Source organism: Crotalus tigris, unplaced genomic scaffold (assembly GCF_016545835.1).
Source record: "Crotalus tigris isolate CLP2741 ecotype Arizona unplaced genomic scaffold, ASM1654583v1 scf7180000018260.332519, whole genome shotgun sequence".
In the NCBI taxonomy this organism is placed as follows: Eukaryota; Metazoa; Chordata; class Lepidosauria; order Squamata; family Viperidae; genus Crotalus; species Crotalus tigris.
The window spans coordinates 9,433-81,521 of NW_024096910.1; the positions used below are offsets into that span (position 1 = coordinate 9,433).

Consider the following 72,089-nt stretch of genomic DNA (forward strand, 5'->3'; position numbering starts at 1 on the left):
TCCAACCACTGTTCTATATCAAACTATATCTGGTCTTAATGGATGGTAAACAAAGATGATTAGGGGGCTGGAGGCTAAAACATATGACAAATGTTTGTGGGAATTGGGTATGTCTAGCCTAGTGAAAAGGACTAGGGGTGGTGACATAATAGCAGTGTTCCAATATCTGACAATCTGCCACAAACCTATTTTCCAAAGCATCAGAAGGCAATAACAGATGGAAACTAATCAAGAAGCAAACCAGCCTAGAACTAAGGACTTGTGAAAACAAGTAACAGTGAAAAGGCTTGCCTTCAAAAGTTGTGGGTGCTCCATCACTGAAGGCTTTTAAGAAGAGATTGGATATTCCATTGTCTGGAATGGTATAGGTCTCCTGCTAGAGCAGGGGGTTGGACTAGAAGACCTCAAAGTTCTCTTCCAACTCTATAATTCTTTGAGAGAAGCACTTCCAACCTCTCCCCCTCCCCTCGTCCCTTCCTGGGCACAGAGAGAGGGAAGGAGGGAAGGGAGGGAAACAGGAAGGAAGGAAGGAAGGAAGGAAGGAAGGAAGGAAGGAAGGAAGGAAGGAAGGAGATGAGAATGAAAATGAGGGAGGCAGGGAAGGAAGGGAGGGATGGATGGAGGAAGGAAGAAAAGGAGGGAGATTGGAATGAGAGGGAGGAAGGGTCTGAGGGAAATCCTGCCTTAGCATCTGGCCACCAGAAGCCCTGCTGCCCTTTCGCCATTCCCTGTGGTCTCCCATCCTATTGCAGAGGATGCTTTGGTTACAAAGCTGGGTCTCCTCACATGGAGAGGGAGTGGGTCTCCCTCTGAACCACACACTTTGCCCTCTTGAACCCACCATGAGCAACCTGGCCAAGGAGAGCAAGCACAGCAGCAGCAGCCTCAAGGTGAGGCAAGCGCAGCTGAGCGCCCCCTTGGGAAGTGGGGCTAGGCTGGGCTGCGGGGTCCCTGAACTTGAGGGCTGGACACTTGACCTCTGCTACCCAAGGCTCTGGGCAGCCTGCGCCATTGTCCAGGGGCCTGCCCGCACATCCTGAGAGGGATGGTGAGGCTCCTCCAGTGGACCATGCCCCAGCACTCGCCCCAGTCCCACCCTCCTCCGCTGGAGGCCCTCGGATCCGCCCCGGTCCTGCCCAGGCCAGCACAGGCTCCCGTGATGTGAGCAACGTTGAGCTAGCCACACCTATCAAGTAAGCCACACCCACCCATGCCCACCCAGTAGGCCACGCCCAGCTTAGCCATACCGACCTGCCCCCTCTGAGGGCAACCACAATGCTGATGCGGCACTCAATGAAATTGAGTTTGACACCCCTGCACTAGATGGACCTCCTTAGTAAAATCTTTACTGCCCTATGAGCTCTGTTATCAACTTAGATAAACCAAGACTGTTCAACTTAGGTAATTTATTCTATATTTCTTTCATTCTGTTCTGAGCAAATCTGAGAAAAACATTCCCATCTATACTAAGCCCTCATAAACAAGGAACATAGAATTGTACAAATGTCACACAGACAATGCTATTTTAAATTGTGCTTTAAATCAAATATTATGTTCTTTGTTTCATTACCGTATTCCAGTGATGGAGAACCTTTTAGAGACCAAGTGTCCAAAAACTGGCCCTGCCCCTGCTCCACGCTCTGCCCCGTCCCGCCACGCCCCACCTGCCCGCAGGGCCACTCACTGCCTCCAGGGCCCACTACAGATTGTCCAGGCAGCCCAGCAGCGCTATGGTGGTCACGCCCTCTGCTTGCGCTCTGCAACATCAACTGTGCATGATGGGATGTGAGGGCAGAGTCTTGTCTATGCTGCCTGGCTGCCATATCCTTGGCTGCGCTGCTCCGTGTGGGCCACACTCAGGGGCGACGCTCCTACAGTGGGGCTGCTGGAGATGAGGGGGTCGTGGGGGAAGGCGAGGCTGGGGCAACGGCATGTGTGCCCACAGAGAGGGTTCTGAGTGCCACCTCTGGCGCCCATGCCATAGGTTCACCACCACTGCTGTATTCCACGGCCATCATTCTCAACTTGTTACACTTGTGTTTCTAAAACAATGCCAAAATGGTGGGCTAAAATACCTTAAAGGAATACATGGATTTGGAGACCAAATGTCAACCTTTTAATAGACAGAAATCAGCAACAAGATAGTCTAAAAGAAAACATATCAAGTCTATCACACACTATAATCCTGCATCATCTCTTATTTTCTAACAACTGAACAAAAGGCAGCATGAGCATTAATTCAAAATTGTGGTTTATCGTGATCTTGAACTGTAATACACATGAAAATATACTGAATATAAATATTTTTACATTTAAGTCAAAAGATGAAATAGATGAAACCTATCTAAAAATGATAGCCTAAATATGAAAAACAGTATGCATGCCTGGAAATTTTCCTTCACTCTCTTTGTAAGTATGGCATTCAATACTAGACATCATTTAAACAGCAGTCATATTTTCCCATCCCACACTTTTTTACTTGCTGATCACAACTTGTCTAACAAACAGTTCTTGGCAACTAATGCATTTGGAACAATTTTGTAAAGCTCTCATTGCTTAATAACAATATTGCTGTAATGTGGATTTTAAATATAATTTATTTTTCTAAAAGAAGCAGAAGTATGTGTGCTGGCCATAATACTAACTGCTAAAATCTTTATTAAATGAAATCACAGATCACAAAGATAATAATAATAATAATAATAATAATAATAATAATAATAATAATAATAATAATAATAATAAAGTTGGAAGGGACCTTGGAGGTCATCTAGTCCAACCCCCTGCTCAGGCAGGAAACCCTATACCATTTCAGACAAATGGCTGTCCATTCTCTTCTTAAAAACTTCCAGTGTTGGAGCATTCACCGCTTCTGGAGGCAAGCTGTTCCACTGATTAATTGTTCTCACTGTCAGGAAGTTTCTCCTTAGTTCTAGGTTGCTACTCTCCTTGATTAGTTTCCACCCGTTGCTTCTTGTCCTGCCTTCAGGTGCTTTGGAAAATAGCTTAATTCCCTCTTCTTTATGGCAGCCCCTGAGATATTGGAATACTGCTATCATGTCCCCCCTTGTCCTTCTCTTCATTAAACTAGACATACCCAATTCCAGCAGCCTTTCCTTATATGCTTTAGCCTGGACATCTTCTACTGTACCTCCCTAAATCTCTTAATCAGATAAATGTCACAACAAGACATGTGGGAAGATACATGTGTGACATGTATCGTGGAGAACTTAGTAAAGTGGACATTTTAATGATTTTTAAACTGGCTTTGTAATATACATATTATTCATTTTTTGGACACTGATCACTTCATATAATCTGTATTTTATACCCATATGTTATATTAATATTCTGTGCCATAATCACAAAAGACTTCAAGTGCATAATATAAATTGTTAAGCAATTTATAAACAAATGTAACTTCTCCTTTCTAATTTTTTTTTCTTCAACTTAAAAGTTTTGAAACTTGAAAAGACAATGGCTGAAAGCCAACAGTATGTTTCAGTTAATTTTCTGTCCCTTTATAGCTTCAAATTCTGATCTAAAAGCATCCAAATACCAATCTAGGTGGGACAATAGAAATAAAAAAAAAAACACTAAGGTAATCTGTCTTTAAGCTGGAAACTTAATAAGAACATAAGAATATTTCTAACAGATTAAATTAAATATCTATTTCGTGAAGCCTAGCATTTTACTTTGTGTCCAGTTGTGCTGATGTGAAGCCAACAAACTTGCTTCTCTTTCTCATCTTGAAAAGGAAGCCAAATCATGAGACGTATGTACTGGTCATCCAATACAATCCAGTAAGTATTGATATTATTATCCAAGTCTTTCCGAAAATCAACATCATTATTTTATTATCATAATGCAATATAATTCCATACTTTAAACTGAGTGGTGGATAAAACGTGTACTTCATTGTCTTATCCTAAACCAGGTCAAATGAGATTAGGTTCTAGCCTTATGAAAAAAAGAGATGAGCTTCTCATATCCTCTACTTTTCATGCAAAATATAACTTCATACCCTATTCCTTATCTTTCGCCCTAAGCCAAAAAAGTATTAAAAACTGTAGTCTTTCCCTGTTGAGGAAGTTGCATCAGCTCCCTGACACATTTGTCTTCTTTTTCTGCACCTATTTTAGCTATACAGATAGTCCTTAATTGTTCATTTAATGACCATTCAAAGTTACAGTGGCACTGAAAAAAGTGACATGACCATTTTTCACACTTATAACTGATGCAGCATCTCCATGGTCACATGATCAAAATTCAGATGATTGGCAACTGACTCATATTTATGATGGTTGCCGTGTCCCAGGGTCATGTGATCATCTTTTGTGACTTTCTGACAAGCAAAGTAAATGGGGAAGCCGGATTCACTTAACAACCATGTTACTAGCTTAACAACTTTAGTGATTCACTTAACAATTGTGGCACGAAAGGTCATAAAAATGGAGCAAAATTCACTTAATGAATGTTTTGCCTAGTAACAGAAATGCTAGGCTCAATTGTGCTCATAAGTCAAGGACTACTTGTATAATATCCTGAAAATATGGCCAGCAGAAGTACATATGGTACTGCAGAACAGACCAACATGGCCTTTGTTTACATGAAACCATCCCTACAGAGGGAAGGTTTCATTTTTTTTATCTTTTCCTTAACTTGGGATCTGTCTTTTTTATTCAGGCATATATTGGACAATTTTCATTAGACAATAAAGGTACAAAGTTAGTTTTGGGATTCCCTCTTTCAGTTCCTTTACATTTTTTTTTCTTTTGTTACCTAGCTTGCTTCTGATTGGTCAGCTGGATATCCATCACTTCCTGTTTCTACTTCACCAGGGAACAGAATAGATATGATGGCTACCCTGGCAATATAATAGATACTGTGACTTAGCAGATCACAAAGTCTTTCATCCTTTTACTTGGAAGACAGCTAATTATTTAAACTTTCTATCTAAATATAATTTCCTAATAAAGATTTCCTTCTTTTTTTTTAAAGATAAACACTAATCTCCAGAATTCCTTCTGCAAATTTCAAGATTATTGTTATTTCTCTCTGTATGCATATTCTGCTGCATAAAGCTATTCCAGCAGTTCTTGTTTATCCATTCACTCAATCTGAAGCAGTCCCTTCACAGCTGTTAACAATCCTTTTTCACTTTTACAGCCTTGAATAATTTGGTGTCATGTGCAAATCTGGAATTAATCTAATTGTTCATTCATGTTGAGTCTGAAGGTTTCCTCCCCTGAAAACAGCTTCTTTTGAGTGAAGGAATCCTGGGAGACTAGCTTTATCAGAAGAATGCAAAGTCTGAATCCAATAAAACTTCCCCAGCATAATACAGTAAAATCTCATAGAAAGCTCTAATACGGAAAGCCTTATAAACCAAGATAATTTAATATCTCATGAAGAAACAGCAACAGGGTAGATTTATTTTAGTAAACTAGATAGTAAATACAATCATATGTAAGAAATGTGACTGAACTAACAGGAAAGGTTTTGATACACAAATAGTAGAAATTATATATATTCAGTTGCACTCCCACATCTCTTTTTCTTTATATGAGTCCTTTTTTCTGAAACAATTCCTTTTACAACATCAGATACAAAAGCTGATATAACTGAAGCAATGCAAATATTCATGAGACTATCTTTAAAATGTCACTATTAAAAAGTGAAGCATCATTTCTACATATTCCATATTACACTAGAGTGTATAGAACAAAAAAGGTATGTACAGAAATTATACAGCTTGAATAAAATACTTTGTTTTAACAGAATATTGTTAGCTGTACCCAGCTAAAGTATGCAAATGGCAGTAATCCATGAAAGAAGTGTTGCCAAAAATTTGGAGCGTCAAGTGATTTATTTGAATTTGGAATAGCAGACTCCTGTCAACAAGTTATAGTCTGTTATTACAACCCAGAAAAAGATATGTTTTCACAGGCTTTTATGATATATTGAGAACAATTTACACATCAATTCTACCAGTTTACAACAGGACCTGTTTGGTACAGAGATAGGAGGCAAGCAAAAATCTTAGTCATAAGCAGAGAACATGGGTTATCCTATCTTTGCAATTCACATTTTCAAGATTGCAAGGAAATGTGATACAAGCCACATCTTGTGCTTAAGATGGAACAAACAAATTGAAATTCAGCCATGTCTGTGAGCACAGTAGCCAATCTTCCAATATGCTAGAATGATGGCTTAAATTTGCCAGTTTCAGCACACAAAAAAGAACCAGTTGTGCTTATTCATCACAAGAGGCAACTATTCTTTAACAAACCTATTAGTTTGGCAAAGAAGAATGCTAGAAAACACAGCCTAGGATTAAACAGTTGACCTAATAACAACAACAAAAGCCCTCTGTAAGAACAAAATGTATTTGGGAGAAGAAATCTTTTGATTGGGGAGCAACTAGACAAAGGATTGGAAAAATTGGAGGGAGGCTGTAAAGCTTTAAATCCTGCTTGATATGCCACTTTTTTGGTGCTGCCTTCAGAGTTATTGCTATCATTGTTGAACAACAAAGAAAAGTAGCATGCTGGTGGGAGGAGAGGCAAGCATGCAGAACTCCCTAAGGTGATGATGAGAAGGTGGTGAAGTGGTGACACAAATCACTAGACACACTAAATCAACAGAGAAAAGGATATGGATAAGAGGAAATTAGATGTGGAGGCTTAAGAAAGAATTGAAGAATGTAGTAACAGAGTGAGAAATAAAGATGATGTAAGAAAAACTCAATATGAAATAAGTTATGTTCAAATTCAGGAACATGGGTGTAGTTTTATAGAGACAAAATAACAATCACAGGCATCAGCAGGGGCATATAGTGAAATGTGAATACAAGACAGAAAGGTTGGGATTTGCAATATGATGTCATGACACATATTTTATCTATTTGTTCTCTCCACTTGATTTGTAGAAGGCACCTTTGAGTGTTATTGCAATATGATACCACCACTTAAAGAAATCCAACATTTTTGACTACATATCCACGGGCAAAAGTAAAAAAAAAACAAAACAGAAATGTTTCTGTTTTTTTAAAAAAAAGAAATAAATTTCATTTCTGTGAAATCAGATGTATCACTTCTGAAATACTAAAAGATCATGATGGATTTTTAAATTCTTTTCTGTTTACCTATTCATAGCTTTATCTTTTATCTATTAATGCAGAGAGGAATAAGGCATCCTGAAAACAAAAGATGAGAGAGGGAGGCCTCTGAGATGCTGATTATTTAAGCACTTGGAAGCTCCTTTCAATATTGGGAGGATGAGCTTTGACTAAATGTGGACGTATGAGGAAGGGATGAGTGGCAACATCATAAGAAGATACTACTTCCGGATAATTTAGTCCTCTACCATTTAACCTAACAGCACACATTTTGAATGGGAAAAATATAGATTAGAAAAATCAAATGGAAGACCAGAACACATTTGTTGATTTTTTTTATTCTTGTCTGTTGGGAAACATAGCTAGAAATGTTTACTGCTAATCAACTTTTTTTAACCTTTTCTTTGTAACAAGACCCATTTGAAATAGATAATGTTCTAGAATGTTCTAGAATGGAATAGACAATATTCTTGATATTTTGGTTTTCAATTCCCACTGGTTCCAACCAGCATAGCCACGTCAAGGAAGTGGTGTAGTCCAAGACAACTGGAGGGTATTAAATTGTACAGGTAGTCCTCGACTTACAACAGTTCATTTAGTGACTGTTCAAAGTTACAAGGGCACTGAAAAATGTGACTTATGACCATTTTTCACACTTATGACTGTTGCACTATCTTCACAATCATGTGATCAAAATTCAGACGCTTAGCAACTCATATTTATGACGGTTGCAGTATCTTAGGGTCATGTGATCACCTTTTGCGACCTTCTGACAAGCAAAGTCAATGGAGAAGCCAAATTCACTTAACAACCCTGTTACTAACTTAACAACTGCAGTGATTCATTTAACAAATGTCTTCTAATCTTCCAGAACAAAATGTTATAAAATGAGGCAAAATTCACTTAACAAATATTTCGCTTAGCAACAAAAATTTTGGGCTCAACTGTGGCCATAAGTCAAGGACCACTTGTACTTCTGTGCCTTCTTGTTGAAAAACTGATCAAAAGTACTAGGAGGCAGTCAAAACATTCTGCATAATTCAATATTCTACTTATCTGATGCATTAAGTTTCATTCAGATTTCTCTCTCTCTCTCTCTCTCTCTCTCTCTCTCTCTCTCTCTCTGTGTGTGTGTGTGTGTGTGTGTAAAATCCAAACTACTCACCAAACTTAACAGTCAAATGTGCTGTAGGAGAACAATTATACTTCTGCCTTTATCTCAAGATAATTGCAATCTTCATTGGATAGTCATGAGTTTGAAAATCCATTCAAAACTAGATTTAGACTATAATTTGCAGTACATCATTTATCTCAGAAAAGACCCTCTGAATTCAGAAGGTTTTATCTCTGAGAACACTTGCATAGGACTGAACATTTTAATAGTTTAAAACAAAAGGTTAGATCCCTCCCTAACAGGAAACCCTTTTGCTGTAAGGGAAGTGAACTGAGCAATTTTAATAAGACACCTGTAAATAAGGCTGCCTTGTTTTTTAATGTACAGATTTTTTATTGACAAAGCTGGTGACATTTGGGATGCTGTACACAGCAGATGGGGTCAAAGCAGTCAACATCTTACGAGACTGCAAAGCTAAGCAGCTCTCCACACAAATCTAAACAAACAGATGCACAAATTAGAGCAAAACAAATCTGAGTAGTTAGATAAACTCACAAGTCAGAATGAGTACTGAACCATAATGCTCAAGCTGCAATAATAATAATAATAAATAAGATCTCTGGCTCTGCAAAGTAAAATATTGAAAATAAACCTCTCTCTTTCCAGTTAAGAAAATAGAAATATAATATTGCCCTTCAAGTTTAGCCAAAAATCCAAATTATATGTAAACCTGATTTTCATACGCAGAAAACTGAAAACAAAAGTGCCTTAAAAATACAAATTAAGTTTCTAGCCAAAATGAAAAATATTCATTATGGAAATTTATATGATTTTTTTTCTGTTTTAAAAAACTTCATGAATCTCCTGCATACAAAGTAGCAATAATGACAATATGTTTCCCAAAATATTTTTCATGTAAAGTTTACGTAATTTCCATATCTCTAAACATATTAGACTGCAAGACCCAAAGGAAACTGGACTTTCTTGTTCTTTTTCTTTCAAAATGTTTCACTTCTCATCCAAGACAATAAAAGCGTTAGTTGTGGAACTGAAGAAGCTTCTTGAATGAGTAGTGAAACATTTTCAAAGGAAAAAAAACCCCAAGAAAATCCAATTGGCTTTTAGAAAAAAAGAACTTTGGGACAACCATGAGCTGGAGGATTGAGAATCTCCATAGATATTTAGATTGTAAGACCAACTTTTGAATCAGGTTTTGACTCCTGGTGACTGCCTACTTGGCAAGTACTTTCTGGAAGTGATTTGCCTTTGTCTGCTTCCTAAGACTGAGAGAGTAACCACCAAGATCACCCAGTTGGCTTTGTGCCTAAGGCAGAACTAGAGCTCAAGGTCTCCCAGTTTCTAGCCGGATGCCTTACGCACTACATCAAACTGGCTTTCATTTATTTCATTTCATTTTGCTTTACTTGGTTGGTATAAAATTAATAAAATAAAATAAAATTCATTTATTTAATTAATTTTTATGCCGCCCATCTCCCCCTACAAGATGACTCTGGGTGGCTTACAAGTTATGAAACAAGTAAAAATAATTAAAACATTAAAATTACGCAGATTAAAATATTTTTAAAAAACTGTACTAAAACTGAAACTAAGTGAGCTAAGAGACGGATGGACGGGGATGAGGTCTTCTTACCCTGTCAGCCACACCTCCAGAGGTGAAGGCCACCAGCCTCAGGGCCCCACGCCAAGTGGCAAAACCAATTTCTAATAACCTTCTAGAAGGCCAAAAAGGAGGGAGAAGTTCTCATAGTTAACTTAGTATTTATGTATTCCTCATCTTTCACTTAGAGGGGCTATGAGATCAGAAATTTTACCTCTCCCCTTTGATTTACTGAGTCTGACCATTCATTTACCCCAGAAGTTAATCTTAACAGTTTGCTGTTAAGCATACCAATTGCCTAACTAATGACTGATACTTTATGTCATCTATTGGGACACTTTAGAAACAAAGAAGGTAAGGATATGTATTATGTCATCTTAGAAAGAATTACATATATGCCATTCCATTTCAAGATAGGGATATAGTAAAAATTAAATAGGTAGAAAGAAAATACTAATTTTCTATTTCAGATACATAAGAAATAGTTCTGCAAAACCATAATTTCCAGCTCATTTCATGTTTTGGATGCAGTATATTTTAACCAAATACTTAAAATCTGTTCCTACCAAAGACAGTTAAAGCATGCAATAGTAAAATTCAACAGATGTATTAGCTGATGTTTCCATTTCTCCTGAAGCAAGCATATTGGTATGTTATACCAAATATATGTTAAAATATGAAACATAAGTTGCCACATCAAAATGACTGCCTCATCAAAATGAGGAGAGAGAAAGCAAACAAGGCAACCAGCTTATTTTTTAAAAAAAAGAAAAAGAAAGAGGGGGAGGGAGAATATTATAAATCTCTTCTAATGAAGAAATTGCACATTTCTGAGTTAGATGGATATTTTTATTCCCAATTCAATTTTTAGGCAGAAATTAAACAAATCAGTACATTCTGCTATGCCATCTGCCAGATAGTTCTCAGTTCTACATTTCATTTCCAGACTGTGTATCTTGAAGTCTGAAATCATTATGCTGCTGGCAAGCAAGGTAGCAATACATGTGATGATGGAAGAATTGAGAGCAAGAGAGAGCACAAATGAGGAAATATCTCTTGTTATAAATATGGAACCCAGCTCAACCCTTTAGGAGAGCATAGCAGACCACATTTCTAGATAGGAACACTGGTAATCTGACACATGTGGATGAAGGAAGTGCTTTTAGAGCCATATCACCTACCTATAAAATAATGATTATCTATACTGAAACCAAATGGGGGACGTATAGAAAATGTTTATTCCTTTTTCCTTTGCCTTTCCCTTCCCTTTCCTTTCCTTGACTGCATAAATAGCATGCTAATATTACTAAACAATTTTTGTAATTTAATTCATTATTATTTTGATCAATTTACAGATGCAATCCTGATAGACTTCCTGTAACCAGATAGATTCCAGTAACCAGAAACAATCCATTCCATATTCTAATAAGAATTAATAGGAGGGTTTGCTACCATAATCCAACACTTAATATATTTTGTTATTATAAGCCATGTTTTTATCTATCTGCTGTGACTATATCTAGTGAGAAACTTGTCTTTATATTTTTTAGGAGAAAGCAGCCATATATCTTTATAATCCGTGGTACAACAATGACCATTTAGCATCAAGCCTGTCCCAGCCTACTTAATTCAGCTCATCACATCCATCATTCTATCTTTAATTATTACAAACTGTAAGGGGGTGAGCCCTTATTAAACCCAGCCATACAGCTCTCTTTCTTATTCCATTTTTTTAACTTTGCACAGAGCCTGAAATCGATAATAGTGAAACAAATAGCTTGCTCACTCTTGTAATTTATGTTGGTCATAATAAAAATTGTGCTATTGCTCCTTTGGATTGATACGTTTTTATTCATTTCATGGTACTAAAATCCTTTACTTGATTGCCTTTTAATACAGAGATATACACACACATCTTTTCCTGCTTGGCTTTATGACTTTAGATGAAAATGACTAGACAATATTGTTATTCCATGTTATTCCTGAGCAGAGAAGAGCCATAAAGAAAAGCTTTTCTCAATCATGTTTTTACCTTCTTAGAAAGTAATGGTCACAAAGACATACAAGTAAAATGTACCTATTGCACAAGTACCCATTTTAGATTTCTGATTTCCTGAACCTGCTTCATAAAGCTTTGAATTTCATTGTATCTGTTCAACTTAATGGAAAAAATAAAATGTCATAAATATTAATTACACGCATATATTCATTTTTATAATATCTTATTTACTATTCTGAAAACATCTTGGTTTTCGTTTACTTTATCTTACATTAAAAGATCTATTATTTAAGTTGTCTCCCAAGCTTCTAATGTAAATTTTCTAAGAAAGAGGATTAATCTCAAACTTTTATCTCTGAACAAATTTAGATAAAATTATATTATACATTTTGAACAAGATTGCATTCTACAAATTATAAGTAATGTTCATAAACAAGCACATGACACACTTTAAGAATAATACACTTTCATTCCTAAATTGAAACTCTGAAGAAAATGAAATATTTTACAGCTTACTTTTAAAATATTTTGGGTTTCATTCCACTTATTGGTCCACTCTTTGGTAAGTTCTTGCACCTACAAAATAAGCCAAAACAATACACATAGATTAAATCCAAATTTGAATTGATCACTCCAATTATTTTCTGACTGTTTCCAAGGTATTGGGTTATCCACTCAACATTACTATATCGTGAGTCATCTCATGGATCTTATTCAGTCCTAATATTTTTAGTCCCTTTTTATTTCAACATGGACACTAAAAGCTTTGTTGCAAAATTATTCTTACTACATTAATTAGAAAAGTTTACAATGTAAATACAGACAGTAATTATGCTTGCTGGAGTTATTTTGAATCAACGATGAAAGCATTATTTCATAGCATTTATTTATATTTATAGTGAATTCATTTATACCATTCAGTATACATAAGTTACTAATTCATAAATCCCTGTGGTTTGAAGCACTCCATAGGCGCTGAAACACTTTTTATCCGAACAGAAACCTAACAGAGACTGCAAGCTCCATATGCCTGGAATTGGGCGCTTGAGAAACGGAGCCTCTGCTCCATTTCTAAATGCGCATTGGCAGCCATGCGGAGCTTACAGTGCCTGAACTTGCACAATATTACGGGCACCCAAGAGCTTCCATCGACTTTCCTCTCCCTCAAAAGCAGAAACCGTGGCAAAGAGGAGACAGATCTTTTCAAGGTAAGTGAGTCTGGCATGGCAGGAATGGAGGGGGAAGCAAGAGATATCTTAGTGGGTTGGGGAGACCTTGGGGGCCTGTTTCATCACCAGCCCCCCCCCCCATGGCCTTCTCCATCCTGAGATAACTCATGTTCACTTAATGAGCCGCGAGTGTCTTAACGAGCAGGGAGTAATCTCGTTCAAGGTACAAGATTCACTCCCATGAATTCTCGAGTTACAAATGGAATGGGCAGGCTCCTTTACATTCATAACTCAAAAACTACCTGTATCCCTCAAAAGTGGTGGGACTGTTTGCCTAAGCATGCTTGGAGGTGGGAGCAATGAGCATTCTAGGAAAGCAGTCAGTGTATTCCCCAGTGTGCGCCTCTGTCCTTTCTTGTAATCACTTCCTCTCCAATGTCTCCACTTGGCAAAGGAGAAAGAAGACATTACCTAAAGAGATAACTTGACAGGCAATCTCTCCTGTACCTGATCTGTTCTTTTAATGTATATTTCCCATTGTGTACCTATTTAGTCTCTTGTAATCTGTCCTTCTCCTATGAGTGTGTGTATACACACATACACACACACACACATATCAATTCTCTTCTTGCTAATTATCCCAGCATTGAGATTAGCATCCCAAAGGGAAAGGAAAAAAGGAAAGTTGAAGTAAAATTGTAAGCTCAGTTACAATTCCACTTAAGAGATTGCACTATCCGTCTCAGTTGTGGTTGCTAAATGAGGAGTATTTGTATATACAGGTAGTTCTTAATATACAATCACAATTGAGCCCAAAATTTATATTGTTAAGTGAGAAATTTGTCAAGTGAGTTTTGCCCCATTTTTTGACTTTTCTTACCATATTTAAGTGAATCATTGCAGTGGTTAAATTAGTAGCACGGTTAAGTGAATCTAGTTTCCCCATTGATTTTGCTTGTCAGAAAGCTGCAAAGGGGGATCACATGACTCTGGGACACTGCAACTGTCATAAATGTAAGTTGTCAAGAACCCAAATGTAAATTATGTGACCATGGGGATACTACAACAGTGGTAAGTGTGAAAAATGGTCATACGTCACTTTTTTCAGTGCCACTGTAATTTTGAACAGCCATTAAACAAACTGTTATAAGTCAAGGACTACCTGTATATATGTGACACTGTGTGGAAGCAAAAACTGGACTTTGTAGAAGCAGGATAGAAAGATTATTTATACTTTTGAACTATGGTGTTGGGTAAAACCTTGAGAATGCCATGGCTAGCCAAGAAAACAAACAGATCACAGAATAAATCAATCTAGAGTTCTCACTCGAGGGACAACCAGATTCAGATTATATTTCAGTTACATTACACAAAGATCCAACTCCTTTGAGGAATCTACAATACTGGGAGAGGTGGAAGAAAAAAAAAAGCATAACCATCATCAAGTTGTGGGCAATTAATTTTTCCAAGGAACCACATGAGAAACTAGGACTGCTGTGAAAGGCCTCAGCTACTATCCTCCTGCCTGCCACCACTGCCCTGCTCCCTGCCACCACTCTGGGCCAGATAGGGCCAAACATAGGCCTGGATCTGGGTCACGTGCCATAAAACGCCCAGGTCTAAACAAGACGAATGGACTTCATTACATCAGGAATAGGTGCACCTATGATGTTTGGGGTTCAAGTTGGTGACTGGTCATCCTGGAGAAGGTTTACTTACATTAAGAGTTCACAATGACTTGTTGGCACATAACCTATCTATTTATCTATCTAAATATATGAACTAGTCTAAAAATGTTGGTGTTTGAGGTACCGACAAAATAAAACTTACTCGTGCTTCATTCTGTTGCAGTTTTTCTTCCATACTCAAAGCTGTTGGAGAATCCAGAAGGGCAATCTAGTTAAACAGATAAAACAAACTATTAGAATAACAAGACACATTACACCGTATTCAATGTTACTGTTCTGAAAATAACTGTACAATTAATCTTTAAATGGAACAAAGAGAGAGATTTATGGTATATGCTGTGCACAATTTTGTTATAGGCTACTTTTTCTTGCACTCAAAGCATCTACAGCAGAATTCCCCAATCTTTCCAGCTTTGCGGACCAGCCGGGGGGAGGGAGGGGATGATTCCACAGCGGCGGTGGGCAAGTCCACACACATGTGCCCACCAGCTGCTCACACAAGTGGGGATGTGCGCACACATGCCCGCTCTCCCGCGGTCCAGTTCTGAACAGATCAAGGCCCGGTAATGGGCCACAGCCTGGAGATTGGGGATCCCTTATCTACACTATATTTCTGCATAGTTGTGGAATTGTTTATGTACTTACTCATTTTTCCTCCTAAAATGAAATACAATAGCAATGAAATTAAAGAATAAATTAACTGAACTGATTGGATTACCTAAGGTGGATGTGTTTTTCTGTATGGAACACAATCCTTATTTTGAAAGCACATTTTATTTAAAATCCCCTCAGTACCTCTGAGGAAAAGATTGTGAACTGTTTTTTTTAAAAAAAAAAAAAGCAAAGTCCTGAAGTTGTCCATCAACAGTTAGCAACTAGGCAGCAAATTGAACCAACATATGTTAGCAAGACAAAATAATTTGATTACTGTTATTTGTTTTAATGGTATTTCATGTTATACACCACCTTGAGGACTTAAAGAAAAAAGCAATAAATCAAAACTATATAAATGGCAGGCTAAAATTTAAATGATACAAGAAAATTTTCTAAATTTTTAGTGATGATATCTACTACAATATTTTATTATCTTGGAATAACAAGATAACACAAGTTCCTTCCTTTTTAGAATGGTGTCAAGTCAGCAAAACAGAGGGGTTTGATGCCCCTTTCCAATGCAATCTTCTATTTGCCATCACAATCAGCTTCTGAAAATTGTAGCTATAGTACTACAACTTGGATTGAAATGACTTGCTGAAGAGGAATAAAATTCCTCTAGACACAGTCCCTAAAGGATTCCAGTAACTAGAGTTAATATTTCCAAAAACAATTACATTTTGCTTTAGTAATATTCTGCTATGACTTTGAGATAAAATTAATAATACAAGTAGCGACAACTTGCTGTAGAGAAAATGGACATGTACTTTTGCCCCCATTCGATCTCTCTTTACTCCCCACTGAATATGCATAGAAACCCCAACATAAAGCTTAGTTATTTGAATTTCTCTACTAATCACAACACTAATCACTGCCTTATAAGAAAATACACTATGTTTTTCAAGCCCAGACCTATCAGCTGGCAACATTGTTAAGGTATCAGGGACTAAGATGTAAACAAATACTGAAATACACATGTAAAGTATTACAGAACAGAGAATAGTGATGCTTCAGTAAGGAGTTATGGAATCAAGATTTAGAACAACTACCACCATCATGTTAATTTTTTTTTTATCAAGAAGAAAGACTTGGTCAAGCGTCTTTAACAGACAATGACTTTTCCTTGAAATGAAAGATCAAGAGCTCATGGCTAAAATTGCTTACCTCAAATGTCAAAGGCAGAGGACCCAAAACTATTCCTTTCCTCTATGCAAAGGACAGACCACAAAACACAGGCCTCAATGTTTAGATTTAAAAAAAATGTGAACTATCTATTTCTAAACCGTTTGATGGCTGATTCTTAACATATACAGTAATAGATGTATTTGGGGGATTAACCTAACATTCAACACTGCCCTAAATTGTCTCTCATCCACAGGCAAATTTTGTCAAGAAATATTTAGTCTAGAACCGATGCATATACATTAGTATAATTTAAAAGAGAAGATACTATTTGAGATTGAAATCACTGCTGTCCCTAACCTGGTTCCCCTGAGCAAGCAGAGTTTTCAGTCTGGCAATTTCAGCTCGAAGTTCACGAATTAGCTTAACATTTGGATCTTCATTAATGGTAGGTTTGTTGATTATGTTTTTAGCTCGGTTTGCATAGCGAAGGGTGCTCAATGTTTCTCCATAATTGACATCAGCAGGTGATATAGCTGAGAAAAAAGATTTCAAAATTACGTGATATCAATATCAAGTTTCATTTAGAAGTTTTAAAAGCTCCTTATGAGTACAGAAAAAGCAAATGGTTTCTTTTGCAACTACCGCCAGATTGGCATTTATAAAAAATTATTAATGCTGTTGCCATTTCTACACATGGCTCTAATGGGAATTTTATTACATTTCACTAGCTTGGGAATGATTTCATATGTCTATGATTTCCTTACAATTTTATTATTATGAAGAGTATTATGACACAAACTCTTCATTATTTTTCTCTCCACTTCTACGTAGGCCCATATTAAAAACCTAGATATAAAGGTTATATTGTTAAAAAATAATATAACAATATTGTATTCTCGGTACAACTGTTTAATGATCATTCTGTATGTCTTGCTAGTCAATTTAAGCTAAGAAAGCTTTTCTAAAATAGATAGAGCATTCACATAAATGAAAACACACTTACTTGCAATCATTATTGTTTTAGAATTTCCTCCTAGGCTATCTTTCAAAAGCCATGTCAACACAGAATCCCTGTAAGGCACAAATACTTGTTTTTTCTTTATAGGAGGGTTTGAGGCATCCTGAGATATGTCAGCTATGAAAAAAGAAGCAAGTCATTTTTATAGAAGGATAGATAATGAGTTAATTCAGTTTTGTAATGAATTAAACATAAAGCAAGGGATATACCTAAGGCAGAAATTACATTTCCCAGAGTAACTAGGGATTTGTTTATATTTCCTCCTTCTTTTAATCTGACACCTGTGGCACCAGTGGCATCTGCTCTCTCACTTCCAGCTAAGTCTACCAAATGTATCTTGCTGACAGTCTCGCATGGCATTTCAGTGTCAAACTTAGCCTACGGAAAAATAACAAGAACAAAATACAATAATCTGAATATTAAAAACAAGAGTTGCAGAGGTGGTAGCAAAACATTATATATATATATGTGTCAGTATACTAGAGACATCACCTTTGAATAACAGCTTAATCCCTTTAAATTTTATTTTAATTTAAAACATACAACTAAGATAAAAAGAAGTCAAATATATTTTGTTTTTCTTTTCCAAAATATAAAAGGCATGTGTAAAATACATGGGAATTAACATTTTGAACATATCCAAATATTCATTGACACCTCTTAAATCCACAGTGAATTCCCATTCATAAAGAAAGATTCTGGTATTGCAAAGATGCCCAATGGGTTTTCAAGTTATATTTTTAAAACAGCAGTTTTTAAATAATGAATTTGCTCTTATAACAAGCTATTGATTGTCACTGACCAAGCTATGTAGTTAAGCAATGAAACCTGCTTTACATATATATATTTAAATGAGTGCAATCTTGTAAGATTTGTATATGCACATTTCCCTTAAATTATTTGAAAATTCTTAATCACTTCTTTTTCCGAACCATATCTCCAAAAGCTGGAATTGAACAAAAAATAGAATGCGCTGGAATTCCTTGAAAAATTTCTAGAATGCTATTTGTGTATTTATCTATCTGAGGTAACAAGTCTAAACATTGAGATATGCTATGTATTCAGTCTACTAAAAATGGTGGTTTATTTACTTCCTTTCGAAAAAATACAATTTCCTCTTATTGATATAATCAGAATAAATACTGAGACTCTAATTAGACATCCCAACAATTTTTATAGTAAAGCAGACAATTTTTATAGTAAAGGATCAGGCTGAGGGGTATCAATACAATCTTCATAGTATACCCTGAATACTTTCTCATGTGTTGTCTTTCTTAGCATTTATCCTGCATGGCTCTAGGGCTCACTTGCTTTACATTCAGCTCACCTAGTTCTTACAAAGAAAATATCAATGCAAGATGCAATGGAGAATGTTAATTTTTATCTTGTAAAGGCTGATGCTCATTAGGGCTGAGAAGGACAGTCAGCCTTGTGATCACCCAGCTAGCTTCCATGCTTATGGGAGGACTAGAACGTGGATCTCCCTACTCTTAATATGGCCCCTTAACCCACTGCACCACACTGGCTCTCATTCCCCATTTCAAATATTAGCCCAGTAATTAAAAATAAAACTGTGTAATTAACAGTAGGATTAAGCAGATAAGTAGGCTTATTTAGAGTTAGGGAAAAGCCATGAAAGAAATGCTATCATTCTTCCATATTCCTATCAAGTGTGGGGTTAAAAGTAAAACTAAAAGAAATTCTCATATCCAGTCACAAACTGTAAACATACTTCATACATACATAGTTTACACATATCAGGGAAGGATGACTGCCATTTAATTTATTAGAAAAGCATTTTTTTAAAAATTAAATGACAATAGAAGTTGAGTTGCAACTCAATGTAAGAAATTTCATCAAGATTTTTTTTCTTACCTGAGTGAAATTGATTGTGAAAATTGCATGTGATCTGCTGCTAACATCATTCATTCCAGTTGCAGCAGTGGTTCGATTTATATTTCCTCCTTCCATAAGTTCCTCTACATCACTGTAATTTTGTACTAAGTGTTTTGACAGATCTGAAAGAAATCCCAAATATAAGTAAGACTTTTGTGGTATTAGTTAATTAAACATAAGACACAAACAGATCTCAAATTAATAATACAGCATTTTAAAAGCTGTTAATAATATTTTTATAAATATTACAGATAAATATAAAGTGTCTTCTTTTTTCTTTCCTACAGTTACCAGAAGTGGGTTCCAAGCTTCTTTATGATTATTAAATATTGGCAACAAGTTAGATTTTCTATTTCTCTGGTACCCTATTGCTTTTTTCCCCAGTATAGCTCTTTCCCCTCTTACTTCATCTTCCTTTTCTTTTTTTTTTTAACTTGAAGAAAGCCAATTCCTTTGTGTGGATCATCTTAAGTTCGGTATTCTCTTTTTATTAGTACTTCTAATTCAGTACTACTGCACATAAGTAGAGAAAACAATATAGCAACTACATGAATGAACATATATTGCGCTCTCTCTTTCTCTCTCTCTCTTTATGTATATGTATATGTATATATACATACATACATACATACATACATATACATATACATATACATATACATATACATATATATATATATATATATATATATATATATATATATATATATATGAAATATAGGGATTGTTAACCTGAAAAAAAATCTGCAGTCTTTCTAAGCACTTTTTATTCTTAAGGCACCATGAAATAAATTGGAAAAGAATATATTATGCCAATTATATTCTAATAAATGCTCTTCTATCACAACTGCCTAATTTATATGGTAGACTCATCAGTAGTTTCCAATTACTTAGCACAGTGGTTCTCAACCTTTTTAATGCCGCGACCCCCAACCGGCCGTAAGTCGAGGACTACTTAACCAGTCGTAAGTCGAGGACTACTCAACTGGTGCAGCACCGTTTGCAGAATGGGACTTTTGGCGGGCTCAGCAGGGCAGAGACAGCCTGGACAATTCCTATTGGCTTTTGAAAGCCAGTAGAATTAGACTCTATTCAAGAGAGTCTATTCTATTGGCTTTCAAAAGCCAATAGTATAAAAGGGAGTAGCACAGCTAAGGAAAAGGGGGAAAAAATGGCGGACTGCGTTGTTTGGCGACCCCCGTGAAATGGTTGTTCGACCCCAAATGGGGTCCCGACCCACAGGTTGAGAACCACTGACTTAGCAGAACATCAACTCCAGAAATAGAAAAAACGTTGAAATTCACCAAGCGATTAGGGTGCAGCTACATACATTTAGTAAATCAAATATGGATCACAGAGGTTTATAACCAAGACAAATTTCTGCATTCATACATACACGTAGGTATCCAATCAGTGGAAGTGTATTAAATTGTTTAAAACCCACCTTCAACATAAGGTCCCTCCTTTGGATGTTCACGAATTCTTAAATTATTTGTTTTTGAAGACTTGCGCCTCAGTAAATCCCTGACATGCTCATTGTAAATTTCCAGGTAACTGAAATATGAAATAAATGTACTATATATCAAAACATTATTCAAGTTTAAAATTTCATCTATTCAACTGAATCAAGATTAATAGTTTAGTTGCAGCTCTCCAAGGAAGAAGGCTAGACTGATTTTACTCTTCCCTAGGTAGCCTGTATGTCATCTGTCTTACTATTCCAGATAAACCATCAACCCTCTAGAGCACTTTTTTCAAAATGCCCAGTCATCAGAAGAGACTCGGATATGCTTCCAACAGTTTCAAAGAGGTCAGAAATAAAGAGCAGGCCTTCTACATAGTTAGCATTTTTATACATTAGGGAAAATAACAAAGACTGTGCTAATGTGTTGATCAGTTCTCATGGGCAGTATTTAAGAAGGGTACACAGGACTGCCGTAAATGGAGCAAAACAATCAGACCTTTTAGGGACTAAAACAGAACAGAAACTGTGGAGAGGGTGCTTGTTTCATTTTTAAACAAGGGTATAGAACAGTAACTCAGTTAAAAGATAAATCAATTCAGAAATCTTTTGTTTCATTCATTCTTGCACTGCATCCTGACTCTTGAAAATTCTTTCCTCCCCCTGAATAAACATGCTGAACTACTCGTCTAATGAAGAAGCAAAAATGCAGCAAAAAAGGAGAAAGAGATGAGGATGTTGATGATATAGCCATGTTGTCACTATGCAAACATACCTGACCTCTGTTCGAAAGGAGGCTTTATTCCATCTTGTTTTCTCATTTACTCGGTTGAATAATCCTTCACAGATCCGAGGTATTAATCCAGTATCTCCCTACCAAAAAAAATACATTGATATATACTACAGGGGTCTTCAAACCTGGCCCTTTTATGACTTGTGGACTTCAACTCCCAGAATTGCTCATATATATATGTATGTTTTCGTAGATTTTCACGGGTATAGGTATGCAGGTCTTGGTGTATTCGGATCTTTTCCCGTGTAAGATTGAGAGTATCTTGGCGACGTTTCGACGAGGTCCCACTCGTCATCTTCAGGCTGGGGTCTTCGGCTTCGTGCTTGTGCGAGCAAAGTGTGATTGAAGCTGCCGTCTCTCTATATATATTGGTGGGGGTGTGTGGAGTGCTGGCTTAGTTGCTGTAGGTGGATTGGTTGACCGTGTAGGAGTTATTGTTTGTGGATTGTTTGGCTGTTTCGTAACATCCTGAGTAGTTTTGATGCTGGCTGTGTGGACATGAAATTGATTTTGAAGGAACCAAACTAATCTCCAAAACTGAACACCACAACAAGAGAATTATGGAAGCCATCGAAATAGAAAATCACCCCCCACAACATGAATAAACATGACGATACCTCCCGCCTACCAGACATCTGGAAACTAGCCCTAATCAACAAACGAGTCCTAGTCACAAAAACTGACATCGGACCCAGAACAACACAGTACGCCACCACCATTCACCCTCACCAGACCCAAACCCAAACCTATCCCTCAGACGAAATGCAACCACCATCCAGAAGCCAGACCACGATGACATCACCAGCTGCTGCACCTCCCTCCGACCCCCACACAAAGCAAACGGACACACACCATGAACACAGAGCTAGACCACAAACTCGGAGCCAAACCAAAGCCCGGTATGTTACTTCACAGCCTTCAGCCCTGGACATCACATCACAGAACTCAGGAGGTTACAACGCCAAAGCTCAGGATGTTACAACACAGCCAACCACCCAGGATGGTGCAACACAGAACTCAGGATATCACTGCACTAGATCTCAGGATGTCATCACATAACCCATTACCCAGGTCATTACAACACAAAAGACTAATGGGCATACAGCCAGCACCTCAACTACTCAGGATGTTACAAAACAAACAATCCACAAACAATAACTCCTACACAGCCAACCAATTCACCTACAGCAACTAAGCCAGCACTCCACACACCCCCACCTATATGTATAGAGAGACGGCAGCTCCAATCACACTTTGCTCGCACAAACACGAAGCTGAAGACCCCAGCATGAAGATGACGAGTGGGACCTTGTCAAAACATCGCCAAGATACTCTCAATCTTACACGGGAAAAGACCCGAATACACCAAGATAGATAGATAGATAGATAGATAGATAGATAGATAGATAGATAGATAGATATATATATATATATATATATATATATATCCCACCTTCCTTGTCAAATGCAGAAAAGCAGGAGTCCAGGCAGTTCAAATGAATATATAGGTTTATTGCAAGCTTAAGCTCTCTGCAAAAAGCTGAACTACTAACGGTCAAAGCAATTTGACAGTAGTTAACTGTCAACAGAATTCAAAGTGGGCAGAACTTACATATCTGGTGGTCACAAAGTGACTTGAGACTGGTGACACATTTGATCTCTTCCTCGGGCTCAACTGATCATTCATCGTTCTCCGTGTATACAATTTGGGGAGGCCAGTATCACTAAATAGCTCTTCACATGTCTAGTTATACTTACGAAATGTAAATAAGCAAGTTAACGTATTTAAAATATTTGTATGGCTACCCAGTTCAATCGAATAACTCTGGGAAGCATCTATAAAATTCTACAGAGCTGAACAAAAAGAATATAAAACCACATTATGTAAACCAATACACAAATGATAAAATAATGAAATGGTGATCCAAATGGAAATAACATTCTCATCTACTTGGGGCTCCAAGAGATCATCTCTCAAAGGTTTTGACAGCCTTTCTAAATGCCATCAGGATCAGGACCAATCATGTCTTGGGAGGAAGGATGTCACATAAGACAAAGATCACTACCAAGAAGATGCACTCCTCAGTCTCACCATATGGCTTGTTTCTCTGATGGAATATGGAGTACAGCCTCCCTATGTGGAGGTATGGGGTGGATAATAGCAATAGCACTTAGATATATATACCGCTTCATGGTACTTTACACCCCTCTCTAAATGGTTTATGGAGTCAGCATATTGCCACCAACAATCTGGTTCCTCATTTTACCAACCTCGGAAGGATGGAAGGAGTCAACCTTGAGCCGTTGTGAATTAAACTGCCAAACTGCAGGCAGCTGGCCAGGCAGCAGAAATAGCCTGCAATACTGCATTCTAATCACTGCGCCACCATGGCTCATGACTTTTTTTTTAAATTCTTGCTTTTATCTGTGCCAGATATTGTTAGCACTTTCTACACGTAAAGCATTTATTAAAATTATGTTTCCTAATATAATACAAAAGGCATCAACTTGTAAGAAGTATATTCTGAAATGAGTAACTTACAGCATTTCCCATCATTGTATAAGACTTCCCAGATCCAGTCTGTCCATAGGCAAAAATACAAGCATTATAACCTTCAAAGGCAGATTGGAGGACATCAACTCCAAGGTTGTTAAATACCTGGGGATCCAAGAATGACAGAAAGTAAAATAAAATTTCAAAACATAATTTAAAATGTTTTTAATTCATTTCTGTAAACTATTACAATCACTTTAGTACAATATACTGCAAGAACACTAACTTAGCAAGCATTTATTAGAGATGGTCAATTCAAATATTTATTTAGAAATATAATTCATATATTTCACCAATTGCACACTAAGCAACATACAGTATTTTACAATATAATCTTGGATGGTCTTCTTAAGAGTCAGGTCAGGTTCCTTATTTCTTTTTCTTTCTTTTTACTGTTAGATTTACAGCTCTCTTTAAAAATATTTATTTTTTGAATCATAATAAGGACATGAAAATACTGAATGTCTTAATATTCACAACTTGTCATCCAAGAAGGCTATGTGAATATTATACAGGTTAAGCTTAAGGTCATTAATGTGGAAGTAACAATTTATCCTTTTGGACTCATTCCCAGGTTAATTATTGATAAAACTGAAACATCTGTTCAAAAAACATAAGCATGATTTATATTCCTTTACATTCACAAGGGAAAGAAAAATCCAATGCAACACATCAGAATTTTTTTTAAAAAACCACAACAGTTTCTAAGAAAGTTGCAAAGTAATTAATGGACATTTTGTGACAGAATTGCTGGTTTACATGATTTCATATTGCTGGCCAAACAGAACAGAAGATCACAATGGAAAAGAATGTGGATGTGTGCATAGGAATGGGAATGTATATACCTACAAATGAGCATGGCCAACACATGTAGGTAATTTCATATATAATAAGCAGTTGAAATAAGCAGTTTTAAAATCATCTCTCAAACATTCAAACAGTAAACGTTGGCATTATGTTTTCACTCTGAGTATTATTAATATCATCGGCCTACCATTTCCTGAGATGCATAATTTGGCCTTTCAGGATCAGCAGAGAAGTAGGAGAAGTCATATGTAAATATTTTTGTTCGTTCTCTTCCCAAGTCCCCAGTTCCTCCCTCTGGGATCTAAATAAGTGATGAACACACAAATTACCACTGCATTCTATACTAAGATAATAACTGTATATTTCTTTTTAAAACGTGAATATGTAGTGAGGTGAATATGCTAGTGCCTATCAGTTTCCTAAATATTTAAAAATACTTCAAGAAAAGCAATTTCAAAAATTTATCCTCCACTACTCATGTCCTATATTATTAATATATCCATTAATTTTATTCCATAGAGAATCCCCATCTGCACTTGTTTATCCATGAGTACTGGCAAACTACTTCTACCATTTCCAAGAACATAGCCAAACTCAGAGAAAGAAAATGAGGTGATCAAGTTACATTTCTTTCAAAATTAATGGACTGATTCAATAGATATTCTAGCCTTTTATCATTTACATTAAGGTTACAGAATTAACAGGAGTAAAATAGAAAGGAAAACAAAAAAGAGAATTAAATTCCTTATTATTGCAATTAGAATGCCCTTTGATTAATGGGAAAAGTTAATTTTAAAATGCACATAAAATTAAAATGCCATATATTTTAGTTACTTACTAAATGCAGGTTAAATATATTGTATCAATTTCTACTTGAACTGAGGAAGATGGGCAACTATTGTGGCCACTGACACATATTACCCAGTTTCTCATGAGTTATTGATATGAAACAAAACATAGAATATGCTAACATTTCTGGATAAACTAACCACAGCTATAACAAAGAACCTTCCCCCAAATGAAAAGACTCAAGCCTACTTATTTGTTTGATATCCTGGTTATCATAATACTAGCCTTCATATCTTCCAAATATCAAAGACAAGAAAGAAAGTGTTCAAGAGCCCTCCAGAATTTGGTATAAAATGTGCAGCAGTATAAGTGTTTTAAATAAATAAATAAACTATTAGTGTAAAAAAAAAAAAAACATTTCCCTATATCGGGTACTGCTAAATTCTTCAAATCTTTTGTTCTTCTTTTATGATACTCATCCTGTCCTCTGATTTTAAATTCTGATAGTGATTTGTCTGCTACATTTTGTTAACAGAGGAATCAGAAGGATACACTAAAATAAAAATGTTTCCAAAGTGGCTGGATATACTTACCTTTAAGTTAGTGATTTTTGTTTGATTTTTCTCCATTGAAATAATAAACTTAGCATCCAGCTCCTGTTCCCTGCAGAGCAAAATACTACAGTAAATTAACATCATGAAAACTTTATTATGATCAGAGACCAAACTTAATAAATTTATAAACACTTTATCATCTTCAAGTTCACCCAAATATATTGAGATAGTTATCTGATACAACGGTGTGGATCTTCTAGACAGCACACACTTGTGGCTAAGAAGCAAAAATTGACAACCAGAAGTAACTCTGTCTGCTGTAAAATAACTTATACATAAATTTATAAAAACTCTCAGATCATCCAGGCAATTTCTTAAAAAGCAGTTGAAGTAGCATAGAAAGATATGTTCCATAGATTTAATTTCACCTGAATCACATGGGCATAACATTTAGTAGAATCTTGCTGAATCTGCTCTCCAAGACTGCTGAAGGGAGACCATTACATAAATCATAACATAAATTGTATGAAGCAAATCTATTCTTCCATGTCTACTTATTTTACATTTTTTCACTGTGTGGTCTCTGTGATGTTCCTTAGCACTCTTGAGAAGTCTTTCACTTCCTTTGATATGCACTACAATGAGGTCACTGTTTAAATTGAGTCATACAGATCAATAGTTTCTCCAGCCAATCTTTTCTACTCATCGTCCCAAAATACAATTCCACCTGCCTTACAGTTTCCACTCAACTTCCCTAAAAGATTAGGTACATGGTCTCAGAAAATCAAAAACAGAGGACCAAAGAATGGAATTTGGTTATTTAGAACCTCTGCCTATACATCAAAATATTGAATGTAACACACCAAGATATTATTAAATATGTGTGGAGTACCAGAGGAAATACAGGGAGAAGAAATGTGAAAGTACAAGAGTTGGAAGGGTATATTATTGTCAGTATCCTGATTATATTAATTTTAGTGAGGACGTTCTGTGTAAATTATTTAGATTAGATTAACTGTGCTTTCATTTATACAAATTACCTGATATTGGTAAAAATATGCCACGTCTTGAAAGTGGACAAATAGGATTGTCCAGAAATAATGTCATTAGCAACACTATGAGACAGCTAGGAAGAACAAAAGATAGAGATCGGGCTGTGGAAGGACACTGTTATCACTGAGACAGAGTTGTAATTTGCTTCGAGGTTAAGAGTTTTGTCTGTTTGCCAGATGTCACGCAAATAGCTGGAAGGTTCTTAGATTAATTAAGAGACCTGTGAGCAAGCTCATCTGTCTTCTAGTTCAAGATCTAGGAAGAGCAGGATCGCTAGAGAGAAGAGTTCTTGTCTGTTGGTCCATGTGTTTTGGTGGTGGGTCGAAAGTGTTATATGATGTTCAAGGAGCAAGGATCAACGCTGTGGTGAAGAGCAGGCAATGTGGCTGGAGGGAAAATCCCTGAAGGAAGGAAGAATGTGCATCTGAAGACCCAGCAAGAGAAAGCAGTGTTAGAAAGTGAAATTTGCAGAGCAGATTGGCTGCAGCAAGGAACAGAGCAGCACTGGAAAGGGCTTGAAGTGTGGCCAAGATGCTGGCTTTTCAAGAGGCTCAGGAAAAGCTCTTTTTGCCTCTTTCCCTCTCTTCTCCAGCCAAGAGTGGAAAGGGAAAGCACTACTAAGCTAACAGAGTTAACAACGTCATGATTAAATTTAGAAGCTGTATGAAAAAGGAATTTTTAAGTATATTACTTTGCTAAGATCACTTATGAAATATGCACACAATTTACTTTATTTGCCCTGTAACAATAAAAATCACTTTTGACATCTGCATTAATTCCTATGTTCTTCCTACCCTCTGACACAGACCATCAGATGCACAACAATATGGAGTAGCTGCTGGATGTTTCTTGCTCTGCCTTGTTTTCTTATTAGCAATTATGCTTGGGCAAATACAGCATCGGTATAAACCATAAGAATGAGGAATGGGAAGAATTTACAGGTAGTCCTCAACCTATAACTGTTTAATTATGGTTTGAAGTTACAATGGCCTCGGAAGAAGTAACTGATGCTCCATCCTTGAAATTATGATCATTGCACCATCCTTGAAGTTATGATCATTGCACCTGATTCCCAGTAATGTGACTGCAATTCAGATGCCTGGAAAGCACTTTACATTTACGATGGTTGTAGTGTCTTGTGGTCACATGATCATAATATGTAACTTGTGGCTGGCTTCGGATAAATAAGGTCAGTTGGGGAAGCTGGACTCCCTTAATGACTGCAGTGATTTGCTCGATGACAGCAGTAAGAATGGTTGTAAAACTATCCAGTCATTGCATCGTTTAGCAACTGAAATTCCAGTCCTAACTGTGATTTAGGACAGGAACCTGTCCTCCAGGCATTTGTTTTTGGTGGCTGGTAAGATATAACAAGTAGGGTCTACTAGGGTAGGTACAGATAGTACCAGGAAATGAAGCAAAAGTGATTACAGTAATAAAATATTAAGTGACAGGCTAGAAGATGGGCTAGAAAAACACGTGATGGGCTGCAATGAGTTTTGTCAGAAACTGGAAGAATAAAACTGCTCAAATGTATTTGGACCTCAAATCCAACTGAAAAAGTCTTATGGAGATGATTCAATCAACATTTTGTGAGGTTATCTATCTACTGAGCTCACCACTCAGCAGCTTTTGATACCATTCATCTGTTATTCCCTGGAATATCTCCAAGGGTTGGGAACAGAAGACACTCTTTTACATGATTCTACTCTTCCCTGTGGGGAAGTATCCAATTAGTGTTAGTCAAGAGAAGTAGTGTTTTCTGGGTTATAGCCCTCATTCTTTGGAACAGCATATTTCCTGAGATCAGAGTAGCTCTCACCCTGTTGTAACAGATTTTATGAAATCTGTTATAATCAAACTTTTCAAAATATAGGAACAGTGATAGTAAGTAGTGTGCTCCTGTCATAGTTTCTTGGTTGACACTTAGGGTACCAAAGTTTTGTAATTATATTTTGCCATCTTGTTTATTTTGAATTTTAACTTCACTTGTATAAGTGAGGTATATAAACTGCTCAGAGTCCCTTTGGGTTGGAGTGGCATATAAACACTAACAATTTTTTTAAAAAGTGCTGGTCATCCAGATACAAACGTTAAGTGGAAGAAACCAATCATTTATATCCATTTCACTCTGGCTTTAGGCCTGGATACAGCCCAGAAACTGCTTAGTTGCCCACATCAATCACCACACACGGAAAGAGAAAGACATGGAATGTGCTACAGCATTGACTCTCTGAGCCTCTTTAACATGACGGATTGTGGCATATGACTGGAGCAAGTCAGTGGTATCGAATTGGAAAAATTATTTGTTCTGTCCTGGCTTTGGTTTTGTTCTACCTGCAGGACTGGCACCAAAAAGTTGTAGTGAAAAACTTCTATTTGGACACTTTGTATTTAAATTAGGGGACTCAGCAGATTTTTTTTTTTTTTATTTGACCTGATGTTCAACCTGCTGGAGGTGTTTATCCAGATGTTTGGAGCATGGTATCATCAATGTGCTAGTGACACTCAACTCCTTTCTACTTGAATAAGGGAAAACTATGGATGTGCTTAAAAGTTGAATGGAAACATGAATGGAATAGATGGGGTTCAAAAAGCATTAAGCTGAATATTAGATGGAATAATTGAGTACTTTTGTTTTCAGGTCTAAGCATTAGGAAAGCTTCATCTTGTAGATGAGAACACTTTACTTCCAAGAGAACAATTGCATATCTTAAATATCACCCAATTCTTTGCTACTAAAGGCACAGTTGCTCAATATTAAAGAGGGCCTATGTTTAGTCTCGGCTAAGGAACCACCTTATAATGCCTATCAATTTTATCTGAAAACCCTTAACATAATTTTATCTAAAGGAGTTTACATGTGACATTGTTACATAGAGTTTGCTTGAAGAGATTGAACTTTCATTTGTTGCTACATAAATTATTTCCATAATAATGAAGGCAGATAAATAGTAAGGGAAATGCAAAAACAATTATGGACTTCAATCTTAATTTCATTCCTCCCACAAAAATTTCTATCTTCATCTCTTTCGAAAGACTTTAGGTCCTTATGTTCACATTAATCTTTTTAGAAAAATTTTCAAGATAGGATAAAAATTGGAAGAGAAGCAACATTCAGAGAATTGGGTTTGGGCAATCTGAAGTGATTCTAATCTCTTGCAGCATTCTACCTCACATATTTAAGAGGGAGTTATGATTTTTCAGAGTAGTTTGGATGGCTTGCAAGTAGCTATACAATATGGCAGAACTGATTTTTTTTTTTAAAAAATGACTGTTTATAAATTTGAGGAACCAAATTATTCTTCATTTTTCATACAGTTCTTTTGGACAAAATCTTTTATAGCCAGGTTTTATGTGTCAGGGATCTAATTTTCTATTAACCTACTTTATACTTCTATATAATCATTCAGAAATTCTGAGATAATACTGTATTCCTAGGTATTTATCTTACTTTGGAAACCTTGCTTTCATTCTTCAAGAAATAGGAAAAACAGAAAAACAGTTTACAGTACTTCATTATAGTAACATAGTTGACTCTCAAGCTGAGTTATAAATGTCTTTCTGCCACAATATAATTTGTTGCACTGAATTCTCTAACCATCAGAATACAACTGCCTGGCTTATAATCAATACTAATAATCAATAGGCAAATCCTCAGGGATATTTCTGCTTGACACATTATAATAAAGTAGTATTTCAAAAAAAGTTACAAGAAGCAACAAAGCTTCAGGATTACAATTCCAGTTAACTTTATAATGGATAAATAACTTCCTCTGCCTCCATTACTGACAATGCATTACTAACAAGGCCATAAAGACTAGCCTTGACCTTTTGCTATTGATTAGGAATGGATAGTAGGATACTGGATTGAAATTGAAAAATTAAATGGGTGGAAAACCAACTGACTAAAAACCAACAATGCAACATCCACCCCCATATATCAAATTTATATTGGGAAAGAAAAAAAGTAAATTTATACAAGCTATACCAAAAGATAAATGCATTAAAATGCATATATACAAAGTAGACTTTTTGTAGAAAGAAAAAGCTATAGGAGTATTTGCAACTACTAATCTGTAAGGCTGATGCATAAAATATGTTGGTGATAAAAAAAACTAAGAAACTCAGGAAAAAATTGTTATACAATACTGCAATATCCCATAACCATTTCCTCTGATTTGATCCTATTGACTTTATGAATACATTTTCTTGGCACTAGTGTAGAATTAACCTCCCATTATAATTCTCTGAGATTTTTCTTAAGTGTCTAATTGCAATTTAACCCTATTTTTTTCTTTGTGTCTCCAATTCAAATACTAACATGAGGGACCCTTCTTAGCTTTTCATAGTACTGTAAATCTAGGTTGAGTATGGGTTGCTCTCTCACTGGACGTATTCTATATATGATCAACAAAAAAGGTTACCAGCCCCTTACCAGTATATTAAAGCTAGGGATTGCAAATATAAAAATGCAAGGAATAAACCAAGTACATAAAATAATGGTTGAGTTTAATAAATTTATTTAGAAGCAAATGATAATTATTTAAGGGTTACTTTAATGGAAGTATCTAAACATCTAAATCTGACAATTTTAAAAGCAATCATTTCACAATTTGATTGTTCCTAATTAGCCAGTTGTCCTTAGTTTTGTATGACTTAAAATGTCATCAATAGTTCATTAATATCTTATATTTACTCATTTGGGGTACTCTTTGCTGAAACAGTAAGATGAATTTGAAAGCCTCAATAAATCAGATACTGCTGTTGCATATATACACATAAGCATGGTTTGCTTAATCTTCATTTACTGAATAAATCACAACATAAAAAAGGATAAGGAAATCTCAGTTATCATAATCCCAATTGTCTAAAACAAAATCAAGAAGGCATGTAACTTTTTTTCCCTCACTGTTCCCATTTGATTGCCTGAATTTCTATTCATTACAGGAAAATCTCAAAGACAAGAACTATTGTAAACTTTGGGGGGGAAAGTACAATCAAAAGATCTGCTATGACTACCTATACAATTTATTCTGGAATACACTGATAATTGTTATGTTATTGGTCGCAGATGGTTCCCCACTTAATCTGTTATCAAATTTCAATGAGTTAGAGGCAGCCAACAACAAGCAATCAATTGTTTACTGGTTTTTGATTATGGGAAAATGCAAGCTAAACAAATATCACAATTACATGTTTGGTAGAATCTTACAAGCGGCACACTTTCCTGAAGTTGTCCTTATATACATTTTTAAGAAACCACAATTATATTCTGAACAGAAAATATTTTAATAGACAGAAATATGCCTGTGTCTTATATAACGTATGTTTTGAAGTCCTGCCCACCCATGCGTCTCTACGTAAATTCGACTTTTTGAAAAGCTAACTTTCTTGTGCCTTTACTATTTAATTGTGTAGAAAGGGGAGGGGGCAAATGATAGCTTTACCAAAAAGGAGCAAGAAACCAAACATCCATTAAACGTTACAAGTAGAACACGAATGTCCTTTCCACCTGCTCATCGCCAGGCCTTTATTTATTTGGCTCTCCAGTGTCACGCTGGAAACACGCCAGTTTACAGCAGGCAAGAGAAGCAGGCAATCCAGCACAGGGTTGCGTACAGCATCGCCCTCGGAGGTTACTCTGTCCCTGCCAGGCCAGAAAGACCAAAGCCACCCACAAGACCCTCCTACCGTGGAGCCTAGGGGAGGAGGAGAGAAGGGGCTCGCTCTCTCACCTGCGGTTTATGGGCCTGACTCTCACAGCCACCTTCACCGAGGCCATGGCGCATATCCCGTTCGCGAGCGGGCAACCCCCCTCGCCTGCTCCCCGATGAGGACCCACTTTCCCCAGAGACGGGCACTTCCCCGGGGGCTCAAGGGGTCACATCCCTGCGAGGGCCGCGGAGAGAGGCCTCCAACTCTGACCACCTCCGCCTCCCACTCGACGCCCTGGGATTGGGAGCGGAACCTAGACTGCCCTCCTGGCGCCAGGAGCGGCGCTGCTGACGCGGCAACTCCCCTCCGCAGCCGACTTCCCTGCGCAGAGCTGGCGTAAGGATCCCGCCGAGGGACAAACAGCGAACAAACTGGTCGCCCGCTCCTTCGCCCAAATGGAACTTTTCCCTCCGAGCTGATTCTGATGAAGGCTGATTCCACCACCAGCACATACACATTCGATTTTATCCATTCAGGGGTTTATCCTGCAAATAAAATGGCCTTTTACCACACTTCTCCTTTCGGGGAAGAGGTGAGCGGAGAAACTCAGCGAGAGCGCGTGTAAAAACCACTATTCCCAGTTCCTCTCAAGCAAGCCGGCTAAACCATACATGATATCGGCGGAGAGAGGCAGAAAGCGCTGTTCTGATCGGAGATTCAGTTGGGCTGAACTGTACTATTCTCTCAAAAACCGCCTTATAACGTGCAAAGTCACCGATCCACTTATCTGGTGCTGCCTAATTTATACACTGGTCTCCAGGATCTTTTCCAGTTCTTTCTGGGACCTTGTGTTTGTGCATTATCGACCAGCAAACGACACGATCTTTGTAACCCTGGCTCTGCATACCATTCGTAAAACACCACCAGAATCATCCCCAAAGTAGTATAATTGTTGAAACTTCTGTTGTAAAGAGAGAGAAAAAACGCACGTGGAAGTCAGCCTCTTTTTAAAGCACCACCCGATCTACTCTACGTAATAACTCGGAGGTTCTAATGAATTAAATGGAGTGGGTTTAGAAATGTGTAAAGTGTGTGCAGAATAAGAATATTTACCTTTGTAAACCCGGGAAAGCACCATGTGCATTGATAATGATATAAGGTGATAATCGAGATTTAAACAAGAGAATCTGGATACCTAATATGGGTGGTGAAGTATTGTACTGGCTTGTCGAAGAACTCAAGAGTTGAAGAATTATAAACCCACTGGGCGCATTTTATTGGACCAAATGGTTGCATAGTTAAATTTGCATATATTCCATAATGCTATGCCAAGCAAATTATAGTGTTCTTTGTTTTAGTTCCAAAATATGACAGTTCCATGCATATTATTATAAAGAGTTAATCTACCAAGTACTAGATGCACAAAGCTGATAAGCTAATTAAGCTCTTATTAGGAAGATGACCTATTATGGCCTATAAAAAACAGCAGTGCAATTTTCATCGTGCAAGTAATACAGTACTATTTTTCCACCAGTGCAGCTAATTTTAATCCTGAATTTATTAGTTCTATGGAGCCAAGTTATTTTAATTGGGAAGCCTACTGTGTATGTAAATGTTCACTTCCTCTATTTCACAATTCAAAATTTCCTAGTTATGCTGTACTGAACATTTCCCCCTCCTGGGGTGATGGGAATATTAAGAAGGAAGCAGGAAAAGTTTTTATATCTCACTTTATATCAGTTTTTCAACCTCAGCTTTAAACTTTAAAATGTTTGAACTTCAACTCCCAGAATTCTCCACCCAGCATTTCCTGGTTTGGATTCAGACTCTGCATGCTTCCTTGTGAGTGATTAAAAAGGTAGTTGCCTACTACATCATTACTTTCAAATTATTCCTTGCCTCAAAAGAAAAGATTCAGGCTCAGTGTAAATAATTCCATGCCAGAAGGCAAGGTCCTTTTATTTAATCATCTATGATGTAAAATGATGATAAATGATGTTTACATACTTTCATCTATTGCAAAGAAATATGATAATAAGATTTATCATGCTTCTAGATCAGCATGGAGGAAATACTGGTTGGAATTATGTCTTATAGTGTAAATTAAAATAGGAAGGATGCACTGTAAGTTTTTAAAAGGTGTAGCTCCTCAACAGAAAATGGGTATTAGAAACAATCAAAAAGTCACAAACTGGCAGGAACTAGATAGATGAGGCTGGAAAGCAATATCTCCAGACAAGTATAGGAAAAGAGAGAGAGAGAAAGAGATTGAGGCCCCCTGGTCATCTCGCAATTGGATTACTGCAATGTGCTCTACATAGAGTTGCCCTTGAACCATCCAAAATTATACCTGGTTCACAATGCAGCAACGAAAGCAGTAAAGGACACCTCTCCCTGGGCCCACATATCACCATTGCTACACAAGCTGCACTGGCTGTTGAGTGCAATTCAAGATGCAGATTATTACCTATAAAGCCTAGATATCAGACCGCCTAGATATCTGAGACACTGCTTCTCTCCAATACTTTCTGACCCCCGGCACATTCCAGTAGAATAGGTACACTCCAGGTTGCCTCTATAAAACACTGCCTTCTTGTGGAACCTAGGAAACGCCTTCATTGTCATAGCTCCACACCCCCCCCTTCACTCTCAGGAACAGCATCCCCCCAAAATAAATACTGTGCCCTCTCTCCTGAGGCTCTGAAAGTTTTGAAAACCTGGCTTTTGTTCACTGGAATCTGTTTGGTTTAGTTGATTTGCTGACCATTAGATTATTTTAATCTAGCTGTCTATGTGATTTAGTATTTTAGCTGTTTTTATGTTTTCTCTGCTTTTGTACGCCTCCAGAGTCCACTGGAGTTGGGCAGCCAATAAATTCAAATAAAGTAAAGCCCATTGATACAAAGAACTAGGGGCATTAAAACAGCAAGTTTATGCAAGTTGTTAAGTCCGTGTGAGTTCCATTCTCATATTAAAAGTTCTCATACATTCCATTGCAACATTTGATATAGAAATGTCCTAACAGACATTCTTTACTTTACTTTACCCCCATTCTCCTCCTTCATTCACTATATGGTATACATAGGGTGAATGACTTTTAGATAAGAGATAAGGGTAAGAAGCTCTGGTGTTTTTTTTTTCTCAGAAAATACCCTAGAGAAAAATTAATAATAATTCATTAAACTTGTACGATGTACAACTCTCAGCAATTCTGGATGCCTCATAGCAATCAAACTACAACATAACATCTATAACATCAATAAAACCTAAAAAATAAAAGAGGGCAAGAGTAATGAAGCAAGGGGTCTTAACTCTCCCTCGCCAAAGGCCTGGATGATGAGCTAGGTCTTCATGGGCTTCTAAATAATAGAATGAGGGCCATCCAGATCTCAGAAGGAACTTTATTCTAGAGGGTAGATGCTTTCAGAGTTTTGAAAGATGGTATTGAATGAAGGAACATAGAATGTGCCAAGCTTGCATGATTGAATTGGCCAGGCACGGGTTACAAAGCTCAAGCAATCCCTGACGTTAGCAGCCCTAACCATATTGGGCTTTATAGATAATAAACATTCTGAATCACACTCAGAAATAAATCAGCAACCATTGCACCTTGCAAAGCAGAGATCTTATATGGGTTTACTGAAGGATGCACGTAACTGCTCATACTACTGCATTTTGATTCAGTTCTGAATGGTCTTCAAGATAGCCTCATGTGGAGAGCATTGCAATAGTCAAGCCATGAAGTGATTAGGGCGTGAGTGACAGGATGAAAGACCCTCTTCTGGGTGCAACAGGCACACCAGATGGAGTTGTGCAAAGGCCTTCCTAGGCACAGCTGATACCTCCTCAAGGAAGAGCTGCAAATCCAGAAAGACCCCCAGGTTGTGTATCAAACTTGAAAAGGGAACCACTACCCCACCATGGTTAAAGATGGAATATCTCCAGCTCTGGGTGGTCCAGACACCACAATCATGTAACAGGAGGGTGTTATGTATGTTCTGTCAAGGAAAGAGAAAAGAAGTAGAAAAATACATTGCTCAATACAGGTAGTCTTCACTTAGTAAATATTTATTTAGCAACTGTTCAAAGCAACAACAGTACTGAAAAAGTGATAGTCCTCGCATGTATGACCATTGCAATTCATATGCTTGGCATCTGTCACACATTTACCACAGCATCTTGCAATCACATGATTGCAACCCTTGCGGCCAGCTTCCAACAAACACAGTACAATGGGGTTGCCAACAAGACATAGAAATCACAGTCATGTGATTTCTCACAGTGATCCCAGGTGATTTGTTTAATGTCTGTAACCAGGACTGCCAGAACTGCCATTCTGTCTCTGCAGTCATGTGATATTTCACTTAAAAACCATACTTCGCTTAGCCATGGAATTGCCGATCCCAATTATGGTAGTTAGGTGAGGACTACCAGTAGATAGACAAAAAATGATGAAAAAGGAGAAGAGAATCACAAAATAAATTCAAATAATAACCGAATTGAAGGAGTAGAGATAGTGAAAGGTCTGGTTTTACTATAGCTGCCTAGAGATTTCCTAAGGCCCTAACGAGGCAATAACTTGTATATTAGATACATATTAGAGGTGACAGAAGATCATCCTTTTGTGAGATTAATGATTGCTTGATTGATTCTGTGCTATCGAATCAATACTTTGACAGCCACATGGATATACCCTTACCTGGATGACATATCCTCAACCCAATCCCTCACAGCTTCCAGTGATTCATCCATCATAGCTCTGATGGAATCCATCCATCTTGCTGCTGGTTATCCTTTCTCTTTTCCTTTCACCTTTCCCAGCATTATGGACTTCTCAAAGGAGTTGTCTTTTTTTTTTTTTGCATAATCTGTTCAAAATATGGTAATTCAAATCAACCATTTGTGCTTTCAGTGACAATGCTTGGTTTATTTGTCTGATGACTTTTTCTTTCTTGACCATCCATGATATTCCCAGATTGTTCTCTACCACCAAAGTTCATCTTCCATAGACATACCACTATGGAAGAAGTTGAGTAGAACTTGAAAAGAGCTGTGTAACATGTAGAAAAATTCTGATACATGTTATCTGTCTGTGTCTTAAAGGGCTAATATGCAATTTTGCACATTTTGTACATATACCTAGTATTGGACCAAGGAGGGTTTGTCTGGTCTTACAAATTAGTCTTCCTCTGGCTTGGATGGTCCTGGATTAGTGGACAGAAGATTTCGGGCTTAAATTTCTTCCTTATGTTAAATTCTCATCTAAGCCAAAATAGAAATCAAGGCTAAACAGAAACTTGCTTACTAAATGAGTGCTTTTCCCCTTTGACTTCCATTTCTAGAAATTTGGGAAAGGGAGCCTTCTGGTTTCTTCTATGCTAACTTACTTGCCGTCCATTTCAATAGTTCAGAATTGCACTAGTTTAACATGAACCGTATGGCATTTGTCCTTGCTGGTTATAAGTCCCAGTGGGGGAAGCTAAGCTGCTTTTTCCAAAAGGGAGGCTTTTATAAAGACCAACAAAAAATTGCATACCAAATATTATCCCATCCTGTGTAACGTATTGTCAGAACTGGTGCTTAAATAATTTAGATAACATCTCTATATTGCACTCACTCAACACTCTATGAAAGAAGAAAAAGAAAAAAAGAACATTATGGTTTAGCGCAATATGGCCCTGTTGAGATGATATACCCATGATTATCTTGGCCACTGTAACATCTCATTTAGATTTGTCTTCTGAATCCAGGTCAAAATGTGATTATCTCTTTTATGCATAACACAGTCCAATTAACTCAATTCATACAGTACCATTTCTGCTACAAGTAGAAATTAATAGGTTTCCTGTCTCTTATGACTATTGTTCCTCCATAAGTATATATATTAATTTCAGCATCAACTTAACTAAGTTAGAAAGAATATACTGTACATACAACGAAGTTATCACCACAGAAATATACAGCCATGGTTTAGGATGACTCTTAGGTAAACTTGCCTTTTTAAAAAAAATGTGGGACTAATTCTTTAATCATACGTATTTAAGTAGGATTCCGATATTTTTAACAGAGTTGAGAATAGATGTCCCTTTGGTGCGTATGGCATTCTGCTATGTAGGGAATGAAAGATTTATTACTTATCACTGAAGTGAGGGAAAAATTACTGGGAGATGGGGACAGACAGACGGATGAAGCAGGATGTACTCTCCCTCCCCACTGAGCATAATGGCCTTCCAGGAAGCAGAACACAGAAAAGCCATTAGGAATATTTTTAAATAGGAGGCCCCTTCTGTGACAGTAAATATTAGCCAGAATATCCATTTGCATGACAAATTATCCTTTTGCATTCTCTTTCATATTAGTTTATGTCAAAGATAGATGTTGAATATCACAAGAGCATAAAGTATATGCATTTAGGAGATAGAAGGAGGGGAATTAATGTTTCAATGGTCATGTCAAGAATCTTAATGTTCTATCTATCTATCTATTTATCTATCTGTCTGTCTGTCTGTCTATCTGTCTGTCTATCTATCTATCTAGAACAGTGGTTCTTAACCTTTTTGAAAGAATCGCCCCCTTGAGCCAATGAGGAAGTTGTCATCACCCTCCTCCCCCAACGTAACCGCTCAAACACAATATAGGAAATAATTCTTCAATTTATGCAAACATTTTTTTTGTTTTCTTTAAAATTGTCATATCGATGCAAATAATTTATTTCCAGTCTTTTTCCCATATCTCAACTGTGTGAAAAAGTTTGGTGCCACCCGTCACATTTAATGATTGAATTACAAGTGAAATTTAAGACGCAAAAAGAAATATAAAAAGGGCATAAGAACAAATCGCAATGCAGGAACTAAGAATTTCAAGACGAAAACTCTGAAACTAAATTAAGATTCGAGGAAAGTATATATAGTCATGCACACTGTAAAAAGGATTAAAAAGACACAAAGAAAATATAATATCGAACTGGAGTGCACACTAAAAAAGTACAATACAAAGAGACACACAAAATGTTTTACAGAGCAGAACAAAAATTCAAAAACGAAGCCGAAAATTCAAACTGAAACATGAAATCCAATGCAAGCAAATACAATGATAAAAGCTCAGACAATTATTAACAAAAAAATGTATGTACACAAAAAGCAAAAAAAAAAAAAAAGAACATCAATGGCTGCCTTGTGCTTGGTGAGCTGATGCCAATTTTTTGATGTCTGGAACCATTTTTGTTAATCGCATTCTTAAATCACTGCACTCAGAGATCTTCAACATTACAGCTGACGTCACAGGGGATAGCCACTCAGCATGCGATGTTTCGAAAGAAGTGCTCCCCCCTCCATCACTGCCCATTCTGGCCAATGGCGTGCCACTGTATGGGTAGAGGCTGCTGCTCAACGCACATGAAGATAAGCGATGCGTATTCACATATGTATGGCATTCTGTACTGAAGCTAGCTGGAGGAACATTTGAAAACACAATTCAATCCACTAATAGTGAGCGATCTGATGTTTTTTTACGACAGATATACAGCAATTCACTGTATGAAAAAGTCTCAAAAGTGGCCCCAAAACTTCTCACTCCATCGCCCCCATATCGCCCCCTTTTCGTTCCTTTGCCCCCGTGTCACCCCTTTTCGTTCCATTGCCCCCCTGAAAAATGAAAATGCCCCCTGGGGGGTGATATCGCCCAGGTTAAGAACCACTAATCCAGAATGTCCTTTCCTCCCTCTAGTGGTTTATGTGGTGCATGAACTATCTATCTATCTATCTATCTATCTATCTATCTATCTATCTATCTATCTATCTATCTTTGGTTATTCAGGTTTTCTCCTGCGTAAAATTGGAAGTGTCTTGGCGACGTTTCGACGAAGTCCCATTCGTCATCTTCAGGCTGGTGTTTTCATCTTTGTGCTTCGAGGAGCAATTTGCTTTGCTCCTCGAAGCACGAAGCTGAAAACACCAGCCTGAAGATGACGAATAGGACTTCGTCGAAATGTCGCCAAGACACTTCCAATTTTACGCGGGAGAAAACCTGAAGAACCAAAGACCTACATACAAACACTCGCAAAAACCTCAGAAAACATACACACACACACACAGAGAGACAGACAGACAGATAGATATAAAGGTATACAGGTAAACAGCCTCATGGATGAAAATGCTCACAACCTGCTAATGCTTACATAGCAAAAAAGACTGGTATAGCTGAAAACTGATCAGATACCTTGGAAGATAATGGAAATCCTTTGTCAAAATACAGCAAACAAGTATAGGCTCTACCCATAATTCTAAATTTGTTAATGATTCTTTTAGACATTTTTAAAGCAGATCCATCCAAGAAGTTAACCATTCTTAATATAATACTAACACTTATAAAGGGATAGTGTGGGGCTGAGGGTTTTGTTGTTTATTTTTGTACTTTGGGCAGACTTTTAAAAATGAGCATATTATTTTAACTATGACTCTGGATTAATTAGATGAATTAATCATGCAGACCAGAGTGAAAGCCTGAAAGTCTCTAATTTTAAAACAATTTTTAAAGTAGAAGAGTTGCTACTGTTCCTCCAGCTGAATATACCAAGCAAGACTACAACATCCCAAGATCTGAAAAATCAAGCACCCAGCTTGGACTTTCTTATTGCTTTCCAGACGGTTCAAAGTGATCCAGACTAAATATGCATGTGAGCCACATATTGTGGTGATATGAATCATATTGTATTCAAATTATAGCATTTAATTTTAAATATATGTAAATATATATAAACAGGCATATGTGGGTTTTATAAAATCTGTTGCCTGTTTTGGGCTGGTTTATTTCTTTCTTTTTTTTGTCAATACATAGGTGACTATGCCTGGCTCGTAAAGACAAGGAAAATGTAAGTGCAAAATGACTTCTGTTCCTTTAAAATTTTACAGATGGAAACAGATAGGTTTCAGAGTTTTAAATGAGTCCATCATTCTTGGAATATGACCACCCCACATTAAGCCAGAAATTATTAACTACTGAGATAAAGAAAATAAGAAATGGAGAGAATATGAAAGAAACTCTGCTGTGATTTATAACCCAGCAGACAGCACCTATCTATTTCGAAGCCTTTTTTCTATATTTATTACTCTAGAAACATTCCAAATTATGTGAGTGTGCATCAATTCTGGTACGCATACCTCAGACTTTGAAATAAGCCTGTTGTCTTTTCAGTTTTCACATGAAGGTTAGTCCCCAGCTCTTGCTATCTTTTTTTAAAAACAATTTCCCCATTTCAGATTACACGGTTCTAATAAAAAGTTTCTATTACCACTAAATTTGGTAGCGTATGAAAAGCTGGTGTACAATGTACGCTTTGTAAACTGATTGTCACAGAGAACTTTCTTTAGCTGTTCTGAAGGACAGCTGTTCTAAAGACCACCAATACAGTATAAAGCCTCAAGATTTTCTTGCTTTTTCTGATTTTTACATCATTTTGTTGTTTTCAATATTGATTTGAGGGCTTTTAGCCCGTTCCAACCCAAAATAAACTGGTGACCCAGGATCCCCTTTGTGGGGATATCTACTCATATATTTTTGCCCCTGGAAAATTAAGCAATGCTGAATATCTTATCCCGGTGCCTGGAGACTATAAGGGTCTGGATGTGGAACAACAGACTTCAACTGAACCTTGGCAAGACTGAGTGGCTTTGGGTTTGGGGGCCAACCAGTTGTAGGATTATACCATCTTTGATGATGGATGGTACTAGAAGTCAAATACGGGATACCTGCTATTGATTTTTAGACTTTTTGTTCACATTTCAAGGATGTAGAGATTTTTATGAATTCACACCTGAGGTCCATATAGCAGCATGCCAAGACCTTTGGTATGGTTTAATTGATGCAGAGACAAAGTTGTTTCCCTGCCAAACAGCAAATTTGTTGATCATTAGAAATACGTTTTGAGCTTTTGTAGCTAACTCCCTTATTTGATGACCCCAGCATGTGGAGGTTTGGATACCTACTCAATCATTTGCTCAATAGGTCTGCTATTAACTATCCAATTTGATGGATTATCAAAGTTTTTTCTGAAAAAAAATAACATTTGTTTACAGTAGTTTATTCTGAGGTATTAATATCACAATACTTTGCACTCTACATAGCCCAATTTTGGAAACCTAAAGAATACTTGCATCATCCACATAAAGAAGAATGGGGATTGGATGATGGGTGAGGGACAGAAGATGGAAGTCTAGATTGGCCAAAGCTACAACAACATTGTTCATGTAAAGCAGGGATGTTAAACTCGCAATATCATGTGACATGTCACAACCTATCACTACTTTTTTGCCATTGCCGGCAATGGGGTGGGTGTGGTTTCACTATGATGCATCCAGCCTGCAGGCTGGCAGTTTGACACCCCTGATGTAAAGAAAGCCTAACCTACCTCTTTGTGTAATCCTTTTAGGAATGGGGATAGGCTCCCTTAAATGACCAAACCTAAAACCTTTAACTTGCAAATAGTATTGCAGTGTAACTGAATAATCAGACTAAGATTTTAAGTGTCACTTGTTTCCTCCAAAGGTTTTCTGGGAAATGGAATCCAAAGCTGCCTTAAATCGAGTAAAGATTCTTTCTCCTTGCCCAAGGGACTACCTGATAAGAGTTTTGAAAAAATCTATTATTAATGGAGTTTAAATGAGTATTTCCCTTCATAAAAATTCAGACACACATGGCAGATGCTTGTATGGATATATAGAGACTGGGAATTGGCAGCAAGCCACGGAGAAGCATCGTGAGCAGAAGTTGTAAGGTTTATGGAAGAGCTAATAAATATCAAGCAGCTGGGAGAGTCAAACAGACCTTCTTGAAAAGCCATATGGTCTAAGGTTATGTCAGGAGCTAATTCTCTCAGATTTCCCCCAGGATTTGACCCTGCTCTTGATGAAGTCAGTGACAAAATTTGCACTTAAGTCTGTTGCTGTTCTTGATTGTTTGTAAGCCATTTTCAGAAGCCAATTAACCGAAGAATGAGGTAAAAATAAAACAACCAAACTTATAAAGAAGATTTTCTTCCAAATTAAAACCAGCAAACCAGAAAAAGTTTTCTGAGTTCAATATTTTTATGGCAATATTCCGTCATATTTTGGAGGAAGTTTGTATCAGAAGTGGGAACCTATGACCCTTCGGATGTTTCAAGAACCAGAGTCATCAGCTAGCCTGGGCTACCTGTGCACCTGTGTGAGAATACTGGGAGTTATAGAACACCAGAAGGCACAAGTTCTCTCCTTCTGGCTTAATTTGTAAAATTTCACTACTTGGCTACAGGCTGAATGGAAAACAATTGAACGAATCATCATTATTTGACATGGAAAAATAAATAGGACAAGCTAAACTATATCTACATTTAATCCAAGATTCAGTTTCTAATAGCAACAAAAGAAATATTTCTCATAGATACCAATCTGTGCAGGACCCGTTATATCTGCTCCTCATGCCACAAAGGTAATCATTATCATTACACTTTTATATTTATACTAGACAACCTCTGACCCAATGGGTCATCCTTTCCGAGATATTTCCTTTCCCAGTTTCCTCAGTGCCTTCAACAGTGACATAACTTCCAACATACTGATTTCACTGGAAAAGTTGGGAAACATTCAGAGATGAGTCTGCCTTGAAAATAGCCCATGTTGAATTATATCGCACGGCCAACTTGCCAAATTTCAGTTCTGTGGGTGTCATAGGTTCCAGATTTTGGACATATTCTGCAAGTTAGCCCATCTGAGTTAACCTTGATTCAACAATTGTTGCTCTATGAAGCATTGTTTCACCCAGTTAAAGGTTACAGGAATTAGCGTTTTAGTACTATATTGATTTTTATTATCAAGCCACCCATTTCACAACAGTGACTCTGGATAGCAATTAAAACAGTGGTTACAAGCAATGAACCACAATGCCCGAGGCAAACAATATATCCCAGATTTTTCTTTCACATGAACGACAAAGGTCACCTAATCTCATGGCTTTGATGACTGGGAAAACATGGCATCATTGTACAAGTAAATATGAATTATACAATTTGTGTTGCTTCTACGATAATATATGTGACACATATTGCCCTTTTATGCATATGAAACATTTTCTCTAGTTTCTGACCATTTCATACAAAAATGATAAATTAAAATTGATTATGTGCCATCAAGTCATTTTCAACTCCTATCAACCACATAGATTTTTCCCATGACAATCTGTGCCTACCCTGGTCCTTCAAATCTTCCAATAGTGCACACACCACTATTATAATAAAATCTATCTACCTATTTGCTGGTCATTCTCCCTTCCTTCCTTCCTTCCTTCCTTCCTTCCTTCCTTCCTTCCTTCCTTCCTTCCTTCCTTCCTTCCCTCCCTCCCTCTCTCCCTCCCTCTCTCCCTCCCTCCCTCCCTCCCTCTTTACTTCTTCCCTTTCCAGCAAGTGGTTAAATGGCTACTGCCTGGTGGGGGAGGTAGCAATGGAGGGCGCAAGTGGGCAACATAGCACAAGCATAGATGCACTTGTGAAGAGTGAGTGGGTGGGAAAGACTTACACCCAGCATTGACTTTTTCCTTGAAAGCCTCCCAGGCAGGACGTTGTGAATCCAAAGCCATCAGGCAAATAAATGGTTGTTGCTGGGTGGGGGAGGAAGCAAGGGAGTGTGTGAGTGGCCCGTGCAGTGCAAGCAAATAGGCTTGTTGAAGGATGCACAGTTGGGGGAAGACAACTTGTGACCTTCCTAGTCCGGTTCACCATTGACTTTCTCCCTGCAAGTTTCCACAACTAAAGACTTTGCTAATGGAAAGGTGGCAAGGAGCAATGACAATCAATCACTTCCCCATCGATTTGTGGAAAGTTGTCAGGGAATGTTGAAAATGAGGATCACCTGACTGTGACAGCGATGCTGAAGAACAGCAGCACAGTGGTGATGAAGCGACAAACCACTCTTCTAAATTTCAATCCCTCAGGAGTTATGGATCTTGGCATTCTGTAAGTTAGCCCATCAGAGTTACCTTAATTCAACAATGGTTGCCTTATGCCTTCCAATTTTGTCTATTTAAAGGTTACAATTAAACAGATAGGAGAGTTTTAGTAATATATTGATCTACTGTAGAAGAAATTCGCTGGTTGTCGAAGTCTTTACCTGGTGAAATCTGACTTTGGAAAATTACTGCACCAGCCTTACTGTGTTAGCCTATGAGTGGTCCTGCACTGTTGAAAATCCCTTTCACCTTATCCACCCATTACAAGTTGCATTAGCTGTTGGGCTGACTAACCCACTCTAAAACACCCTCAGCCCAATCTACTTATTGACTAACAATGACATGTGTCAATCTGTGGATGGGTCTTCCTAACTGCAAATACCACTGGTGTTTTCTCTCCAGAGTGATGGAGGTGGCAGCTGTACCCATTTTTTTTTCCTGGCTTGCCTGAAACCTGCTTCAGCCTCTTCCTCTGCTGCAATGGAGGAGGCCCTCTCCTGGATTCACTGGAGTTGCATGTATTATGAATCTAGAAGTCCAAACCATGATGAATGAATGCTGGTTACACTTGGGAAGTGCTGGCTTCTGGGAATTTCATTACCAGAGTCTGAGATGGTTGCTAGGGATAGAAATAATCTCTGCCTTCCTTGCATCCCCCCACATTTGAGGCTAGGAACTGTGAAATGTTTTCTTGGATGTATCAACCTTTGCCTGGACCTCTTTCTTGTATACAGTACATTTCTTGTTTGGCTTTGAACTTAAAGATCTGAATAACTTTTTGGTTCTAAAGCTTCTGTAGGATTAATTGCCTCTTTGCCTTGTTTATCATACTACTCTTTCTCAGTGCCTGTAGTAATACCTATGCTTAAGTGAATCAAGATTCAATTTTTCTGGATTTGTATGATATACTGCACCATAAATGAATTGCTGCTAACAAAAATATGGTTGACTGATTTATTGCTCATGGTATCATGCAAATACAACCACTGTTTATTGCTCTTCAACAACTGGGGGTATAAGAATGCATTGGGGGGGGGAATTATGCTACAGAGCCTCTTCTTTTCCTTTTCCTTTCCTTTTTTTCCTTTTCAGTTTGTTGGGCTAAAACATTTCACAAATGTTTGAAGGGCCTCTACATTTTCCATTGGGAGTTTTTTTTTTATATTGTCATTCAAGCATACGTGCCACTTTAAAAAAAATAGTCAAAAGTCTATGAGCCATTGTAGTAGAAGGCTGACTGCTTACATGCGGAATTGTGTTTTCCTTTTGGGAGTAGAGAACATATGAGGGTGGTTTGAGAAATGATACTCAGTTTGAAGTATATCCAAGCATTACCCTTCATCAAATTTGTAATTCAAATCAGATAATTGCAATCTCCAGTGACTTTTCCAGTAATACATTTTTGGGGAAATGTGAGGACCTGTATTGTTATTACTTGCATCAGTAATAAGGAAAGATTGAAGCCCACCTCCTAATATATCAGAGTACAGCCGAGAAGAACTGTTTGAGGTTCAGTTCAGTGTAATAATTACAGCCCATGCTCTTTTCTTCCACAGTTGTATTAACTTCCACGCTGTTGGGCAGTCAATACTACAAGATTTGCAGTTGAAACAGAAGTATTTTTTTTATCAATAGTCTTCAGAATATCTGCAGCAATCTTAATCTCCTTTTGCAGAATCATCATTGCTTCACAGCAACGCTGCACTGAAATTCTCTAAGGGGGTAGGACTTTCCAACTTTCAAGGTATAATAACAAACCTCATCATTTATTTAAAAATGGATATGCTGCCCATAACAGTAATTATCTCTAGCAGCTAGCTACTAGCTCAGTGTGTAGATCAGTGCAGTCCAATAAAAATTGAGAACTACAGTATTGCTTTGGGGCAAGGGTCCCCAATCCCTGGTCTGTGGACCAGCACCGGTCTATAGCATGTCAGAAACTGGGCTGTGCAAACAAGTGAAGCCCCATCTGCACGATGTAGGCAGCACATGATACCACTCCCCCGCTGATCTGCAGAAAAAACCACTCTCCACAGAACTGGTCCCTGGTGCCCAAAAGGTTGGAGGCCACTGTTTTAGGGTTTAATCCTGCATAGATATTCAACCTGACATATCCTTAGAGAATAAGCAGGAAAAGCAGGAGTTCCCAACATACCTACACATGCTTCGCAACTTGGAGAGTCTTTGGATTTGAAGATGACAACTACAAGATTGTAATTCTGTCTGGATTTCTAACCAGCTGTTAGCTTTCCACAATCACAGCAACCGAGGAGGGCTACAGGCCTGCTGGCAAAGTGTTCATCTAACTTGGGGGAAATGAAGCATATGGAAACACCTGTCAACATCAGAGCTTGTCTGAAAACCAAAAAGAGAAAGAGCCTGTATAAATCAGCAGTCTGAATTACGTCAATGCTGAAGCAACAGCCCCCTTGGGTCTCCAAACATCAATGAAAAGCCTTTCTGAATTGAAATATGAACAAATTGCTAATGCTCACTCTTTCTCTCCAAAGTCACTACAAAGCAGACCTTTGATTTCCTGCTTTAAGTCAGAAAAGTGAGAGATACAGCAAAGTGAAAAACTAATTCTCACCTCAGGACTCTGAAGCCCTCAAAGCAAACAAAAAACAAAACACCTTTCCTCATACGAGGACAAACAACCTATGATCTTCCAGACAATGCTAAATTGCTATTCTTAATAATTTCACCAGCATGCTAATGAAGAAAAATGCTAACACCTAATAAGGGACAGCATGAAAAAAGAACTCTTGAGGGCATAAAAATCATATTACCTGCCTGATTGTCACAAGCACCCAACCTTTCAGGACTGTAGGTTTTAGTAAGTAGGAGTTCTTACATTTTCCCATTTCTTCTCTAAGTGGTGCTTTGCTTTTGCATGGTTGACAAAATACAAAGACGGAGGCACGATTTGACAGTTTGCACAAGATGCAATTAACTATAAATGTCAAGAAGGCACATTTTTTTCAGCATAGTTCATTTAATGAAAGTAATTAGAAGTTTTAAGCACTGCAAGTGACTATGTCAAAAGTGGCATGAAATGTCATAATATGGTACAAGTGGAAGGAAAGAAATGTGATGTGACGGTAAAATGAAACCAGCCATCTGGAAGAAATTATTTATCCCTGCAAATGACTGATGGAAATGCATGTCCATTCTCTGTCTCAAGATAATTATGACATGCAATGCCATCTTGCATATGACACTTCACAATAAGCCAGGGCCTAGATAAAAAGCATCTGCCAATTACTGAAATCTAGAGTAGTAGATCTAGTTTTGTGTATTGCTTTTAACCACAGCCTGAGATTTGGGATTAAAAATAGCAATAACACTTCAGGTCTGAAGTAAACTACAGTTCAATGTACAATAAAGCTCAAATATCTGTGGATGACACCGCAGAACTGTTGCAAATCACCCTATGTTTGATATAGTATCTGTCACAAGCCATTCTCCCACCCCCCTCCACACACACACACACACACAACCACTACTAACCTGAAATACAGAACAGTGTTCATCTCTTATTCTTTGACTTATTTTACTTGTAGGAAAAAGAGATTAAGGAAAGAAGAAGGAGAACTGAGATATACTGTAGTTGTGCAATCTTCTTTCTCTTTTACCCGTTTGCATTCTTTTTTCCTTATCTGCCACTGACCCCTGTAGTCTCCTTGCAGTTTACAATATAGGGATGAATGATCTGCCAGAATGATTTGCAGAAATACATTTCAATGTGTATAAGCACAATTACAAATCTAAACAGTAAACACCATATAATTTTCTTTTCAATAATACTATTGTCAATATGGAGCTGCAATAATTTTTTGTTTCACCTCTGTATGCATTCCTCACAGAACATTGTTCTTAATTGCTAATTCATATAAATCAAACCATTTTACTAATGGATTCTAAATATTCACTATCTATACATATATAAATGATTATGCCCTTGAGCATTTCAGAAATGTTTTAAAAATATTTTGAGAATCCTCATGTTCAATTATTTACCTCTACATTTTAAGGTGTCGGTATTCTTTGTCTAGATTAGTCATTTGTAAAGTACAGATTTTGTTGAGTCTTCAAAGCCACAGATTAATCTTGAATGTGGAATGGTAACAAAAGCTCATTGTACTCACCCACAATTATTTATTTAAATAATTATAGACTACCTACTGTCTGGAAGACTTCTTGAACAATGAAGTTTCATCTCTCAAAGATTATAAACCCATAAATTATAAATATATTTATTAAGTACTAATTCTATTAAATAAGTAGAATAAAACTGGGTATACATCTGTCTTATAAAATATGTTCTGGAGTAACATATGCATGTAATGTATATTTTTGTCCGTTACCAGTATTTGTATTGAGACCAGTTGCATTGGCTTGTATGTTCTGTGTCAATTTATATTTACCTATCTTATGCAGTAATTAATGTTTGTTTTATAATTGTAGAAAAGGATGCTTAGAAGCATTCAAATTAATGTCTATTTACTTAATCTGTCCTCTGTGGCAATGAATCTGTTGGTACCCAAAAGGGACCTAACAGCCATTTTTGAAAAGGCAAGCCTCTTAACAACAACAAATCAATCTGTAAACCAAGCTGCCCTTACTGTCCAGACCCAAAGGATATTTTAAGCATATTTTTGAACATATTTTCTGAAGCAAATTAATTTATTTTTAAACCATTTAAAATAATGATAGAGAATATTCTTTTAGCTGTAGGAGGGATGGAGGTGGATAAAAATAAGATGTGAATAGTCCTGCTGAATAAAAATGCACCTTTGGCTATCCTTTTGTTTCTCACAAAGGCCAATCTCATGTAAACAAGAGATGGAGACATCTCCCTTTTCCTCTCCACTCCCTGCAAGTGGAATTTGGAATGTATTGCCATAGTCCTTGATACACATGTAATGTAGAATAATGAAAAATCACTAAAATAATGATGTGTCTGCATAATTACTGAAATAATGCTGTGTTAGCAATATGTGACTAACCAAATGCACATTGCACTCGGATACAATGTATGTAGCAGATTCTCCATTGTAAGCCAGTGAGAAACGAACCTAATGTATTACAATGTGTATTCCTTTGTTCCTGAGGAAAGGAAAGTATAAAATTGAAGTCTGAATCCGCCCTCGGGGTTCAGAATTGCTTGTCTCTATTGCTTCTGAACCTGCGCAATAAATCTCTCTGCTAAACCCTCTGGAATTCGTAAAAGTCCTTCAGTTTATTCCACAAGACATGGATGTATCTAACCCCTTTTTAAAGGCAGCCAAGTTAATATCTGTCACCAGAACCTGTACTGAATTCCAAAATCTGTAGGCTGTGTTAAGACATTTTTGCCTTTTGTGTGTTCTAAACTCCCTCCAATCAGTTTTATTGACTGGCCCTTGGCCCTAATGCTTTGAGAGGAAGAAAAAGTGTATTTTTGTCCAGTTCCTCTATGTTAATGCACAGCTTTATACATCTCAGCATTTCCCTTCTAAGAGGGGTATGTCCAAAGGGTGTATGTCAAAAATATCAAGATGGCAACTGTGACCAGGTCATTTTTTTATATGCATTCTAACACACATAAGCAACACTAACATCACAGTCACCATTATGACTTTTGACATTTCCCCTTCCCCACTATTGAAGTCTCTTTTATTCCTAAGATGGACTCCCAAGATTTTAACCTTTTCTCTTTGTTGTCTTCTTGTGCACTTTTTATAGTTTTTTAAAAAAAGATTTTTCAAATGTAGCATCCAGAAATATATAAATATAGATGTATCATAGATTTTGTGACAATATTAAAACGCTATTTTATTTTCAGTCACTTTCTTAATGAACCCTAGCATGGAATTTGCCTCTTTTGCAGTGACTACACACCCAGCTGATATCTTCATTATGCTGTTCATTTTAATTTGAGTATATATTTCCTCATTAAAGACAGCTCAGACTTCATCAGTATGTGTACAACATTAAGAGTATTTTGATTACCTCAATGTAGATCTCTTTAGACTTATTTCAGTTCAATTGCATTTGCCATTTGGCTGATTCCTCAGTTTAAAGACTGATATACATATCACACTTAATAATAATAAGTGATAACTATCACTTTTTATCTCTAATAACTTGAATCATTCAGTATCATACATAAGGGTAGTCAGCTTGCTAATTACCTTTAAGTAAAGGTATAATGTATATATTTATATAACAAATTCACCCTGATATCTCAGACAGGTGGCAGCACTCGACCTTGAATGGGCTTGAAGGCTAAACAGTGTCAGAATTATTTAAAACTAGAACTGAAGAACACCTGGGATTATCAAAGTTGTAGGCTAGATTGGGAAAAATTTTAAAAATTGCAGAAGAATATCAATGTTCCCTCGATGCTAAGAAAACTCCATAATGTCCATGCTCAATTCAAAACACACTTTCGCATTGTCTTTACAAATTTGCAAAATATTATTTTCATTAGCTTAGTTAACTCACAATTAAGTTAATCTCTTCTTCAAATGATAGTTATTTAACTTTTGGATTATTTTACCTTATTCAACTGTACTTGGAGAACATTTCAGCTATTAACAGTTAGTGCCAAGTGTCAGTTAATGAAAAAAGTGAAGCATTAGCTCAGTTCACCTTACTGGTTAAGACAATCTACTACTGATTTTAAATTTTCAAGACTGCCCATTAATATTAAAGTTTTTTTTTTTAAAAAAGTACAAACTAAAAATATAAAGAGAAAAAAGGGGGCAGAAGAAAATCTGTCTTATATTTTATTATCAATAATCACTAGTTTACCATTTAAGTCACTATTCTAACATGAACAATATTAATTACTATTGTAAGATATCACAGAATCTCTGCCATAGTAACACTTCTTGCTACATCTTTTGATTAATAAAGTACTTTATTGACTTTCTCCAAAAAGATAAATCACACTTTTTTCTGACAATATTTCTTGACATATGGAACATCATTTTTCCGCTTTCTTAATATAATTTTCACTGCCCCTATGCTCAATACAATCATAATTCTTGATAATCAAATTTCAAAACTCTAGTATATCATTGAATATTACATAATACCCTTAAAATTTACAGATTTTCCCATAAAACTGATATACGTTAATACACGATCCAAAAAAAGTACATGTTCACATGCCCTTATCATATCCATCATAATACTCTTATTTTTACACCTCCAGCATAGAACTGATAACCATCCTTTCAAATACATTTTTTGGGGAACCCAATATATCCTAAATACAATTTTTGATGAATAAATCTTAATCTCAAATCTGTTACCATTTTAATATTTTTAGCAGCACCAATTTTACAATTCTGGGAGGGAACAACAATGCAAGGATGCACAAATAATATAATAAATCAGCAAAAAACCCCAAAAATTTGGAGGAGGACCTTGCACCAATCTGCTAGAATGGAAAGCTCATTGAAAAAGGTTTCCCAATCTTTCTAAAAGGCAGGTACCTTTTGGGATTGATTGATTGATTTAATCTTTTGATCTGTTGCAAGCTGCCCACTGAGTTTTTCTGGAAAATGGTTACTTTTTATAGACAATTTTTTTAGATTAAAAAGTGAATTTTAACAACTTGGCTTCTTAAATTCTTATGTAATGAAACAGGTGCACCTGGTAGTTCGTTATTTTTTATTTTAATACAAGTAGTCTCAATTTATGACAATTGAGCCCAAAATTTCTGTTGCTGAAACAATTAAGTGAATTTTGCCTCATTTTATGACTTTTCTTGCCACAGTTGTTCAGTGAATCACTGCAGTTGATAAGTGTTTTGTTAAATGAATCTGGCTTCCTCATTGACTTTGCTTGTCAAGTCGCAAAAGGTGATATGACTTTGGAACACTGCAGCTGTCAAATATGCTACAACAGTAAGTGTGAAAAACAGTCAAGTCACTTTGACTGTTGTAACTTTTAATGGTCACTAAATGTTGTATGTCAAGGACTACCTGTATTAATGTTATTGTTTCTATTATTTGAAAGAGATCCATTTGGGGGGTTTTCTATTGCAAATGTCAAAATATTAATTGTGAGGAACAGCAGCATTTACCGATCTGCCTCAGGCAGCCAAATATAACACACCCAGTTCTTCTTTAAATCTGTACATGATATATATGCCATTTGAGCTCAGCTGCTGATATTTTGCGAGTCAGATGGATCTCAGCTTACTCCAACAGAAGTATTTTGAAATTAGAATTATAGCCAAGGTTAACTCAGAGCAACCCAAAACCCACTTTTATTGGAAGGGTATTTTTTTTAAATAAAAGTTGAAACATAAAAGTATGGGAAGTCTTGGGAATATTAACCTATAACGCCTCTAGGCTTGTATACTCATTCCTGAACACCTGTATCATAAAATAAAGGTATTGATCCTTCAGGTGGCACAATATTCCTTAAATTCATAGAGCTGGGAATGGGTACCAACATGCAACTCTTGCATACTAAGAATATTTCCATTAAGTTCCCTTATCGAATGAAAAGACAATCCAAGTTTCTTAGAATACGAATGCCCTGTATTTTTCGAACCCAATGAAACATGCGCATTTGTGCAGCCTCAGACCGACGATTGGGAGGGCGGCAAATATTACCGGTATGGAGTCAATTGGATTGTCACGAGAAGACAGCGTAGTCTCTTCTATTTTATAGCTCTATGCTCTTTCACTCAGTTAACACCCGGTCTGGCTTTAAATTTGAACAAGTTTTCCAAAGTACGGAGGTTATCACAGAGATATTATGGTTTAGACTAGAGCGCCCAAAAATGCCGACTTTTCTTTTTTTTTTCTCCTCCTTTTGACCGGAAGTTAAATATACTAATATATTAGCCCCAGTCCGGTAGATTTCTTCATGGATATAGATTGTGGAATACCGGAAGTGACTGAACGGATGGCCTTTTCTAAGCAGGTTTAAAGCGGAAACGGAAGGAGTCAGGCGGAGGAAGTAGCACGCTGAGAAGAAGAAGAAGAGAGATAGACAAGTTGTTTGGCTCGGCGGTTATTCCGTCTTTTTTTTTTTAGGGGAGAAAAGGCTCTCCTGTCCTCTCTATCGTCCCGGGATTCTTAAGGTGAGGGGATCGCGAGCTCCTTGAGCCGAATGCAGCTCCCGTGGGATAGAACGTGAATCTCGCGCGGGTGAAAATGAGGGTCCCCCGTGTGCTCCTTTCCAGGCGAAGATCTCCGTGGGGCAGCCACATCCCAGTGTAATGCCGAGAGGAAAATTTGGAAGAAATTAAGACAGGTTTACTCTGTATCCTCGTTGCACAGGCAAATTGGCAACGCAATGCTGTACAGTGGAGTAGTGCTCCTTTTACTAAGGTGCTTTGCCGAAAGCCACTTCATGAGATTAACTTCTTTTTATGGCTTTGGCAATGGCAATGAAGCAGTCCCAAAAGACATTTTAATTTTGTTGCTTGATCATAACCGTAATGCTTTGATTCAGCGTTTTTGCTGATCAGAATTTTTAGAATGTGAAATTTTAGAACAGAACACAATCAGGCTGTGACCAAGAATTGCTTTTGTTATTCTCTGAAATTTCAATAAGTGTCTTCCATATACATCCTTAGGGTGGTGTCCCACTCCTGTCCCCAAAAGTGTGTAACTATAATAATCAATGTTTGCTTTTTTTGAATTAGAAGATTCTGAAGAGTCATTGTGGATTAGTGGATGTAGTCTTAATGTATGATGCTTTTAGTTTGTTGGAGAAACTTGGATACATGAATGTGCTATATCTTTATTTTTCAGGTCAGCTTATTGGAAGATGGATATTCGACCGAACCATACACTTTATATCAATAATGTGAATGATAAAATTAAAAAAGACGGTATGACAATAAGTGAGCCTTAAGTGTATCCTAATGAATTGAATTAGGACATGTGCAATTCTCATTCCTTTCTTTCTCAACCTTGAATTGGTCTTTAGCAGACTGTAATTTGCTCTTTTGAGAAGAAAATTTCTCTGGTCAGAAATCTACAGTTACTTTAACTTAGAGCACAATTGGACTTCCATTATTAGGTTGTGATGCTTTTCTCTGAGAATGTTTGGAAGAAAAACATATCGTATTGCAGAGGTCTAATATATCAGTACCCACCTAGATGTTTATGAGAGATATAAAAATGCTATAGAATCCTCTTGTCTGTATCACAACAGTTGGTATCCAGAAACTTGTTTCTGTTGTCTGAAGAAAATGCAGAGTAATCAAGCTAATAGTATTTGATACATTTATGTTTCCAGAACATATGTATAAATAAGATTGAGGGATTCCATTAATCTATTCCCTACTTTAAACCATGGTCACCTGTATCTTAGAAACAAAGGTAGGCACATTGTGAGTTGCTTTTACTGAGTCAGGTAATCACTGTTTCTGGCCCAGAATTGTAAGGATTAATTGATAGGATTTCTCCTATCAGATAATTTTTTGAGTTCTGTATAAAGATTTCATTTAGAAATAGAAATTTCTACATTCAAATCATATACTCACTATAATAACAGTTAATATGCTAATCTACCAATTGTAAAGTTCTGAATATTCTTTTAATTAGATAGCTGCAAATAATACAACTTCCTTTCCTTTTTTTTCCAACAGAACTCAAAAGATCCTTATATGCACTATTTTCCCAATTTGGTCATGTGGTGGATATTGTGGCTTTAAAAACAATGAAGATGAGAGGACAAGCCTTTATTATATTTAAAGAGCTTGGATCAGCCACCAATGCTCTGAGGCAGTTACAAGGTTTCCCATTCTATGGCAAACCAATGGTAAGTTGTTAATTTTTTATCATGAAACATAACAGTATGGTCATGTAGACAGTATCTTATAAACTTCAGATTTTTCATTACATTCTTAAACTAACTTTATGAATTAACTCACAATATGACAAGAAAGCCCTTTATTTATATCCTGCCAGATCTACTACAGATGGAAAGAGATATTTTAATTTTCTTTTCAGTGTTTAATACCAATGCTCAGAGTAGAATATTACTAAACTCCTATATATCCACTTATTTGGAGTAATGAAACCAATTTCTAAGCTGAACTTATAGAAGTGACTGCATATCAATTCATTTTCTTAAATAACATTTTGAATATAAATTATTTTATCTATGATGCATTTTTGGTATAATCAATAGAATTTTACAAAAAAATATAATTCTAATAGCTTAGAATCCATACAGAGAACTTCCATTTTGGAAGGATTAGAAACAAGTGGAACTGCATTTATGATCTGATTATGGAGAGGTATCCATGAATATCAGTTTCAATATAAATGTATAAGTAGAGTCATTTATGTCATTTATTTGGTGAAATTATATAAATAATGTACATCACTCTGGAAATTTAGTCTGCTATTCCTTTTATTGAGGTCCACAAAATTAAGATTTCACTGTATGTAAAAAATGAATTTATTCATTCCAAAGTGAACAATCTTAAACATCTGAAAATATGAAAGAATTAAGTACATTTCCTTTGATGAATATTCATCCAAGAATTTTATTTTCTGTTACTATTTTAATGGTTTTGAGACTATACATAATGTAATAACATTATGACTTCTGAGAGAAGTAGAATGTGGGTGAAAGAAGGCTTTTGGGAAACAGCCAATTATCTCCTTTTATTGACATTCCCTAAATTAAAAAAATGCTTTCTTCTAGGCAAGCATTGTATTTTGTTCCTGACATTACCACAGAAAAATATCCTAAAATCCCATTTGAAAAATGGGAAATGTTTGCTATGTGAAAGTTGTTGAAACAGTCCAACATTGTATCAGCTTTAGGAATGTTCATATGCCTGTATTCTACCTCTTTTATATTGGCACCCTGGATAGTCCAACAATAAATATACGTTCATCCTTTTTTCAGACTGTAAATCATTTATAATTATACTATAGTTAAATACTATGGAGCAGCCGTGAAAAGCAGGTATCAATTACTGAAAGGTCATCCACAGTTATAAGCATACGTTTTGTATCAACTATCTCAATTGCCTATATTAGTTTGCTTTTTTAAAAGTTATTTTCAGTAGTACTTTTTATCTCTGACATTTGGCTGTAATAAAGATTCATTCATTTTACCCATTCACTGTTGGAATAATGTTACAATTTTTGATAGTAAATTGCCCAAAATACATCAGTAAACGTAGCCCAGGTGCAAAGGATTCTATTCATCACTAGATCTCAGTCTAGGATATATTTTAAACATTTCAGAGAGTTAAATAGGATATCTTGTGCACTTGAATTCATATTGATTTCTTTTAGATTGCTCTTGAGCTTACTGCTAAATATTTCATGAAATTTTGTTTTGTGAAAATAGCGTATTCAGTATGCAAAAACAGACTCTGAAGTAATTTCTAAAATGCGTGGTACATTTGCTGATAAAGAGAAGAGAAAAGAGAAAAAGAAGACCAAGTCCTTAGAACAAGCTGCAAATGCCAACAAAAAGCCAAATCAAGTAAGATACATTTTTAGCATATCTCTCATTAGACTTAAGCAATACAAATAAGTTATGAAGCTCTATATATTCATTAGAACGTTCTTGACATCTTGCTAGTTCTATGTGAATGGAATGAAAGGAATATGTTTCCCTTGGAGTGCTTCCAAATGAATAATAGAAGAGGCTATTTAAGCTGTTGAGTCTTATCTCTTGTTCACTGCCTAGATCTGTATACATGTAGTCCTTGGGTTATGACAGCAATTGGGATCAAAATTTCTGTCACTAAGCAATGTGGGAGTAAAGTACAAGGTCACAGGATCACATAGTTTAGCAATGGCAATCCTGGGAGTCCCAGTTGCGCGCACACGGATCATTAAGTGAGGACCTCACATGAGTGCAGTGTGATAAGAGATGGGAACCCCAGGCAAGCAGGCCAGTAAATAAGAGCTAGGGTGGAGGGCAGATGCTGTGGGTGAGTGCTAGGGATTGTGGGCAGGTGGGTGCCACTGCTGGGAAAGGAAAGGGCCAGGGTTGTGACTCCAGTGCATTGCGTGCCACTACCAACTGAGGGAATCCTCTCCGTAGCAGTGAGGTGAGGACATTTTCAAGGCCTTCCCTGTGTGTGGCCAAATGCCTGATGGTGGTTCTTGGCAGCTACTTGACTGACAGCTTTCCATGCCAGAGGGGAAGGGAGAGGCACCTGCCCAGCATGGCCAATAGAGCACCTGTATAAAAGGGCTTCAGGCAAGCCCTGCTTGCCTGAAGGAAGGCAGTTGAAGCCATGAAAAGTCAGTTGGAGATAGGCAAGAGAAAGAGAGTCTCCAAGTGCCTGAATGCTAATACCTGGTGTTGATTATTGGCAGCTACTTGGCTGAGGGCTTTATATGCCAGAGGGGGGAGGCAAGGGCACTGCCTTGCATGGCCAATAGAGCACCTGTTTATTAGGGCTTCAGGCAAACAGAACGGATGGAAGTCAGTTGAAAAAGACACCAAAGGTCAGTTGGAGACAGTAAGAGAGAGGGGTCTCCAAGTGCCTGAATGTCATCACATGACTTTGGGGATATTGCCACAGCCAAGGACTAGTCTTCGAGGGCTGGTGATAAATCCATTTTATAGTGCTGTTGTAACTTTGAACAGTTGCTAAATAAATGGACGTAACCTAAGGACTACATACAAAAACATCCCCCCACAGGTAGCTTGTCTAATCTCTTTTAATCTTGGATAGCAACCTTGGCATCCTATCCCTAATGCTATTTAAAAAATACTGCTCAGTTACTTTTTTTAATCTTACAGAAAAGACAGAAGAAACAGTAGGAAAATACAAAAAGTTTCCAAGCAGACAATTACTCTCCTGTCTCCTTATAGCTCACTTAAAATCTGTGAATAATTTAGAAAGACTGCAGGAAAAAAACCCTTGTATGACAGCAGTGAAATTCCTAAGTGAGATTCCTGTTCCCATAAACTTAGTATGTGCTTTGTAAAATTGTTATGGCAGAAAAGCTCCTTAGATGCATCCACTAGGCATGGAAGGCTCTAGGATTTTTGTCAATTCTTAAATTACGTTCCAATGTTTTTCCCTTAAATCGTACTGTCTACTGGCCCTCTTAACTTTCTTTTTTGAAACTGAGCCAGCTGTTCTGTATCTGTGTCTAAGGTTTATTCTTATAATATAATTGTGTGGTTAAAAAGAATATAGATTTTTAAACACAATTTTTATTTTGCAATAGGGAGCAAATCAAAATTCAACAAATGCCCAAGGAAATGCTTCACAGAATCAACAGGTAAATCTTACTGCTTTGGTTCAACTAAACATCCCATCATTGCATTTGACTTTTTAGAATAACATTGTGTAAACAAGTTGATGTATTTCTTGTGAATACATTTGTGGCCAATTGTTTGCTTCAAACTTTAATAATATAATAAGGACAGGAAAAATCAGATTCTTATATTCGGATTTATTGTTTTAAGAATTTTTTTTAATAATGAAAGCTAACTTACTGCAAGATTCAAAAATAATTTTTATTTCCCAAGGTTGAATCTAGTCTTTATACTCTCTAGGTTTTTATTAAAAAAAATAAAAATATTGATTTCTATCTTATATGGTATTGGAATGATGCCTGTTTCCTAGGAAAAGATGATTGTAGACGAAAGAAAACAATCTTTCATCTATCAGTTAATCTTCTGATAGATATATTTTAGGTAATAGGCTATGGTATTTTTGTGGCTAACTCTGAACTCAATTCTCCTAATTCCAAATGTGTTGACTGGCTTCCAAATCTAGGCTTTTCAATAAACTCAATAACATACATTCAGTTAATTCAGTGAAACTTTATTGGCTCTTCAATAAAAAGGTCTTTTTTCAGATAATTCTAGACCTCCTTAAGTTTGAAACTTATGAAATATAGAAACTGCTTATATTTTTCCCACTTCTGTCCTTTATTATATCACTTTTTCTTCACCACTTCTGTTACTACAGGTGCCTGATAATCCACCGAACCATATACTTTTCCTCAACAATCTACCAGAAGAGACAAATGAAATGATGTTATCAATGTTATTTAATCAGTAAGTGCATATTTTTGTCCTTTTCCAAAGGTATCAGCTGTAACATTGCATGCAATTACTTCAAAATGTAGCTCACTGAAGTCAGTTTAATAAATTACATGAGATTGGTTGTCAACAATTTTACATAGACTAAAGTTGTGAATACACAGGGCTGAGATCGTTTAGTTTTTACTGACCTTTTCTTATTTGTAGTAGTTTCCTGGTGATGTTGTTCAAGAATGATGTATGAACAATGCAATAAGCTGGGCTTCCTGGTTTAAACTGAAAGGTTTATGAATACTACATTAATTGCACATGATTTTATACAGCTGTATGACTAAACAGTAAATCTATGTGCATGTTTAAATTCAGATAAAGGATATGTACCTAGTAGGTATCTTGATTCAGCCTACCCCAGTTTTGTTTTGGATGTTAATGTCTGTAATTCTTAGCCAGTGCAGTTAGAAATGAAGCGCCATGCTCCATAGGAAAGACAACTCTATTCCTTTCAAACTGTCACTCACAACTATTTGAAGAATGAAAATTCATTGCATTGTGAGTCCTGATTTAAGGATAGGCATCCCAGCTTTTGTTCAAATTGAATGAATCCATATTTCTGACACTAATGTTCAACAATATGCTAATAGAGATTCCTGTCTTAATGTTACAGATGTGCTTTAATTCATTTGTCTTTTTGATTCAAAGTGTTGATTCTGTTTGAAAAGGACTTTGACTCAAAATATTGAAACTTTTAGACTATTTTGAATGGTCTGCTCAATCCAATTTTGGAATTGGTTTGGAATCTGCATATGCCGGAGCAGTTGGGAGTGAGGCAGTAGACAAGTTTAATAATACATAACAACTGAGTTGATTTGGCAAGCAATTCAGTTCAGATATTCCATCACATTCAGCTGAAATTCTCTCACAGCCATATTAACTTCACCCATTTTCTTCATTTTTTTCAACTGCCTCCTCCCTCTAATTGTTGCTAATTCTATTTCACTGTAATTGAAGATGACTTTTTATTTCGATGATTATTTAATGGCAAATTTATTATAGAATATGGAAGTGTTTGAAGAGTACTGTATGTAGAACAAATTGCAGATTTGTTGAAGGCTGCATAAATTTTTTGCATAATTCAGTAGAACCTTGAGTTTACTGTCTCTTGTATAAAGGTTTATTGAACGTAGTTCATTACATTAATTATGAACTTTATCATTACAAACTTTTCTGAATTTGAACTTTTTGTATGTCAATTACACCTTTTTCATTGGTTGGAAAAGGTATTAACTGCTTTTCCTTTTTCTTCTTTGGCTTGCCCAGATCAGTGGTGTTCATTTATTTTTTAATCATTAACTTCAATTTTAAGTTATCATTTGTTTTTGTTTTTTTATTGAAAATTTTTTAATATTTTACAAAAACAAAACAACCCTTCCCCAAACCTCCCCAACCCTCCCATTCCCTCCCCCGACCTTCCCAGAGCTGAATATAGGCTTAGTTGAAATTTCTTCAAAAAATCTTAAAAAAGATATAAACCATGAATATATCTAAATACATTAATTGAACAAATTAGAAAATAATTAACAATAATATATATATAAAAAACATAAATACCAAAAGAAAAATGCTTAAAAGGAAAAAGAATAAAGAAGAAGAAAAAAGAAAAAGATAAAAGAAAATAAAATAAAAATAAAAAATAAAAATAAAAAAGAATAAAGTCTATAAAATATTTTAAATTTTAAATATAAGTTATTGAAAAACTAAATAATATTTTTTTATATCCAACTTATATTGTATAAAATCTATCCATTTTTTCCATACCGCAAAATACTTCTCTTGCGATTGATCCTTCAAAAAAGCCGAAATCTTTGCCATTTCCGCCAAATAAGAAACTTTAAAAAACCACTCTTGCAAAGTAGGCAAAGATTCCTTCTTCCAACATTGCCCTACTAACAACCTTGCGGCTGTAATTAAATTTAACATCAATGTGGTCTCTTTAGTATCACAATCAGTAACAATACCTAACAAAAACAATTGTGGGGTAAATTTTACCCTCCTTCTAAAAATTCTTTGAATATTCCACCATATCTTAATCCAAAAAGCTTTTATATTTTTACACGACCACCAGATATGATAGTAAGTAGCATCCAAACATCCACATCTCCAACATTTAGGCTGTAAGTCAGGATACATGCGAGACATTTTTTGTGGATCAAGGTGCCATCTATAAAACATTTTGTAAAAATTCTCCCTTAAGTTTTGGGCTTGTGTAAATTTAACATTCCTCACCCAAATAATTTCCCAGGTATCTAGTAGAACTGGTTCACCAAAATTTTGTGCCCATTTAATCATACATTCTTTGACTAATTCTACTTCTGAATCCAATTCTACTAACACCCCATAAATTCTCTTAATGTGAGTTCGTCTTTGATCTTTTATTTGCTTTAACAAGTTTTCATCTTCTCTAAGCAAACCCACATTACGATCTATCTTCCACCTATCCACTATTTGTCTATACTGGAACCACGAGTAAATAATATTTTCTTGTGTTAAATCTTCCAAAGATTTTAACTGCCAATTTTTACCATCCCATCTAAGTAATTGTGCGTAAGAAACACTATCCATCTTAACTCCTCTCCTTATCCCTTCTATCGCATGCCGTGGTATAGCCCATAATGGAATTTTAAAATCACTTCTATAATATTTCCTCCAAACCCAAAGTAAAGAAATCCTTATAATATGAGATTTAAAAACCCTATCGACCTTTTTATTAAAAATTAAATAGGCATGCCATCCAAAAAGTAAATCCCAACCCTCCAAGAGGAGTATTTCTACATTTGTTAAATTAACCCAATCACTTATTAATGTTAAAACCACAGCCTCATAATACAATTTCAAATTCGGTACCTTGAGTCCACCTCTCTCGCGAATATCTTGTATAATTTTAAGTTTTACTCTTGGTTTTTTCCCTGCCCAGATAAATTTATTAATACCTTTCTGCCATTCATCTAAATTAACCTCATTCTTTAAAATAGGTATCATTTGAAATAAAAAAAGAAACTTTGGCAAAACATTCATTTTAATCGCCGCAATTCTTCCCAAAAGAGATAATTGCAACTTCTCCCAATTTTTCAAATCTCTTTGTATATTGACCCACAGCCTTTCATAATTATTTTTATACAATTTTGCATTAGAAACAGATAAAATAACCCCCAAGTATTTCACCTTGTTAACAACCTCAAAATCTGTCAGGTTAACCAAAATCTGCTTATCCAAATTAGTCATATTTTTGGGCAATATTTTAGTCTTATTATTAATTTTAAAACCCGAAACCCATCCATATTGATGTATCAATTGTAGTAGCTCTATTACAGAATAAATAGGTTGGGATAAGGTAACCACCAAGTCATCCGCGAAGGCCCTTAATTTATATTCTTTTTTATTAACTTCTATTCCTTTTATTTGCTGTGATTCTCGAATTTTAATCAGCAATATTTCCAAAGTTAAAACAGACAGCAACGGTGACAGTGGACAACCCTGTCTAGTCCCCTTCTCTATTGTAAACACCTCTGACAAACCCCCATTAACTATAAGTTGTGCCGTTTGTTTTTGGTAAATAACACCAAGAGCTTGTAAAATTTTTCTCCAAAATTCATTTTCTCAATTAGTCTTAACATAAATTGCCAATTCAATTGGTCAAAAGCTTTTTCAGCATCTAAAAATATCAATCCTGCAGAAACTTGATTATTTTTATCTAAATATTCTAATAAATTAATAATTTGTCTGACATTATTCTTCATATACCTTCCAGTTATAAAACCCGTTTGGTCTGTATGTATAACATGATGCAAAACCCTCATAAGCCTATTAGCTAAAATTTTTGCAAAAATCTTATAATCTACATTTAGGAGAGATATAGGTCTATAATTCTTTGGTAAAGTAAGGTCTTGATCTTCTTTTGGAATTAGAGATATAAAGGCTCTACCCCATGACAAAGGGATCTCTAAACCCTATAATATGTTATTAAAGAGCTCACTTAAAGGTTGAATCATCTCCTGTACCAAAATTTTATAATAAATAGATGTCAAGCCATCCGTACCCGGTGCTTTACCTAATTTTAATTCTTTGATCACCGTCTCAATTTCCTCACTAGTAATCAAACCATTAATTTCTTGTTTCTGATTTTCTGTTAATTTAGGGAAGTTGGCTTCATTTAGATAATTATCTATATCTAAAACCTGTACTTTAGTACTCTTATATAATTTTTGATAATAATCTAAAAAAGATTTCTTAATCAACTCCTTCTGGTATACCAGTTTACCATTATAATTTATTTTATCTATAATTCTCTGTCTCTGTTTCTTTCTCAGTTGATAAGCCAACCACCTCCCTGGTTTATTAGCATTACAAAATGTATTTTGTTTCATATACAATAAATTAGTTGCAGTTTGATCAGCCATCAACATATTAAATTGTGATTTAAGCAGTTTTATAGATTCTTTAACCTTCTCATCTGTAGGATTGAAAATCAAAGTTTTTTCTTTTAATTTAATCTCATCTTCCAATTCCTTACGTTTCTGAATCTGCTTCTGTCTATGAACATTATTCATTTGTATCAAAATCCCTCGCATGAAGGCCTTGCCTGCATCCCAGACCATTGACATTGAAGTTCCCTTATGCATATTTAAAACAAAATAATCCTTTAAATGCTCCTTTAATTTTTGAACATTCTTTTCTTGTCTAAATAAATTTTCATTCATCCTCCACGATCTCCTCTCCTCTTTTTCATCGACCAATTCCATCCAAACTGGACTATGATCCGTCAATGTCCTAGGAAAAATTTTAACATTCTTTACCCTAAAATATGTCAGTTGTAATCAGGAAAAAGTCAATTCTTGAAAAAGATTGATGTCTATCTGAAAAGAAAGTGAAATCTCTCTCCTCCTGATTGTGTTCACGCCAATAATCTCGCAGCTCCCAGTCCTCTTTCAGATCAAAAAAAGCTTTAGATAATTTAGCCTGTTTAAAAGAAATAGAAGATCCTTTTTTGTCTCTTTGTGTATCTAAAACACCATTCCAGTCTCCCATTAGTATAACAGATCTGTAATCCAACAAGGTTAATTTTTGGTGTAACAATCTATAAAATTGTTCCTGTTGTTGATTTGGTGCGTACAGTCTCACTATAAGTAAAGTTATCATTTGTTAAGAGAGTAAGTCTAACTCGACTGGCAATGCTGAAGAATATAAACTTAAATAATTTAAATATTTTTCTCTAGGTTCCCTGGTTTTAAAGAAGTGCGCCTAGTTCCTGGCAGACATGATATTTCATTTGTGGAATTTGAAAATGAAGGACAAGCTGGAGCTGCTCGGGACGCCCTCCAAGGATTTAAAATTACCCCATCACATGCAATGAAAATTACGTATGCTAAAAAGTGATGGCAATGAACTCAATTTTTTTCAAAGAACTTGTTTACTGCTTTTTTTTCATATGAACTGGGTTTTTTTAGGGTGGGAGAAAATAAGTTAAAGGATGGTTCCTTAATTTTAAGGAAACTATGCTATATAAAACTCTTGGGGTTTCATCTAGTCGGCACGTTCGCATTTCCAAACATGTTCAAGGAATGCTAACATTTCTGCTGACCACTGTTAATTTTTGTTGCTGTACATAAATTGGTTTAAATACTGTGATCTTCAGATCCTTACAAGTTGATTGATTAGAAATAAAACTGTTTCTTAAGAGTTCATCTTTGATTGCTCTTTCATGTGATCAAAATGATTAAAATTAGCAAATTACCAGTCTAGAAATTGGGTATCTTTGAAAGTTTTAATCTGAAGTTGTTGTTTACATTTCATCAGTTATGATTAGCATCTCCAAAGGTCCAAATTCTGACACAGGAGTTTATAAGGAATGAGTTTAACCCTGATAATATTTTCCTGCAAGGAAATGGGGGAGAGGAGAGCCGTGCTCACCCTTGCAATAACTGCTGGGGAAATAAAAAGAACGAAGAAAGAGGGTGCCCTTGTTTCCTTTTGTATTGATCTCTGCCTCCTACTGACTTCACCTCTATTTATTGCTAGAATATGGCCTCTCTGGAAATATTGCTCCTAAGCAAATGCAGTCTTTGATGAGAAAAAGTTTTCCACCCACTCCTGCCTCCAAATTTTCATTAGGAGTTAATAAGGCACAGTGGGATTGTACTTGTTCGTCATATTGACATCTATACATATGGATGGGGGGCATACTTTTGTAGAATTGAAAAAACTTGCCTTGTATCTAAAATTGTTCTAAAAGGCTTTGCTTTAGAGACCACTGTAATTGATGGAATGACTTAATGCCAAGTATGAAAATAATTGCAACCAGTGATGCTACATTGTCTAATAGTAGATAATATCTCAAATCTGGTGGTGTAGTTATGTAAATATATTCATAAATGTAGAGATGGGTATGAAAGACTCTTGTCTTCCATGTAATTTGCAAATTTCCAGTTTTCATCTAAAACATGCCCTTGGTAAGGAGCCATACACTATTGTGCACAATGTACCTATGCTAAGAATATTGTGTGAAGGCTTATCCAGAATCTTTTCAAATATTATTGCATGCTGGGGATCTCTTTTATTTCTAAAACAGCAATCCTGTGGGACGTGCTATGCTGAGTTATTGGCCCTAAATCGTAAACGTAGCCTTAGTAATGTTCTCATGCCTTATGCCAATATTTTATTTACATATTAGTAGTATGTTCATCCTGACAGCCAGCTTTTTAATTTAGAAGGAATGTAGGTGCACTAGGCAACTGACTTTATGCTCTAAAATGATGCCAATTTTGTGGGAGGGTTATTACTAGAATTGCTATCCTGCCAGTGTCCTCTGTCTAGAAATGGCTCCTAATGTCCCTAGAATTATGTTTGAATTTGGCCAATCCCAAACATTGCTGAGGTTGAGATGCATCCCTGTGAAGATGATACAGTACTTTTAGTAACAGTTCATGCTACAGATCAAACTCAAGTATTTTTATGACCTTAAGCACTGATTTACAAGATATACCAAGAATGGACAAACAAGGAATAATGGAGAACAACATATAGTTAAGATAACAAAATACAGTATGGAATTAGAACACTTCAATGCCTGTTGCATAAATCACGCTTTCAGATTTTGTTAAAATGAGATCCAGACAAACTCATTTTAATTCTTAAATGGATTAATCCCCGGTGAATATTTTTATAACTTTTACCAGATTAAGTTTTAATCAAACATAACCAATGAAACAATTATGTAGAAGCTTAACCAAGGAAAATTTAACAACTATTTCATTGCATGTAGTCTTGGTTAACAACTGCTCATGTTTAGCGACTGTTTGAACTTAATGATGGTGCTGTAAAGCAATTTAATGACTGGTTCTTGAACTTAACGACTGTTCCCACATTCATACCATTGCCCTTTGGGCACTTTGCAACCAGCACATATGTATGATGGTTGCAGCATCCTGCAGTCACACGATCATTACTTATGAGCTTCACAACCAGCTTCCAAAAAGTAAAACCAATGGAGAAGCCAGAGGGAAGTCATAAGTCATAGTCACATGATGATGCGCTTAATGACTGGGTAATTCGCTTAACAACCACAGTAGATACATCAGGTGATGTTTCTTCCATTTAACTGTTGCTTAGCAACAGAGTGGCCAGTCACAATTGCAACCTATACTGTCCCCGCTAGGAACCTTTTACCATTTTATTCAGGAGGAGGCTGAAGGTACGTGTGTCTGAATAATGTAACAATTTCGATTGCTTTGCATCCTACTTGGATATGCTCTGTTCTGAGGAATTCTTTTCTGTGTGCGGGAGAACAATTTGTCCCCTTGGGTTGAAGAGTTTGCTTTACCTGGCCCTGCTTTGTCATTATGTCATCCTTCTTTTGTCTAGATGCAGCAAAAGGATTGATGATGTCTCTGCTGCTGGAACAAACCCCCAGTGTGGATTGATTAATAACATCATGTACAGAATGTGCTTGATGGAATATTGGAAAGTTTGGTTAAGAGTCTTGTTTAGCAGAAAGAAATCTTTGCAGGGGTCCTGGAGCCATGCAGTTCTTCAAAGAGGATGAAATGTTGATTTCCAAACATGCTGAATTTACCTCTCTCTCCCTGACCTGGCACACATACATTCATGTTCGGATGAAAAAGAAGCTCCATGACCTCCCCCCCCCCTTTTTTTTTTTTCTGTCTGTCAGGGAGGTTGGGCTGCTTGCAAAAGACAGAAGAGAAAATGTCACCTGCGGTTTCTTTGCTGATCTTGCTACTGTGCCTTGGATATGCTTTGCCTATGATCTCTAACTCTTTGTTCCTTGGTTGCTGGAAATAGGGCAGCTGCTGAAAAGTGGTTATGTTTGCAGATGCACTTTGATATTCTCATCCTGCCTCCAATTTTTCTTACTTATAAATTAGTCTTCTTTGCTTATGGCTTCCCAGATAGCATTAGTACTATATTCCTTGGCAAGAGCAAAAGCTCACCACAGCACACCAGATTAGAGATTTGCTAATACTGAATATATTTAAAAATTAAATGTTTACTTAAAATTGATGAAAAGAGTCTGTCTATCTATCTATCTATCTATCTATCTATCTATCTATCTATCTATCTATCTATCATCTTTGTATGTATCTTATCATTTATTAAATATCCATCTATTAATCCAGGGGTGTCAAACTGCCAGCCCACAAGCTGGATACATTATGTGGAAGTTACGTCCACCCCAGCTCCAGCAAGGGGAAAAAAGTCACGATATGTCACAACATGTCACATTGTGCGATGAGTTTGACACCCCTGCATTAATCTGTCAATCTATCAATCTAGCATCTATCTATCAGTCTAGCAATCTAATTATCTAACTAACCAGTCAGCAGCCATTCATCCATGCATGCATTCATTCATTACAGTATACCTTTACGCCATCTCTTCTTGTCTATTTTTCCATTCATGCAGTAGAGTTATGGAAATCCCTGAAGGAAAAGCATAGGGGGGATACTCTGTGGTCTGTCTCTCTGCCAGACTGAGTTGTGCTTGTGAGCACATTTTCCTGTCTTGAGCAGGACAGATAAACTGTTGATCCATCCATATTTTCCTGAGAAGAAAGAACTCTTTAATCAATGAAGCCTCTACTATCCATCAACTACTTCTATTAAACTCTGCTTCAATATACATCTTTTAATTCCAGAAAGTCTCTTGTACTTTGGGGGGGGAGGGTTCAGGGGAGGGAGGGTGAGATGGAGGAAGAGAAAAGTGAAATGTCTTTGTTACTTTCTATCTGCTGCATCTAAGAATTTCCTTCATGTTATTGAGCACATTGAGTTCAGACCACTTCCAAGTTTCCATAAGGTATCTGCAAAGAAGGACAGAAAACTCTCTGCTCTCGTGTAGGGGTTTTCAGAGTTATGAAAGTTCAGATCTGGTAACTATTTACTTTCTCTGCCACCTAGCCATGCCCTGCATTATATTCTATAAGAAATATTTTGCCTTAAATTTTAATTTGCAATCAAACAATGAGAAATTCTAGGCATCCCTTGGGGTTCCCCTTTTTTAAACAAATGGTTTTAAGCCATCACATAATGAATGGAACCATTTTAATGGTCTAGGACAGACATGTCAAACTCGCGACGTCACGTGACGTCGCACAACGTATCGGAGCTTTTTCGCCATTGCCAGCAATGGGGTGGGCGCGGCTCCGGTATGATGAAACCAGCCCGCGGGCCAGCAGTTTGACATCCCTGGTCTAGAATGCTATTGAAGTGGTAATTTCAGTGGCTGCTGGATATGGTTTATACAGTGGATGCAATCTACATCTAGTGTCTCTCACCATTTTCATCAGAATTCTCAGGACTTTTTTTTGTCATAGAATGCAGCGGAACGAAGTTCCAGCATCTTTTTTCGATGGATTTTCCAGACTTGTGTTCTTTTCCTATTGTTTCCCTTCCTATCCTCGTTTGTTTTTGAAAATGCCCCACTGGTGGTAAGGTGTGAGTGGGATTCCCTCTGGCACTGTCTGCCTCCTCTAGGAGGAGCCATGAGGTGCCAGAGCACCACAGCCAGAGCGTGGCTTGATTGGCTGGGTCGGACCATGTGGTGTGGAAGCCAATGGTGGCGGTGGGAGACATAAACATGGAGGCCATCTTTCACAAGAGGGTGAGTGAGCCTTTTGCCTTCCCTTACAAAAGGTGGGTGTTAGGTTAAAAAGAGGCGAAGTGAGAGGAAAGAAAGGCGGCTGGTGTGGAAGCTTGCCCGACAGCGAAACTTTGCTGTTTCAGTTCCTTGGATAGTTCAAAGGCTGGGATGTGTATGAAAATCTCTTTTTAGTTTTTTATACTTTATATTCAAACTGCAGAGGGAAAGAATAAGAATAAAGCCATTGTCTTGCGATTTGGAGGTATTATTATTATTAATAATATATATTAATTATGTATTGGTCAGATGTAAAGGTAGACCTACAGTATGATGTTTAATCATATCTATTTATTAAATTGGGTTTAACTTAAAGGTAAATTAAAAGTAATCTGTTCACTGACAAAGTTTCAACTTTAATTTGTTTCAAGTCAATATCCATATTAAACTCCAAATGTAAATTTTTCCACCTTTGACAACTTCTTAAAAATAATTCAATCTTTTACAAGCAACCAAATTTTGTTTTATTGGGCCAGTTTCATTCCACATAGAAAGCTGACATTTCCACTCATTAAACTAAATAGGAATGCCGGTGGTAAATGTCCCAAAAGATTAATAAAATGTCTTCTTGTAATTTAAAGCCACACAGTGCATGGTAACATTAATAGTATTAACTCACCTTGAGTTAATAGTCTTTTAGATACACTAAAAATTGAAGGTTTTTTTTTTCAACTACAAAGGTAAGCCTTGTAGGGTAGACAAGGCGGGTTGTATGATGTGTGTGAGTTCTGGCACTTTTTTTTTTTTTTACAAAAGCACTGAGAATTATCAAAACAGTATCACAATATTGCACTACAACAGTGCAAAATCTTGTTCTAGAACAGTGGTTCTCAA

General features: G+C 36.5%; 2 protein-coding genes across 3 annotated transcripts; one reads left to right on the top strand and one right to left on the bottom strand.

Annotated features, from left to right (window-relative positions):
• Positions 1–8,610: 8,610 nt before the first annotated feature.
• LOC120310675 (kinesin-like protein KIF16B) lies at positions 8,611–33,453 on the bottom strand. The gene is made up of 14 exons (XM_039349343.1): positions 33,152–33,453; positions 26,400–26,469; positions 25,205–25,318; positions 24,199–24,315; positions 21,639–21,736; positions 20,846–20,955; positions 19,381–19,523; positions 17,715–17,883; positions 17,491–17,622; positions 16,845–17,020; positions 14,851–14,916; positions 12,315–12,427; positions 9,886–9,967; positions 8,611–8,730 (listed from the first exon to the last, which is right to left on the bottom strand). Exons 1-14 carry the CDS (start codon positions 33,196–33,198, stop codon positions 8,611–8,613), a joined length of 1,557 nt encoding a protein of 518 aa, XP_039205277.1. The 5' UTR covers positions 33,199–33,453.
• A 21,528-nt stretch (positions 33,454–54,981) lies between these two features.
• SNRPB2 (small nuclear ribonucleoprotein polypeptide B2) lies at positions 54,982–66,787 on the top strand. Of its 2 annotated transcripts, none has more exons than XM_039349344.1 (7): positions 54,982–55,137; positions 55,814–55,893; positions 56,656–56,828; positions 58,380–58,517; positions 60,227–60,280; positions 60,976–61,064; positions 66,320–66,787. In XM_039349344.1, the coding sequence occupies exons 2-7, from the start codon at positions 55,830–55,832 to the stop codon at positions 66,477–66,479; spliced, it is 678 nt and encodes a 225-aa protein (XP_039205278.1). In that variant the 5' UTR covers positions 54,982–55,137; positions 55,814–55,829; the 3' UTR covers positions 66,480–66,787. The 2 variants fall into 2 exon arrangements, with proteins under 2 accessions (XP_039205278.1, XP_039205279.1); XM_039349345.1 differs by lacking the exon at positions 54,982–55,137 and adding an exon at positions 55,232–55,310.
• Positions 66,788–72,089: the final 5,302 nt, after the last annotated feature.

Bases quoted from the DNA above. Each gene is read 5' to 3' on its own strand.
- LOC120310675 (XM_039349343.1), bottom strand. From the start codon at position 33,198: ATGGCCTCGGTGAAGGTGGCTGTGAGAGTCAGGCCCATAAACCGCAG. The intron at 24,316-25,204 runs GTAGGCCGATGA...TTGGATCCCCAG, and splicing joins ATTATGCATCTCAGGAAATG to GTATTTAACAACCTTGGAGT. The intron at 14,917-16,844 runs GTTAGGGACAGC...CTGTTTAACTAG, and splicing joins TGCTTGCTCAGGGGAACCAG to ATTGCCCTTCTGGATTCTCC.
- SNRPB2 (XM_039349344.1), top strand. From the start codon at position 55,830: ATGGATATTCGACCGAACCATACACTTTATATCAATAATGTGAATGAT. The intron at 58,518-60,226 runs GTAAGATACATT...ATTTTGCAATAG, and splicing joins CCAACAAAAAGCCAAATCAA to GGAGCAAATCAAAATTCAAC. The intron at 61,065-66,319 runs GTAAGTGCATAT...ATTTTTCTCTAG, and splicing joins TTATCAATGTTATTTAATCA to GTTCCCTGGTTTTAAAGAAG.